Source organism: Dermochelys coriacea, chromosome 2 (assembly GCF_009764565.3).
Source record: "Dermochelys coriacea isolate rDerCor1 chromosome 2, rDerCor1.pri.v4, whole genome shotgun sequence".
Classification (NCBI taxonomy): domain Eukaryota; kingdom Metazoa; phylum Chordata; order Testudines; family Dermochelyidae; genus Dermochelys; species Dermochelys coriacea.
The window spans coordinates 1,674,374-1,743,457 of record NC_050069.1 but is presented as its reverse complement, the minus strand read 5'-3'; the positions used below and the strand labels follow the sequence as shown (position 1 = coordinate 1,743,457).

Genomic DNA, 69,084 nt, shown 5'->3' with positions numbered 1-69,084 from the left:
TTGTGTATACTACCCATTTCTTCACAGAGTATGTGAAATATTCTGGAATTTGTTGGCCGTGATTTTATGAAATTCACCATTTTCAGTGCATTGTCTAGCACTTCTTTGAGTCGTGTGTTTTTGCTGCGTGGGCTTGTCTATGAATACTGTAATGAGTCCAAGAGACTTTTGATATAACTATCATTAATGTGGCCCCATCAGTGCAAATGCCTAGGCAATGAGCCCAACCTATTTTCTTCTCTTGAAAATATGCATTAGTCAGATTGAAGATATCTTCTCCAGTTGTACATTCTTCCATTGGTCGGCAAAACAACACGTCTTCTTCAACCATACCTTCATTCACATAACGTACAAACAGGAGCAAAATAGCTAGATTAGCTACATCAGTTGATTCATCCAACTGTATAGCATAATATGGACGGTTTTTCACTCTGTGTACAACTGTAGTCTCTACATTATTTGTCATCATTAATTCTTCATGACAACATTATTGGACGAAGGTACCATGTCAATCCTTTTTGAAGCCTTTTCTCCGAGCATGCAATGAACTACATCTTTTATACATGGACCAATCAAGCTCTCTGCTATGGTAGGGGCTTCTGAAGCTTTTGCTACTCGGTAGCTCACGTGTTATGACGCATTTTCATTACCAGTACTTGCTTTGGATATAAAACTGGTCATTTCACTTTTCCTCTGAGCTAATTTTCACTTGAAAAAATCAACAGGCTTGTCGAGTTGTGCAGGATGCCTAGTTTCTATATGGCACCGAAGTAGAGAAGGTTTGAGGCTGTTGTTTGCTAGAACATCACCACAAATCACACAGTGGTTTTGGATGTTCTTGATCACCAATGCATGTTCACCCATATTTTATATAATATATTTACTTTTCTTTGTAAGTGACTTTCCGGGACCATCATGATCATTAGACTCGGATTTTCCACCGTGTGGACTTGAGGAAACACGAGCTGATTCTTGCGTCTTTCCCCTTTCAGCCACTTATTAATTGAACTTGTGTACAAAAGTTCTAATAAAAATAACACAGAGAGAATGCTAACAACCAACAGTCTAGAAAATGAGAAGATTCACTCACGTCTCACTGAAGCAAAACGGCACTCCAGAGAGAATGACTTAGTATCTAATTACTGAGGCACCTTAACACTGCTACACTGGCTGCAATGTGGTTCCAGCTGGTCTGGCGCACAAACACCTTTTCTTCCACCACCAGGGCCATCCCTAGGGGGGTGCCCTCCAAGCCAGGCCATGCCTAGCTATTTTGGTGCCCTACGCAGCCCCACCCCAGGCCTCTGCAAGGGTTGGGGGGGGCTGCCCACTTCCTGCGGGAAGTGGAGTGACCCGGCCCCAGCCTGCTCTGCTCTGCTTCCCTGGCTCCCAGGCTTGGGGGGAGGGGAGAACCACCCCCAGCATTCACTAGTGGTGCGGCTGGGAGCCCAGGGAGTAGAGCAGACTGGGGCTGGGTCACTCTACTTACTGGTGAGTGCAGGCCCAACCACTTCTGGAGTCCTCAGGGGAAGGGGTGGAGTGCGGTCAGAGCAGAGGTGGGAAGAGGTGGGGCAGGGGCGGGGGCCATGGGGAAGAGGCGGAGCAAGGGCTGGAGCAGCACGCAGCTGCGTAGGGCACCAGAAAATTTGGTGCCCCAACTTTCCTGGTGCCCTACGCAGCTGCGTACTTTGCATATAGGTAAGGAAGGCCCTGCCTGCGAGGGACAAATTAGCCTGAACCACCCCCCACGTGCAGCATTGCCCTTGCTCACTCTGCCCTTCATGCCACCCAACTTCCCCTATCTGCCAAGGATCGGGTCTGAGCTGCCAACTGTGCACCTGGGGTCCCGGCTGCTGCCCTGCCCACCACGGGGCTCAGACTGCTGGCCCCGCACCAGGGTCTGGGCTGCTGGCTGTGCACTTTGTGGGGCTCGGGCTGCTGGACCCCGTTGACAGGGCTCGGGCTGCCCGCTGAATGCTCTACTGAGCTCGAGCTAGCGGTCCCTGCTGACTGCTGGGGCTTTGACTTCTGGACCCAACTGCCCAGCCCCACGCTCCATGGGGCTTGAGCTGCCAACCCCATGCTGACCACTAGGGCTCGAGCTGCTATTCCCCTCCTCTGATGGGGGCAGGGCTCGGGCTACTAGCCCCAACTGCCCGGCCCCACTCTCCATGGGGCTCAAGCTGCCAGCCCCGCGCTGACCACTGGGACTCGGGATCCCACCAACCGGGGCTCAGCTGCGCTCTCTGCAGAGCTTGGGCTGCTGGCCCCAACTGCCCCGGGCTTGAGCTGCCAGCCCTCCCACTGACGGGAACTCAGGTGTGTGCTCCTCAGGGCTCATGCTGCTAGCCTCAACTGCCCGGCCCCACTCTCCATGGGGCTCAAGCTGCCAGCCCCGCGCTGACCACTGGGACTCGGGATCCCACCAACCGGGGCTCAGCTGCGCTCTCTGCAGAGCTTGGGCTGCTGGCCCCAACTGCCCCGGGCTTGAGCTGCCAGCCCTCCCACTGACGGGAACTCAGGTGTGTGCTCCTCAGGGCTCATGCTACTAGCCTCAACTGCCCGGCCCCACTCTCCATGGGGCTCCAGGCTGCCAGCCCTGCACTGACTGCTGGGGTTCGGGCTACCGGCTCCCCCACTGACCGGGGCTTGGCTGCTGGCTCAGCACTCCATGCGGCTCGGGCTGTCTGCCTGCAGCTGGGTCCCACTTGTTGCCTCCCGTGCCCGGGGTCTTCTGGCTGTCATTAAGGAAATTTTTCTGGCAAACTCCAGGGGTTCGTGAACCCCAATTTGGGAACCACTACCCGATGTGTTACTCAAGTATCTAGGTGATGGGATAAAGGTGTGTGATCGCTGCAGAGACCCCTAGAGGGCAGGTGTGACTGCTGGCTGGCAGCCTCAGCACAGAATGGTTGATACTCTGTATCCTGGCAACTGATGGCCAGAGCCTGTCCTCTGCAAGAAGCCAGCCGGAGGTGTTGGAGAACAAAGAGACCAAGTGACCTGTTTGCCCCGGAAGGAGACAAAGCACAGAGGAGGGTCTGCTGAGCTTAACTGGGCTAATGGAAGGGGTCAGTTTCCTGGTTTGGCTCTGGATTCCGCCAAGATGGACTTTGCTGTAACTTCCTAATTTCTGTGCTCTGTCCTATGCTGTGTTCCCGATGGCTAATAAATCTTTTGTTTTACACTCTGGCTGAAAGTCATGGCTGATTGTGGAGTTGGAGGGCATGTAAGGCTTCCCCAGGGGTCCCACCAGGGGGACTCACTGCAGGGAGCTCATGGGGTTAACAGGGGGCTGAACGCTCTGAGGTCAGACCCAGGAAGCTCTGAAGCCGAGGAGACTTCTTGCCCTGGTGAGTGTGCCCTGAGGGGAGATGCTGCCCCAGAGTCCTGCCTGCCTTCATTCAGAGCAGCTCCAGAGCACCCAGCCTGCGACTCCGTGACAATGGGGTGCAAAACTCTCTGGCAGAACCCCGCCATCCCAATAAAGGCCTGGGCCTGTGTCTTGGTTAGGGACATGGTCCAGTTGTTACCAGTTTTGCCTGTTTCTTGGGGTATGCTCATTTATCAGGGTTACATTTTGGGGTGGGGGTGTCTGTAATTCTGTCAATATAATCAATGAACCACTTGTGCCTGTTCTGTTCTCACACGGCGCTCTGCTTCTCCCTGCTGCAAGTCCCCTCCCAATGGAGCTGCCCTGCCGGATCTAGGGTCCCCAGGGCTGGGTTCTTCCAGCCCCAGAATCAGATGCGCATGCGCACACATTAACAGAGCGCGTCTGAGAGGACAGGGTTAATCAGCACTCCCAAGCTGACCCCTTATATGTCCCTGCACTCAGTAGGCTGGGTCGAGCAGCATTTCCAAGCTGTCACCCTCATAGGCCCTTGGACTCAGCAGACCGGGTCATATAGCACCTCCAAGGTGTCCTCCTCATATGCCTTGGGCACCGCACTGGAATAGAGCATGGCTGAGCAGGCTGGGTCGAGCACCACTTTCAATCCGCCACCCTCATATGTCCCTGTACTCAGCAGATTGGGTTGAGCAGCACTTCCAAGCTGCCACCCTCATATGTCCCAGGTTCAGCACGTCCCTATCCCCACTTTCACATTACTGTTGTTCTGGTCGTAACCCTCTTGATGAGCAAACCCCACAGGATTTTTGGGTGGGGCAGGGATCTTTAGCTTAGGCACGAGGAGCGTGCAGAGCAAATGAGGAAACCAAAAAAACACCCATGAGGGGGAGAGAGAGAGAGAGAGAAAGAGAAGCAACCAGCTTAATCACGAAAGTTGTTTATTGCCAGGTAATAACCATAGGGCAGTCAAACAAACAAAACAGTGATCATTTTAAATCTAGCTTAAATTTGATTATAAAAGTCAGGTTTAGAAAACTGATCACACAAATCAGGGTCATGAGGCTACACCTAGAGAGAGAGAGAGCTGGGTTCTCACCACTCCATGAAGATGGACTCGATCAGGGGTCTCAAGTGGTGGTGTTCGTTGAGGGTCCAGAGTGCTGAAGACAGGCAGAGCCCTCAGCATGATCAGTCAGGAGAAGATGAAGTCCCAATGGAACTGATGCAAACTTTGGATTCAGGCATCAGAGCACTTACTCGAGCATGGGTAGGGGTTTTTGGAGGGAAACAATAATGGTTCAAAGGAGAACACTAGATTTGTTTATTATCAGAGGGGTAGCCTTGTTAGTCTGTATCCACAAAAACAACGAGGAGTCCGGTCGCACCTTAAAGACAGATTTATTTGGGCATAAACTTTTATGGGTAAAACACCCACTTCCTCAGATGCATGGAGTGAAAATTACAGATGCAGGCATAAATTTACTGACACATGAAGAGAAGGGGAGTTACCTTACAAGTCGATAACCAGTGTTGACGGGACCAATTCAATCAGCACGGACATGGTCCACTCCCAATAACTGATGAGGAAGTGTCAATACCAAGAGAGGGAAAATTGCTTTTGTAGTGAACCAGCCACTCCCGGTCTCTATTCAAGCCCAAATTAATGGTGTTAAGTTTGCAAATGAATTGTAGCTCTGCAGTTTCTCTTTGAAGTCTGGTTTTTTTTTGACATTTTTTTGTTGAAGTATGGCTACTTTTCAATCTGTTATAGAATGTCCAGGGAGATTGAAGTGTTCTCTTACTGGCTTTTGTATGTTACCATTCCTGATGTCTGATTTGTGTCCATTTATTCTTTTGCGTAGAGACTATCTGGTTTGGCCAATGTACATGGCAGAGGGGCATTGCTGGCACATGATGGCATATACACATTGGTAGATGTGCAGGTGAATGAGCCCCTGATGGTTTGGCTCATGTGGTTGGGTCCTCTGATGGTGTCGCTAGTGTAAACTAGTGGTGTGGCTCAAGGGAGTTGTGACTGGTTCGGTCACAGAGAACCCCTTGGGGCTGTTACCTGACATGCTGAAACTACCTCTGAGCCTTTTTTCCTGTCTGCTTGGGACTCCAGAGCCCTGCCTTGTTGAGCCAGACACGCCAACCTGCTGCAAGGTCTGGTCCACGCCCCCAAAGCTGCAGACTTTAACCAAAAACTGCTCAGCAAGTCATCTGTCTCCAGTACCCAGTTCCAAATGGGACCCAAACCCCAAATAAATCCAGTTTACTCTGTATAAAGCTTATACAGGGTAAACTCATAAATACAGAGTAAACCCGTATACCAGTATCCTGTATAACACTGATAGAGAGAGATGCACAGCTGTTTGCTCCCCCGGGTATTAATCACTTACTCTGGGTTTACTAATAAACAAAAGTGACTTTATTAAGTATAAAAAGTAGGATTTAAGTGGTTTTAAGTAATAACAGACAGAACAAAGTAAGTTACCAAGCAACATAAAACAAAACACGCAAGTCTAAGCCTAATACATTTAAGAAACTGAATACAGGTAAATCTTACCCTCAGAGATGTTTTAATAAGCTTCTTTCACAGACTAGACTCCTTCTTAGTCCAGGCCCAATCCTTTCCCCTGGTACAGCCCTTGTTAGTTCCAGCTTAGGTGGTAACTAGGAGATTTATCATGACTGGCAGCCCCCTTTGTTCTGTTCCATCCCCTTTTATAGCTTTGGCACAAGGCATGAATCTTTTGTCTCTCTGGGTCCAAACCCCTCCTTCTAAATGGAAAAGCACCAGATTTAAGATGGATTCCAGTACCAGGTGACATGGTCACATGTCCTGTGAGACCCCAAGCCTCCATTCTTTCCAGCTTGACTCACAGGGAACACAAAAAAGAAAAGGAGTACCTGTGGCACCTTAGAGACTAACAAATTTATTTGAGCATAAGCTTTCGTGAGCTACAGCTCACTTCATCGGATGCATTTGGTAGAAAATACAGTGGGGAGATTTATATACACACACAGAGAACATGAAACAGTGGGTTTTATCATACACACTGTAAGGAGAGTGATCACTTAAGATGAGCTATTACCAGCAGGAAGGAGGGGGGGAAAGGAGGAAAACCTTTTGTGGTGATAATCAAGGTGGGCCATTTCCAACAGTTAACAAGAACGTCTGAGAAACAGTGGGGGGGTGGGGTGGGGGGAGAAATAACATGGGGAAATAGTTCTACTTTATGTAATGACCCATCCACTCCCAGTCTCTATTCCAGCCTAAGTTAATTGTATCCAGTTTGCAAATTAATTCCAATTCAGCAGTCTCTCGTTGGAGTCTGTTTTTGAAGTTTTTTTGTTGAAGTATAGCCACTCTTAGGTCTGTGATCGAGTGACCAGAGAGATTGAAGTGTTCTCCAACTGGTTTTTGAATGTTATAATTCTTGACGTCTGATTTGTGTCCATTCATTCTTTTACGTAGAGACTGTCCAGTTTGGCCAATGTACATGGCAAAGGGGCATTGCTGGCACATGATGGCATATATCACATTGGTAGATGCGCAGGTGAACGAGCCTCTGATAGTGTGGCTGATGTGATTAGGCCCTATGATGGTATCCCCTGAATAGATATGTGGACAGAGTTGGCAACGGGCTTTGTTGCAAGGATAGGTTCCTGGGTTAGTGATTCTGTTGTGTGGTTGCTGGTGAGTATTTGCTTCAGGTTGGGGGGCTGTCTGTAAGCAAGGACTGGCCTGTCTCCCAAGATCTGTGAGAGTGATGGGTCGTCCTTCAGGATAGGTTGTAGATCCTTGATGATGCGTTGGAGAGGTTTTAGTTGGGGGCTGAAGGTGATGGCTAGTGGCATTCTCTTATTTTCTTTGTTGGGCCTGTCTTGTAGTAGGTGACTTCTGGGTACTCTTCTGGCTCTGTCAATCTGTTTCTTCACTTCAGCAGGTGGGTATTGTAGTTGTAAGAATGCTTGATAGAGATCTTGTAGGTGTTTGTCTCTGTCTGAGGGGTTGGAGCAAATGCGGTTATATCGTAGAGCTTGGCTGTAGACAATGGATCGTGTGGTGTGATCTGGATGAAAGCTGGAGGCATGTAGGTAGGAATAGCGGTCAGTAGGTTTCCGATATAGGGTGGTGTTTATGTGACCATCGCTTATTAGCACCGTAGTGTCCAGGAGTTGGATCTCTTGTGTGGACTGGTCCAGGCAGAGGTTGATGGTGGGATGGAACACAGGAAGTCTTACAAGTAAACAGAGCCATTCACAACCAATTGTTCTAGTTAATTGGAGCCATCAAGATCCTAAGCCACCATTAATGGTCCACACTTTGCATAATTACAATAGGACCTCAGATTAATACTTCATATTTCTAGTTTCAGATAGAAGAATGATGCATTCATACAAATAGGATGACCACACGCAGTAGATTATAAGATTTGTAATACACCTTACAAGAGACCTTTTGCATGAAGCATATTCCAGTTGCATCATATTCACACTTATATCTCTATAAAACATATTGAGTGCAATGTCACAACCAGAAGCATCTACATCGAACACATCACTGGCCACCGACAATACCAGGAGGTGTGAGATGGTACGACATCATGCATTAACTATGGGAAAGGGACTGAGAGACTTTTTCCATTGGACTGTATAAACTGGAACCATAAACTCACTGAACATTAAATCCCACCAAATGAGGGTAGATCCATCCTCATCATCGTATCCGCTCATTATACTCCACACCTGAACATAGCCATTATATGGACAACATACTCCCATATCTCAATGTCTGTACTTTGACCCGTTAAACTTTTACCCCCAATCGGGGAGATTGCAGATTATGTATTCCTTACGCCACCCACTCCTAAACCGAATTTCGCACCCCTTGATAATCTGTACTATATTCCCTGATAACCAGAAACTTCTATGCCTAAACTCTGTACCGTTTTCTTTTTACTTCAACATTATCTTAATAAAATTATTAAATCTGTTCTTATCAAAGTTGTTTTGTTCAGGCTAGACAATAGGAACAGATCATTCCTGGCTGTGGGGGGTGTTCCTTCAAGGGAGCTCACAGTGCAATGAGAGAGGTTGACTATTTTGGATATCAGTCAAGGATTTATTACTAGAATTGGTCTGATAACTACTGAGCTGGGTGTGTGCAGGCGTGGAGCAGAGATCCCCCATCATGCAGTGCTTCCTTGCTTTTCTGGTTCCGGAGTTTCATGCGGTTCTTGCCTTGGTATCTCTGTTCTCCATTCTGTATGCTAATGGAGATGCCTCCCTGTCCCATCTTTGATGCAAATGAGCCTAGGGGAGTTTCCTTAATCCTGTCACCCTTGTCCCAGGGGTTGAGCTGTGTCTCCCATGGCCTTTTCATTGCCTTTTGTAAGTCTTTCTTCTGATCGGCTTTGGTTGAGGCAGAGACATGTGGGGGGGAGATGGTCTTTCATGTGTCAGACAGGCTGGGTGCTGTGCCCAGGTTCCCCAAGAACACAGAGCAGATAGGTAACATGGGCTCTGATCGCCTCCACCTTGGCAGGCTCTGGCCATATATGGCCGCTTCCCACCTTGTGGCCCGGGTACGACACCTCTGCCATCCCCACCTTACACTTCCCAGCTTTTACCATCAGTCCTGCCTCCTCGAGGCAGTCCAGCACCCTCTTCCCCTGGGCCACATGGTCCTCCCAGGCCTGGCTAAAGACACAGATATCATAAATGTACACCAAGGCAAAGTCCTCCCTCCCCCTCAGTAACTGACCCACAAGGTGCTGGAGGGTGGCACGTACCCCCTTGAGGCCAAAAGGCAGGACCAGGAACTCAAAGAGCCCTATGTGGTGATGAGAGCAGATTTCACCCTGGCCTCTGGGTCTAAAGGCACCTGCCAGTTGCCTTTGGTGAGATCCATGGTAGTGAGGTAACAGGCTCACGCAACTTGTCTGGAATCCTTTCAGGCCTAGGCATGGGGCAGGCATCAGACACGGTGATGGCATTAAGTTTCCAATCGTCCACACAGACTCTGATCACCCCATCCTTCCAGGGGCTGGAGGAAGCTGGATCACCCCTAAAGTCAGCATGTCCCTTACCTCTCTCTCCTGGGTTACAGCAGTTACAGCTTTGAGCAGGGGGTTGGACTAGATGACCTTCTGGGGTCCCTTCCAACCCTGATATTCTATGATTCTATGATTCTAACGTTCAGCTGGGTCAGTCCAGAGCCCAGAGCTCTCTGACCCCTCTCTAGTCCCAGTCCAGAAACCCAGCACTTAACAACCTCACCTGGCCCCTGCTCTGTCCTTTGTCCTTGTTCCCCAGGAAACCTGGTCACCTGGCCTCCCCCTCAGGCCTTTGTTCTCCAGCTTATCACACCTGGCCTCTCAGGCCTTTGTTCTCCAGCTTATCACACCTGGCTGGCATCCTGCTGAGAGTTGGTCATCTAGGGTCGTCAGTTGCTAGGTACCAAATGTCCGGGCAATTGGAGTGGCCATTGTCTTTTCCTGTCAGCCTGGCCTCAGTCACACCTGGATCTCTGCAAAGAGTAAACAACCTTTTCCCCCCACCCAGTTAATCATGCAGCACATAGGGGAAACTGAGGCACACACAACACTCATCCAAAATATTATGAAAAATTCCCACTCTGTCACAAGAGGATTGAAGGTTAGAACATAGTCCATCCTGCTTGGCCCAGAGCCCAGCCAAGCTGCAGTGAACCCTTGGTTCAAGTTCTGTCTGCCCCCCATCTGACCTCCGCTGCCAGACTCCTGATGTGAGCCCAGATTGCTTCTTGCAGGCGGCACTTGCCCTCCACCTCCCCAGACCTTAAATCTTGAGCTGGAGATTATTGTTCAGCTTCCCAAAGGAGAGGCTGGGAAGTCCATGTTGCTCTGGGGCAGTGGTGGCTGGTATCAATGTCCTGGCAGTTGGATTTGCCATTGGCTTTTCAAAGGGTCCAGTGATATGGGGAGCAAGACCCAGACAGCTGGGTGCCACCCACATCTATGTCTCTTTGCCTGCCTGGAGAGCAAACAGCCCTTTCCCGCCCCCAGGTAACAATACAGCATGCAGGGGAAACTGAGGCACACACAAGCCTCAAAATGATCACCAAAAAAATCCCACTTCATCGCACATCCCCAGCCATCCCTCCCTCTCCAATACACCCCCACCCCAATCACCAGTGCTCCATTTCCACCCACTGCCTCAACGTCCCTCCAAACCCCTCCGCTCCCGCCCCATTCCCCCTCCCAAACACGGGATCACCGCCGGCCCCATTGGCACACGGGCTGCACGGGCTCAGACAGACTCCTGCAGCGCAGTGCACCCACCGGGCCGCTCCCGCAGCCGCCCTGGCTCCGGGTAACCTGCTCCGGGCGCCGGCTGGCCGCAGGCAGGGGCCCCGGGCTGGGGCCAGGCGAGTCCCCTGCGCTCGGCGCTGTACTCGCGAATCGGTCGCGCAGCGGAGCGGAGCCCAGCCCGTGCGGGCAGCGCCGGGCGAGGGGCGGATTCTGGCCGGGACGCAGCGCCCCCTCGCGGCGTGGGGCGTCTCTCCAGGCCGGGCGGAGAAGCTCGCGTGGGCTGGAGCCTGCAGCGGGGCTCGGCAGCCGCAGCGGTTGAAGCGCAGACAAGCCCCAGGGAGAGCCCCGCGAGCTCCCGGGTCCGCCGTTGGGCGCAGCGCAGCCGCCCCCGCCCCCGCCCCGCCCCCGCCGGTTCCCCCCTTCCAGCCCCGCCCCCTGGGCTCCCCGGCCAGCCCCACAGGAGCCCAGCCCTCGGCCCAGCGCCGCGGCTCTCCGGTGCCAGGCGGCGCAGGGGGCGGAGCAGGGGGCGGGGAGCGGCGCGGGGCCGGGCTAAACTGGGGACCGGGAGCCGGACCGGACAGCTCACCCCAGGGCTCGTGCAGTGCCCCGCGGCTCCCCGGAGCTCCCTGACCCCTGCCCGGCCCCCTGGCTCCGGGGCTCCCCAGGGACCCAGCCATGGCCGTGCCAAGCCCCAGCAAGTTCCAGTTCGCCATCGACCGCGGTGGCACCTTCACCGACATCTTTGCCCGCTGCCCTGGGGGGCGCGTCCGCGTGATGAAGCTGCTGTCCGAGGACCCGGCCAACTACCGCGATGCGCCCACGGAAGGCATCCGCCGCATCCTGCAGGAGGTGAGGGGCCGGGCACGGGGCGGCTGGCAGTGCCGGGGGGAGCCGTTCACAGCCCTGGGATGGTCTTGGCTAGGAGCGGGCACTGACCCCAGGGGCTCCGGAGATAGTGCTGCCAGCCTCTGGCTGGAGCCGAGGTGCCCAGCTCCCTGGCCGGCAGCTGCATGCGCTGGCCCAGGTGCCGGGGGCCATGGTGGGGCGCAGACGCTGCGCTGGAGCACCCCAGTGGGCCTGTTCACGCCCCGCGTCCCTTTGGCTCCTTCTCCCCCCCGTCCCCCCCCCCCAGGCCCCGGTCAGCCCAGCGCACCGCCCAGGCTGGGAAAGCACCTCAGCGGATCGGAGCGGGCGCCGTCTGACCAGCATCCTGCCCCCGGCTGCAGCCAAATTGGCCCCAATAGCCCGAAGCAGCCTCTCGCCCTGTCTGTCTCTTGCACGTCCCGCTGCCAGGATCGCAGCAGCAGCCAGGTAGCCCGCATCCTGCCTGTGGCTCTGGCCCCGCAGTGGGACGGGGTGGCCCTTTCTCCCTGGCCCAGCTAGGTTTGGCGCAGGAATGGGGCGCGCTGTGTGATATCCTGACGGGGGTGCTCTCCTGACAGATCTGTCATGGTGGGGGCCCAGCACCCCCTGTTCTCCCTAAGGGAGTGCTGCCAGGCCTGGGTTTGCCTGAGGGAAGGGAGACCTTGGTCGTGTTGGTTCATGGCTCATGAAGGGCCGCCAAGGTTAGAGCCCTGGGCTGGGAAGCCAGGCTCCTGGGGTGTTTCCAGCTCTTCCACTGGCTCACTGGATCACCTTGAACCAGTTCCTGCCCTCTGAGCCTCAGTTTCCCCATCAACACTCTGGGGGCAGTGACTCCCCTCTCCTGGTCTCATGGGCATGAGATGATCTGAGCTCCATGGAGGGGTGTTGCAGGCTGTGGGAGGAGACTGCCCCATAGTGACAGGAGCTTCCCCCAGGAATGCGGCACTACCTTTCCCTGCAACCACCCCCTGGACACATCGCAGATAGAGTGGATCCGCATGGGGACCACGGTGGCCACCAATGCCCTGCTGGAGCGCAAGGGGGAGCGGATCGCCCTGCTGATCACCAAGGGCTTCCGGGATCTCCTGCACATTGGCAACCAGGCTCGGCCCAGAATCTTTGACCTGGTGAGTCCCCAGCCCTGCCTCCTGTCTGTGTGCCTCTTCCAGGCCAGGCTACTACTGCTGCCATGGCTTCGTATGGCCTTGGGTGCCAAGTGTGGCCAGGGCAAGGAGCTCCTGGGTCCAGGAGCATCTGGAATCTGGGCAGGATTCTCCTGCATGCTCCGTCTCTGAGTAAACCAGCCCCCCACTGCCCTCAGGGCCCCTTTCCCACATGCCAGGGGCAGCCGGGCAGGGCGGGGTGTGTGCTGCACCTGGCGATTGGCTGGCACAGTTTGAGCGCACTCTGAGTTGTTCCAGCCGGTGGCGGGGCACTCTCGTGAATCCAGCACGTGAGGCCCTGGGGGAGTCGCCCTTCGGGAGGGCCCTGTCCACTGACCCAGACGATGTCCTTGGGAACCCAGCGCAAAGGGCCCATTGTTTGGAAGGAGCCTGGTCTGGATTCCTCAGCTAATCTCTGGCTGCAGTACCCACCTCCCTTTCTCTGCACTTGGCTGGCTGTGGGGCCACGTGGCAGCTGCGGCTGCTCCATCCCTCCCCACAGACCCTCCCAACTCTTGCAGTCAGTGGCTCTCCCCTGAGGCTCCCCCTGCTCTTTGTACATGGCCTGGGTTGAGCCTTTAATCCCTGGGTTTCTCCTGCAGAGCCCCCCCCGCCCACGGCCCCAGGGACAGGAGCTGCCTCTCCACAAAACCCTTTGATCTCTGAGCTCCACAGATCGCGCCTGGAGAGCCCTCCAAGTGTCTCTGGCTGGGTGCTGACTGGCGGCTGCCTGGAGGCATCTGGCTGGCCACGCACCACAGGGGTGACCCCAGAGAGCCCCAGTCCAGGCGCCTCGGTCACTGAGCACGCAGGGGTGGGGGGGGCAGGGCGGCTGTGTGCTGGCTGTCGGCTCTGGTGTCTGTTCTAGACGGGAGGGTCTAGTGGGACTTGGAATAAGCCACTGACTTCCTCCTGATGTGGCTCCCTTTGGGTGCGTCCACACAGCAAACACACCCAGGGCAGCAAGTCTTGGTGCTGGTCAGCTGACTCTGGCCCCTGGGCTCCCCACACAGGGTAGACGTTTGGCCTTGGGCTGAAGGCTAGGAATCGAGACGCCCGCCCCCCTCTTCTGGGTCTCAGGGCCTGGCTCCAGCCCAAGCGGGAACGTCGGCTCCGTAGTGCGGGCCGGAGGCAGCTGCCCCAGATCCTGAGACGGTGCCAAGGGTGTTTTGCTGTGTAGATGAACCTTTAGCCTCTCTGGGGCCAGAGGGGTTAAACCAGGGGTGGGCAAACTTTTTGGCCTGAGGGCCACATCGGGTTCCTGAACTTGTATGGAGGGCCGGTTAGGGGAGGCTCCTGCCCCCTATCCAACCCCCCCCCGCTTTTCACCCCCTGATGGCTCCCCTGGGACTCTTGCCCCATACAACCCCCGCATTCCCTGTCCCCTGATGCCCAACCCCCCGGGACCCCTGCCCCATCCACCCCTCCCTGTCCCCTGACTGCCCCCGGACCCCCTGCCCCTTACTGCCCCTGCAGCCCCATTCAACCCCCCATCTCCTTCCTCACTGCCTCCCCCTGGGACCCCTGCCCCCATTCAACCCCCCTGTTCCCCGCCCTCTGACCGCCCCGGCCCCTATCCACACCCCTGCCCCCTGCCCACCACTCCGAACTCCCCTGCTCTCTATCCAATCCCCCGCTCTCTGCCCCCTTACCGCACTGCACAGAGCACCATGACAGGCAGCCGCGCCACCCGTCTGGAGCTAGCCACGCACCGGGCAGCACAGAGACCAGCTCAGGCAGCCAGGCCACGCAGCACAATGTTCTGGGTCAGGCTGGGCTCTGCAGCTGCGCTGCCCCAGGAGCTCGCTCCCCCCCGCCCAGAGCATTGCGCCGGCGGCCCAGTGAGCTGAGGCTGCGGGGAGGGGGAACAACGGGGGAGGGGCGGGGGTAGCTTCCCAGAACAGGAGCTCAGAGGCCGGGCAGGAGGGTGTCACAGAGTCCCCGGGCGATGCTCTGGAGCTGCTCCCTGCGAAGCCAGGCAGGGCTCTGGGGAGTCTCCTCTCTGGGAGCAGCCTGTCTGCAGGACACACAGCTCCCCCGGCTCCCCCCTTCCTGGGGCTGACCTCGGAGCATCCAGCATCCTCTGCCCCTCCGTGCGCTTCCCACAGCGAGTCCACCCAGGCGGGGTCCTGGGGGGGGGCCAGAGGGTCCTGCCCCCCAACTCCACAGTCAGACGTGACTCTCAGCCAGCCAGGAAAACAGAGCTTTATTAGACGACAGGAACATGGTCTAACACAGAGCTTGGAGGTGCAGAGACCAGGACCCCTCAGCTGGGTCCATTTTAGGGGGCAGTGAGCCAGACAACCAACGTCTGCACTTCACTCCTCGTCCCCAGCCAGCCCCAAACTGAAACTCTCCCCAGCCCCCTCCCCCCCTCCTCTGGGCTTTGTCCCTTTCCCGGGCCAGGAGGTCACCGGATTCCTTTGTTCTCCAACCCTTTAGCTCTCACCTTGCAGGGGGGAAGGACCCAGGCCACCAGTTGCCAGAAAACGGGGTGTCGGCCATTCTCTGTGTCCAGACCCCTGCACACACCTGCCCTCTAGGGCTCTGCAACGACCATACACCCTTATCCCACCCCCTAGACACTTAAGAACTGCATAGGGGAAACTGAGGCATCCCCACACTATTCAGAGGAAACATTAAGAACAGTCCCACTTCCTCACAGAGGGTCCCGTGGGCTGGGCTGTAGTTTGCCCACCCATGTGTGACAGTGCCCCAGGACGCTGTGTTGGGAGAGCGATCAGAGCCCCGGAGCCCTGCGCAGCCGTTCCTGTGGGGCCCTGACTGACTGCAGCAAGGAACCGGAGCTGGGGCGGGGGGGCAGGAGTCGCCTCCAGGACCACCTGGAAGAGGGGAGGAAATGAGGCTACTGAGGCTGAAGCGGGGGCCTCACACACCAGGGGCTGGGCTGAGTCAGAGGGTCCTGGCAGGAGCAGGGCCTGGGGCGGGCGGGTGGTGGGCAGGGAACCCACTCCAGTGGGCAGGAGTTGTGGGGAGCTGGGGCAGTGCAGAGACCTGGGCCAGTGGGGTGCGGCAGGACGTGGCAGGCGGGTCTGTAGAGGCAGCAGCCTCACACCGGGAGCGGGGACCCCAATTCACCCCCCCCAACCCCCCAGGGAAGCGCTTGGAGGGTGCGGGGTGGCAGCAGGGGACCAGCACGATGGGGTGAACTGCCGCAAGACGGGGGAGGATGAGCCCCCAGCCCCCCAGCCACTTCGCCCTGTTGGTCACCTGGGAGTGGGCGGGACGAGAGCCAATCCCTGGGTCTGCCCCAGACCATGCAGGGGGCGCGTGTGACTGGCCCTGCCCTAGGGCTGGTCTCCACACTCCAGCCCCCCAGGCTGGCAGTGACCAGACCCCTCTGTCGGGTCCCCAGGCGGTGGCAGTGCCTGAGGTGCTGTATGAGGAGGTGGTCGAGGTGGACGAGCGGCTGATCCTGCACCACGCCAGCTGCCAGCTCCCCGGGGCCGACCCCGGCCAGGTGCTCCCAGGTTGGTGTTTGGAGCTGGGCGGAGGGGGGAAGTCAGGGCCGGCTGGACCCGCCTCGGTGCATACCCAGGGCAGCGCCATGGAGGGGGTTCAGCCTTGTCCCTTTGGTTTCTCCCCAATTTCCCCTCCCCTCCTCCCCGCTCCCTGTCCTCAGCCAGTCCCCTCCCCACATTGCCCTGCTCTCTGTCCCTCTGCCCCATAGCCTCTGCGGGGGAGGGTGGGCGTGGGGGGGAAGCAGGATTGGGGATGCGGTTTGCAGGCGTGGGCCCCTCTACCGTGGCTCCATCCCCTCCCCAGGCGTGACGGGGGATTCGCTGGTGGTGCAGCGCCCCGTGGACCTGGCTGCGCTGCGGAGAGACCTGCAGCGGCTGCTGGCGCAGGGGATCCGGAGTCTGGCCGTGGTGCTCCTGCACTCCTATGCGTGAGTTCCTCTGGGTGGGTGCTGGGCCCCACCCCACTCGCAGTGCTCGGAGCCAGTTGGGGCTGGAGCCTGCACCTCCAAAACCAAGGCTGGGCTAGGCGTGTGCCTGGGGAACAGGTCAGCCTTGTGCCACCCCCACGCTATGCACTGCACCTGGCTTGGTGCCCCACCAGCGCCCCTGCTCAGCTGCTAGCATGGCCCTGCCCCAGGGGGCTGGGGAGCTCTCCCATCTGGCTTTGGGTGGGGGTGCCTTGCTCTGGGGAAACTGGTGCCCTGCTGATTGCTATATGGCTGGGGCAGCCCCGGCCCCACGGCTCTCCCCAGGCCCCTGACTCTACTCTTTCTCCCTGGCAGCTGGCCAGCCCATGAGCAGCAAGTGGGGGCACTGGCCCAGGAGCTGGGCTTTCAGCACGTGTCTCTGTCATCCTCGGTGATGCCCATGGTGCGGGTGGTGCCACGAGGGTATACCACCTGTGCCGATGCCTACCTGACCCCCTGCATTCGCCGCTACCTCGATGGCTTTTGCGCCAGCTTCACCCAGCAACTCCAGGTGAGCGTGGCGGCACATCGCCTCCAGGGGCCTGCCATGCCCTGATTGCCCCAGCAGCTGGGCGGGCGTTGCCCTGAACAGCCCCCTGGCACTGCCCTACCGACCCAGGCAGACATGGCTCTTCTCGCCTCCCCACACAGCCACCACCACTCCTCCACATGGACTCATCTGCTCCCCTCTTCTGCGCCTGGTCCATGTCCCCGTGCCAGGGCCCTCTCCCTGCCTGGGGCACATCCCAGAGCCCCTCACCTGGCTCCAGCCTCTGTCCCAGGGCCCGTCCCGGTTCTGCTGGCCTTGTGAACCCACCCTGGTCCTCAGAGTAGCAGCCGTGTTAGTCTGTATTCGCAAAAAGAAAAGGAGTACCGGTGGCACCTTAGAGGCTAACAAATTTATTAGAGCATAAACTTTCGTGAGCTACAGCTCACTTCATCGGATGCATTTGGTGGAAAAAACAGAGGAGAGATTTATATACACACACCCTGGTCCTGTCTGTCACCTGGCTGGGGACCCCGGTTCCTGATCTGCCTCCTGCCCTGGTCCGTGCAGGGCCTCTCATCCCACCTGGCTCCAGGCTCACCTGTTCTCTCTGGCTCCCTCGGCAGGACACTCGGGTGCTCTTCATGCGCTCCGACGGGGGCCTGACCCCCATGGGGCAGTTCAGTGGCTCCCGGGCCATCCTGTCTGGCCCCGCTGGCGGCGTTGTGGGCTACGCGATCACCACCTACAGCCAGGAGGACGGGCAGCCTGTGATCGGCTTCGACATGGGAGGTGGGTGCTGCCTACCGGGGGGCCTCTCCCTGTGACTGGGGGGGTCTGAGTTCCTTTGCACATGGCAGGGGGACCCTGGCTCCCCCAGACGGACTCTCCCAGGGCAGGAGAGGCCCGGTGCTGGGAGGGCGGGCGGGGAAGCTGGGATGTTGCCCTGCCCCGGGCAGGCTGCAGGCCCTGGGGATGGAGCCGGCTGCATGGAGCCAGCTCCGAGCCAGGCCCTGGCTGGGGCCTGGGGCAAGTGGCTGAGCTGTGACTCCCGCAGGCACCTCGACGGATGTCAGCCGCTACGCCGGCGAGTACGAGCACGTCTTCGAGGCGACCACGGCTGGGATCAGCATCCAGGCCCCCCAGCTGGACATCAACACCGTGGCGGCCGGTGGCGGCTCCATGCTCTTCTTCCGGTGGGTGCCTGCCTGCGGCCCTGCCTCGCTCAGCCCCTTCCCTGGCCTGCCGCTCCTGGGGAGCCTTCCCCCAGCGGCGGGGTTCAGGGACCCCGGCTGGCTCAGGGGGGGCTCGAACAGCCCGTCCTGCTGCTGTAGCGCCCTGAGTCATCTTACAAAGGGGGTGAGCCTCCCACATCCCTCAGTGACACCCACTCCAGGCCTAGCAACCCCAGACCTGCTTGTGGGCCAGGAGAGGGCCCCCGAGTGCGGGGTTGGGGCTGGGACCCGAAAGGCGAGGGCACTGTGGGGCTGGCTCTGGGGGTGCTTCGCCGGCTGCTCAAGGGACTGGATGGGCCGTTCTTGTTCCAAGCGCTCTGACGTTCCTGGCCCGAGGGGCAGTGCTTTGTCTGAGCTTCAGCATCCGGCCCCTGGACCTTGGCCATTCCTGGCTCGCAGCAGAGCCGGCCTGGTTCCAGCCCTATCCCGGCTCTTTCTCCCCTCCCCACACTGGGGTGTAACGTTGCACCCCACCAGCTAAGCAGTGTCAGGGCAGCTCTGAGACCTACACACGCTCGGCTACTGCTGGGAGCAGTGCTGCACCCCATTGCCCCTCAACAGGGGGCACTCTCCCCTGTGTCAACGCTTACCCCAATGCCCCACTAGGGGCGTGTGCTGCCGGGTGGGGGCTCAGTGGGGGGTGCTCCCCCCCGGTCAGTCCCCGATGCCCCAGCCTGGCGCTAGGGGCATGTGCTGCCGGGTGGGGGCTCAGTGGGGGGTGCTCCCCCCTGGTCAGTTTCCAATGCCCCAGCCAGGCACTAGGGGCGTGTGCTGCTGGGTGGGGGCTCAGTGGGGGGCGCTCTCCCCCGGGGTCTGTCCCCGATGCCCCAGCCTGGCGCTAGAGGCGTATGCTGCTGGGTGGGGGCTCAGTGGGGGGCGCTCCCCCCCGGGTCTGTCCCCAATGCCCCAGCCTGGCGCTAGAGGCGTGTGCTGCTGGGTGGGGGCTCAGTGTGGGGCGCTCTCCCCCGGGTCTGTCCCCGATGCCCCAGCCTGGCGCTAGAGGCGTGTGCTGCTGGGTGGGGGCTCAGTGGGGGGCGCTCTTCCCCGGGTCTGTCCCCGATGCCCCAGCCTGGTGCTAGGGGCGTATGCTGCTGGGTGGGGGCTCAGTGGGGGGCGCTCCCCCCCCGGGGTCTGTCCCTGATGCCCCAGCCTGGCGCTAGGGGCACGTAACGGGGCTCCTGACCCTTTGTGTTCATTGGAGATCTCCTGGTACTTCCTGGGGCTGGCGCGTGACCCGCACTGTCCCTGCCTGGGTCCGATCTAGGTCACTCTTTTCCTACCTGCCTCTTGCCCATGTGCCCTCAGCTGGGCACTTCCTGCCCCGAACTGCAGGGCGATGCCGCTGCATGGGGCTCCCTTGCCTGCCCCGGGGCCCTGCTGAAGTAACGCCTCCCCCTTCTCTCCCCACTAGGTCCGGGCTGTTTGTGGTTGGTCCCGAGTCCGCGGGGGCCCATCCTGGCCCCGCCTGCTACAGGAAGGGTGAGGCCAGGGTTCCGCTGTGCCGGGGCGTGTCTGGGTGGGCTGGCGAACGGCAGCGACTGACCCCCTTGTCCTTGCAGGGGGGCCCCTGACAGTGACTGATGCCAACCTTTGCCTGGGCCATCTGCTGCCCCATTACTTCCCCCACATCTTTGGGCCGGGTGAGGACCAGCCGCTCTCGCGGGATGCTGCCCTGCAGGGCTTCCAGGAGCTCGCTGCCCGCGTGAACGCCTTCCTGGCCCGCCAGACGCCGAGCCCCCACCCCTCTCTCACTGTGGAGGAGGTGGCCATGGGCTTCATCCAGGTGGCCAACGAGGCCATGTGCCGGTCCATCCGCTCCCTGACCCAGGTAGGGGCAGGGCAGTGCTGCAGCCCATCAGCCCCACGACGGTGACATCTGCCCCCTCGTCTCCCCAGAGCCGGCAGGGCATCTCCCCCCACCCTGGGAAAATGCCCAGGAGTCCCCCACCCCTGCTCCCCTGCCTGCACTGGGAGCAGAGCCAGGGGCTTGCATGGACAGCTCCCAGCTCCTGGCTCTGCCGGGGCCCGCAGCGCTCCCCGGTGTTACGGCACTGCTGAGCCTAGGGGCCAGGCTGGTGATCTGGCCAAGTGCAGCCCCATCCTGCCTGCGGGAGAGAGAAGGGTTCCCCAGGACTTGTTCCTGGGGGTGGGGAAGGTTCCTGGGGCTCACTGTCAGTTCCCTAGCGGGGGGTGGGGGTGGTTCCTGGCTCTTGCCGGGAAGTGGGGGGCTCAGTTCCTGGCGGTGGAGGGGGGGTTGGTTCCCTGGGTCTCGTCGGGGGTGGGGAGCTCTGTTCCCGGGGGGGTTGGTTCCTGGGGTCTCGCCTGGGCAGGGGGGCTCTGTTTCCCGGGGGAGGGGTTGGATCCCTGAGTTGGGGCTCGGTTTCCTGTCCCTGTGGGTGACGCTTTCTCTGATTCTGGCAGGCGAGGGGCCACGATACGTCGCGCCACGTGCTGGCCTGCTTTGGGGGCGCAGGGGGGCAGCACGCCTGCGCCATTGCCCGTGCGCTGGGCATGAAGAGGGTGTTCATTCACAAGTACGTACCGCGGCATGGGGGAGGGAGTGGTTCCTGCCAGGGCCCAGAGCGGGCGGGGGAGCCTGACCCTTCCCAGGCCTGTGCCCCCCGGCTCCAGGGGTCTGCATGGGGAGGGAAGGTAGAGAGAGCCCCACAGGGCTCGGCGGGGGTGGGGATGCTAGCCCGGTGGCTCGCTGGGGTGCCCTGTGGATGAGTTGGGGGCTCTGCTCTATGCTATAGAGTGGGCTGCCTTGTTTTGGTAGGGTCGAAGTTTGTTGATTTTGGTGTCTCTGCAGCTGCATGTGTGTCAGAGGCTGGGGGAGCAGGCCCAGCCAGTGGGATGGGGGGCCCAGAAGGGGGCTGGAGGGAGCTGGGCCAGGCGCTGGGAGTGGGGGGATGGGGGGAGCTGGGCTGGGCTCTGGGAGTGGGGGGATGGTGGGAGCTGGGCTGGGCTCTGGGAGTGGGGGGACGGGGGAGCTGGGCTGGGCTCTGGGAGTGGGGGGCCGGGGGGAACGGGGCCAGGCACTGAGTAGGGGAACCTGGGGGGAATGGGGCCGGGCTCTGGGAGTGGGGGGACGGGGGGAACTGGGCCGGGCACTGAGCGGGGGAACCTGGGGGGAACGGGGCCGGGTGCTGGGAGTGGGGGGACGGGGGAAGCATGGCTGGGCTCTGGGAGTGGGGGAACCTGGGGGGAGCTGGGCCGGCGCTGGGAGTGGGGGGACGGGGGAAGCAGGGCTGGGCTCTGGGAGTGGGGGAACCTGGGGGGAGCTGGGCTGGCGCTGGGGGTGGGGGGACGGGGGAAGCAGGGCTGGGCTCTGGGAGTGGGGGGATGGGAGGAGCTGGGCTGGGCTCTGGGAGTCGGGGGACGGGGGGAACTGGGCTGGGCACTGAGCGGGGGAACCTGGGGGAACGGGGCCGGGCGCTGGGAGTGGGGGGACGGGGGGAGCCTGTGGTTCCTGCGTAGTTGGACCCGCGCCCTGGGACCGGCCAGGGGCCGCTCTGCCCGGCTCAGGGTGCCCCCGCTGCGTTGCCCTGAGGACCGAGCTGGTGCCCATAGGCTGGGTGGTGCCGCCCTGACGCTGGGTCTCCTTGCAGGCACAGCGGGATCCTGTCGGCCTACGGCCTGGCCCTGGCGGATGTGGTGCATGAGGCCCAGGAGCCCTGCTCCCTACGCTACGGGCCCCAGGCCTATGCTCGGCTGGACGAGCGCCTGGCGGCGCTGGAGACAGAGTGTGTGCAGGCTCTGCAGGCCCAGGGCTTCCCCAGGTACCTGCCCCACTGGCCCAGGCTGCCCGCTGGAGCTGGGGCTGGGGGTGCTGCAGGCCGGACTCCCCGAGGAGGCAGCACTGGGTAGTGCGGGGATCAGGAGAGGCTCCTCACCCTCAGCCCAGGGATTTGCATCAGCACCTCCCACTGCTTTCTCTGGGCGGGCAGGTGCGGGTTCCTGGGGGGGGGGGGGATGGGCTCTCGATTGGGGGGCAGGCTCTTGGGGGGTAGGCAGAAGGGCTCTCTAGCACTCAGCAGGTAGGCGGGCTTTCAGGGGGGCGGACGGGCTCTCTGGCAGGGGGTCGGTCTCTCAGGGGGGTGGGGGAGCTTTTGGGGGGGCAGATGGGCTCTTGCAGGTGTAGGGCGGGTGGGCTCTCTAACACGCAGCAGGTGGGTGGGCTCTCTGTCTAGAAACCGCTTCCCCCTCCACCGCAGCTAACCCCCCCTCCCCACCCAGGTCTCAGATCTGCACAGAGCCCTTCCTGCACCTGCGCTATGAGCGCACAGACTGTGCCCTCATGTGCTCGGCCAAGGGGCACCCGGCCACGTCCGATTCCTGCCGGGCTGGGGACTTCCGCGCCGCCTTCTCCAGCAGGTGGGTGTCCCTTGCCCCACGCAGGGGCCTGGGCCCTTCCTTACCCCTGGCAGCACTGGGGCTGGGGCTGCCATCCCTTCGGGCAGGGGCATGCCTAGGCACTGCGGGGAGGAGTTGCTTGTGCTTCTCCCAGAACGACGGACATGCACCATGGCACGACCCTGAGGGCCCAGGGGTTAATCATAGAATCATAGAATATCAGGGTTGGAAGGGACCTCAGGAGGTTCTAGTCCAACCCCCTGCTCAAAGCAGGACCAACCCCCAACTACATCATCCCAGCCAGGGCTTTGTCAAGCCTGACCTTAAAAACTTCTAAGGAAGGAGATTCCACCACCTCCCTAGGTAACGCATTCCAATGTGTCACCACCCTCCTAGTGAAATAGTGTTTCCTAATATCCAACCTAGACCTCCCCCACTGCAACTTGAGACCATTACTCCTTGTTCTGTCGTCTGCCACCACTGAGAACAGTCTAGATCCATCCTCTTTGGAACCCCCTTTCAGGTAGTTGAAAGCAACTATCAAATCCCCCCTCATTCTTCTCTTCCGCAGACTAAACAATCCCAGTTCCCTCAGCCTCTCCTCATAAGTCATGTGTTCCAGCCCCCTAATTATTTTTGTTGCCCTCCGCTGGACTCTTTCCAATTTTTTCACATCCTTCTTGTAGTGTGGGGCCCAAAACTGGACACAGTACTCCAGATGAGGCCTCACCAATGTCGAATAGAGGGGAATGATCACATCCCTCGATCTGCTGGCAATGCCCCATTAATGCAGCCCAAAAAGCCGTTAGCCTTCTTGGCAACAAGGACACACTGTTGTCTCATATCCAGCTTCTCGTCCACTGTAACCCCTCGGTCCTTTTCTGCAGAACTGCTGCCGAGCCATTCGGTCCCTAGTCTGTAGCGGTGCATGGGATTCTTCCGTCCTAAGTGCAGGACTCTGCACTTGTCCTTGTTGAACTTCATCAGATTTCTTTTGGCCCAATCCTCTAATTTGTCTAGGGCCCTCTATATCCTATCCCTACCCTCCAGTGTATCTACCTCTCCTCCCAGTTTAGTGTCATCTGCAAACTTGCTGAGGGTGCAATCCACACCATCCTCCAGATCATTAATGAAGATATTGAACAAAACCGGCCCCAGGACCGACCCTGGGGCACTCTGCTTGATATCGGCTGCCAACTAGACCTGGAGCCATTGATCACTACCCGTTGAGCCTGATGATCTAGCCAGCTTTCTATCCACCTTATAGACCATTCTTCCAGCCCATACTACTCTAACTTGCTGGCAAGAATATTGTGGGAGACCGTGTCAAAAGCTTTGCTAAAGTCAAGGGTGATGACGTCCACTGCATTCCCCCTCATCCACAGAGCCAGTTATCTCATCATAGAAGGCAATTAGATTAGTCAGGCATGACTTGCCCTTGGTGAATCCATGCTGACTGTTCCTGATCACCTTCCTCTCCTCTAAGTGCTTCAGAATTGATTCCTTGAGGACCTGCTCCATGATTTTTCCGGGGACTGAGGTGAGGCTGACTGGCCTGTAGTTTCCCCGGATCCTCCTTCCTCCCTTTTTTAAAGATGGGCACTACATTAGCCTTTTTCCAGTCATCTGGGACCTCCCCTGATCTCCATGAGTTTTCAAAGATAATGGCCAATGGATCTGCAATCACATAGAATCATAGAATCATAGAATATCAGGGTTGGAAGGGACCCCAGAAGGTCATCTAGTCCAACCCCCTGCTCAAAGCAGGACCAAGTCCCAGTTAAATCATCCTAGCCAGGGCTTTGTCAAGCCTGACCTTAAAAACCTCTAAGGAAGGAGATTCTACCACCTCCCTAGGTAACGCATTCCAGTGTTTCACCACCCTCTTAGTGAAAAAGTTTTTCCTAATATCCAATCTAAACCTCCCCCATTGCAACTTGAGACCATTACTCCTCGTTCTGTCATCTGCTACCATTGAGAACAGTCTAGAGCCATCCTCTTTGAAACCCCCTTTCAGGTAGTTGAAAGCAGCTATCAAATCCCCCCTCATTCTTCTCTTCTGCAGACTAAACAATCCCAGCTCCCTCAGCCTCTCCTCATAAGTCATGTGCTCTAGACCCCTAATCATTTTTGTTGCCCTTCGCTGTACTCTTTCCAATTTATCCACATCCTTCCTGTAGTGTGGGGCCCAAAACTGGACACAGTACTCCAGATGAGGCCTCACCAGTGTCGAATAGAGGGGAACGATCACGTCCCTCGATCTGCTCGCTATGCCCCTACTTATACAACCCAAAATGCCATTGGCCTTCTTGGCAACAAGGGCACACTGCTGACTCATATCCAGCTTCTCGTCCACTGTCACCCCTAGGTCCTTTTCCGCAGAACTGCTGCCGAGCCATTCGGTCCCTAGTCTGTAGCGGTGCATTGGATTCTTCCATCCTAAGTGCAGGACCCTGCTCTTATCCTTATTGAACCTCATTAGATTTCTTTTGGCCCAATCTTCCAATTTGTCTAGGTCCTTCTGTATCCTATCCCTCCCCTCCAGCGTATCTACCACTCCTCCCAGTTTAGTATCATCCGCAAATTTGCTGAGAGTGCAATCCACACCATCCTCCAGATCATTTATGAAGATATTGAACAAAACGGGTCCCAGGACCGACCCCTGGGGCACTCCACTTGACACCGGCTGCCAACTAGACATGGAGCCATTGATCACTACCCGTTGAGCCCGACAATCTAGCCAGCTTTCTACCCACCTTATAGTGCATTCATCCAGCCCATACTTCCTTAACTTGCTGACAAGAATGCTGTGGGAGACCGTGTCAAAAGCTTTGCTAAAGTCAAGAAACAATACATCCACTGCTTTCCCTTCATCCACAGAACCAGTAATCTCATCATAAAAGGCGATTAGATTAGTCAGGCATGACCTTCCCTTGGTGAATCCATGCTGACTGTTCCTGATCACTTTCCTCTCCTCTAAGTGCTTCAGGATTGATTCTTTGAGGACCTGCTCCATGATTTTTCCAGGGACTGAGGTGAGGCTGACCGGCCTGTAGTTCCCAGGATCCTCCTTCTTCCCTTTTTTAAAGATGGGCACTACATTAGCCTTTTTCCAGTCATCCGGGACTTCCCCCGTTCGCCACGAGTTTTCAAAGATAATGGCCAAGGGCTCTGCAATCACAGCCGCCAATTCCCTCAGCACTCTCGGATGCAATTCGTCCGGCCCCATGGACTTGTGCACGTCCAGCTTTTCTAAATAGTCCCTAACCACCTCTATCTCTACAGAGGGCTGGCCATCTCTTCCCCATTTTGTGATGCCCAGCACAGCAGTCTGGGAGCTGACCTTGTTAGTGAAAACAGAGGCAAAAAAAGCATTGAGTACATTAGCTTTTTCCACATCCTCTGTCACTAGCTTGCCTCCCTCATTCAGTAAGGGGCCCACACTTTCCTTGGCTTTCTTCTTGTTGCCAACATACCTGAAGAAACCCTTCTTGTTACTCTTGACAACATCCGCCAACTCCTTTAGCACTCTCGGATGCAGCGCATCCAGTCCCATGGCCTTGTGCTCGTCCAGCTTTTCTAAATAGTCCCAAACCACTTCTTTCTCCACAGAGGGCTGGTCACCTCCTCCCCAGGGTGCGCTGTCCAGTGCAGTCGTCTGGGAGCTGACCTTGTTCGTGAAAACAGAGGCAAAAAAAGCATTGAGTACATTAGCTTTTTCCACATCCTCTGTCACTAGGTTGCCTCCCTCATTCACTAAGGGGCCCACACTTTCCTTGACTTTCTTCTTGTTGCTAACATACCTGAAGAAACCCTTCCTGTTACTCTTATCATCTCTTGCTAGCTGCAACTCCAGGTGTGATTTGGCCTTCCTGATTTCACTCCTGCATGCCCGAGCAATATTTTTATACTCCTCCCTGGTCATTTGTCCAATCTTCCACTTCTTGTAAGATGCTTTTTTGTGTTTAAGATCAGCAAGGATTTCACTGTTAAGCCAAGCTGGTCGCCTGCCATATTTACTATTCTTTCTACACATCGGGATGGTTTGTTCCTGCAACCTCAATAAGGATTCTTTAAAATACAACCAGCTCTCCTGGGATGATTTAGTTGGGGATTGGTCTTGCTTTGAGCAGGGGGTTGGACTAGAACCTCCTGAGGTCCCTTCCAACCCTGATATTCTATGACTCCTTTCCCACTCATGTTATTCTCCCAGGGGATCCTGCCCATCAGTTCCCTGAGGGAGTCAAAGTCTGCTTTTCTGAAGTCCAGGGTCCATATTCTGCTGCTCTCCTTTCTTCCCTGTGTCAGGATCCTGAACTTGACCATCTCATGGTCACTGGGCAGTGGGTTAGTGGGCAGCAACTGCCCAGGGCTCGCTGGAGACTTGCCTTGTGTCTGCCAGGCCACTGCCCCTGCCCCACCTGTGGCCCAGAGGAGCCCTGCCTTGCCCCCAGAGCCCTCAGCTGCCCTGCAAGGGGTGCAGCGGGGTTTGTTCTCATCCCCATGCCAGGCTGGTGGGTGACTCTGCAGCCCCGGTGCAGCATGTGTCTGGGGTAACGTCTGCCTGGCCCTGCAGGTACCTGAAAGAGTTTGGCTTCACCATCCCTGGGCGCCCTGTGGTGGTGGATGATGTGCGGGTGCGAGGCACTGGCAGCACCGGGATTGGTCAGGACGAGCCAGTCGCGGCCAGCGGCAGACCCGCCCGTGTGGAGACGGTGAGACCCAGGGAGCAGCGCTCTCCCGCCCCGCCTTGAGCGCCCCTCACCCCTGGCACAGTGGAGAGGGGGTCGCTCCCTCCCTGCCTAGGGGCAGGTGGGCTCTGGGACGGGGCAGCACCTCTCCCAGGGCAATCCCACAATGCCCCTGCCAGTCAGTGATCTGCTGGTCCTTCCGCATGCCCTGCCTCGGAGCAGATCTCGGGGGCTCAGCTCTTCCCAGATAGGGTGTGGCACAATGGGCACCTCTCCTGCGCACCATAGGCCCGTGGGGCGCTGAGTGCAGGGAGGGCAGGCTGGCTGGGGCCCAGGCGTGGTCTGAGTGCGCTGAGCCGTGGTCTTTGGGTCCAGATGGCTCCTCTGGGGCAGGGCAGGATCAGTGCCTGGCCCATGGCCCCACAATCTGAACTGCTGAGACACTGGCTCTGGCTACGCCGGGGTGCAGGGGAGGGGATTCCCTGTTAAGTGATGCACAACAGGGCGGGGTTGGGGGAACCTGGGCCCTGGCACTCTCAGGGCATCCCATTTTCTCCCCGGCCAGGTGACCCGCAGCTATTTCACAGACGGTTACCTGGACACCTGCGTGTACCTGCTGGAGGATCTGTCCTGGGAGCACTCCATCCCCGGCCCCAGCATCATCATTGATAAGAACAGGTAGCAGGAGGGGTAGATGGAACCCGGGCACTTGAGTTCTATTCCCATCGCTGTGGGGGAGCCTGGGCCAATGGTGAAAGCAGGACGCTTGGCATCAGGGCACCTGGGTGCTGTGCCCGGTGTTGAGAGGGGAGAGCCAGGCTGGGCTGAGATGGGTGGTCAATGCTCCTGGGTGCTGTGCCCGGCCCAGCCTCTGACTTGCTCTGTGGCTGGGGAAGTCTCTGTCCCTCCTGCATGAGAGGCTCTGTAGGGCACTTCAGGGAGTTCTGGACGGTGGGTGATGATGGGAAATGCTGCCCTGGGGGACCCTCTCCAGGGCATGTGCAGTAACACAGCCTCATCCCTCAGCACCATCCTCATTGAGCCGGGCTGCATGGCCTCCATCACCCGCCGCGGGGACATCAGCATTGCCGTGGGCTCCGAGAAGCAGGTCCCCATCAGCACCCAGCTTGACACCATCCAGCTCTCCATCTTCTCCCACCGCTTCCTGGGCATTGCAGGTGAGGCTGCGGCACCAGGCCAGCACCCAGGCCTGTCTCTACGTGTGTCGTCCAGGTTCTTCTCTCATTCTTTTCTGAACCCTGTTATAATCTTGGCCTTCACAACATCCTCTGGCAAGGAGTTCCATAGGTTGACTGTGTGTTGTGTGAAGAAATACTTTCTTTGGTTTGTGTTAAACCTGCTGCCTGTTAATGGTTGGTTTAGAAACAAAAAATCCTGCATCTCGGCAGAGGGTTAGACTAGGTGGCCCTTGCAGTCCCTTCCAACCCTGTGGGTCTATGATTCTAGTTTCGTTGCGTGACCCCTGGTTCTTGCGTTATGTGAAGGGGTAAATGACACTTCCCTCTTCACATTTTCCACATCAGTCACGATTTTTAGACCTCTCTTATATCTTCCCTTAGTGGTCTCTTTTCTAAGATGAAAAGTCCCCGTCGTATTAATCTCTCCTCCTATGTACGTTTTCCAATTCTAATGTATCTTTTTTGAGATGGGGCGACCAGATCTGCAAACGGTATTCAAAGTGTGGGAGTACCATGGATTTATAGAGAGGCATTATGATATTTTCTGTCTTCGTATTTATCCCTTTCCCAATGATTCCCAACATGGTTCGCTTTTCTGACGGCTGCTGCACATTGAGTGAATCTTTTCAGAGAACTATCCACAGTGACTCCAAGATCTCTTTCCTGAAAGGTAACAGCTAATTTAGACCCCATCAATTTGTATGTAGAGTTGGGATGATGTTTTCCAATGTGCATTCGTTTGCATTTATCACCACTGAATTTCACCTGCCATTCTGTTACCCATGTTAGGGCTTCCCCTTGTCCTCCTCCCTTGGTTCTTGTCACCCAGACAGAAAGCAGAAGGCTAGAGTCCCACGTGCAGGCACTGTGATGGTTATTGGGGTTATCAAGCAAGCATAATCCACAGCTCTGTACACCAGCAGAGCTGTTCCCTGTCCCCCTCCTCTTTATTAACAGGGCAGTTATACCTGGCACCACCCTTTACAGTTTGTGGTCCTGTTCCATTTTGGAGGGTTGTGAGTCTGAGGGCTTCGGTACCACCTCTTTTATACCCGAGGGAAGGGTAGGGAGTGAGGCAAGGCTTTTCTTTGGCTTTTAGTGTTTCTTATGCCTCCCCCCCATCTCCCTTTGCCCCTCCTCACTGGTTCCTTGACCTTGGCTTGGGAGAGGAGTTGTACACCATACCCAGCCACAGTTTAAAAAACCCGGAATTCTATCTCAGCCTAAATACTGCATTACCATCACTAAGAGCCCACTCACCCACGTTTGTGAGATCCCTTTGTAACTGTAACGAGGCTGATCCTGGTGGGGCCCACCTAAGAGTGTCAGTTCAGGACAAATAGCTTCAAGCAGGGCAGTTACCGCCCCAGGCTGGGGTTTCTGTGCACACCAAGGCAAACCAAACCAAACCAAACCAGCCAGACAGAGAGGACTTTGGTTCTACCCCACTGGCTAACCACAAGTCACACAAGCAATTCCCTTGGAGCAGGGGACGGCAACCTGTAAGAAGTGGGGTGCCGAGTCTTCATTTATTCACTTTAATTGAAGGTTTCGCCTGCCAGGAATACATTTTAACGTTTTTTAGAAGGTGTCTCTCTATAGGTTTATATATTATATAACTAAACTATTGTCGTATGTAACATAAACAAGGTTTTCAAAATGTTTATGAAGCTTCATTTAAAATTAAATTAAAATGCTGATCTTACGCCACCGGCCCTCTCAGCCCGCTGCCAGCCTGGGGTTCTGTTCACCTAGGCTGGCAGCGGGCTGAGTGGGGCCTGGGCTGGGACCCCGGCTGGCAAGGGGCTGGCAGCCAGAACCCCAGACCGGCAGCGGGCTGAGCGGGGCCAGCGGCCAGGACCCCAGACTGGCAGTGCGCTGAGCGGCTCAGCCCGCTGCCGATCTGGGGTTCTGTCCGCCGGCTCCTGCCAGCCAGGGTCCCAGCTGCCGGCCCTGCTTAGCCCACAGCCGGTCTGGGATCCCGGCCCTGCCCACATAGAGTGGGTACCTCCCTTCTCCCTGGTTCTAGCCCATTGTCTTCCTCTCTCTCTGCACTGAGCTGAGGGTGGGAGTGCACTGAGCTCAGGGCTGGGGGGTGAAGGAGCAGGCTGGGGGTTGGAGTGTAGGGTCTGGCCAGGAGCTAGAATGATGGAGGGGGCTCAGGGTTGGGGCAGGAGGTTTGGGTGTGGAGCGCTTACCTGGGCAGCTCCCATTTGGTGCGAGGGATGAGGGTGGGAATGTGGGGAGGTGGGGTGGTGGTGCAGGTGTGAGGGGTGGGGGTGGGATGTGGGGGGTGGAAGAGCCAGGACATGGGGTGTTGGAGTCAGGGCTGGGTATGTGTGGGGGGTGCAGGAGTCAGGGCAGGGGGCTGGGGGTGTGTGCGGAGGGTGCAGGGGTCAGGGCAGAGGGCTGGGTGTGTGTGAGGGGGGTGCAGGGGTCAGGGCAGAGGGCTTGGGGTGTGGGCCGGGGTCATGGGGGTGCACCCAGCCCCTTGCCCTGAACGGCTCATGGCACGGGGCTGGAGGGGATATGCCGATTCCACCCCCTTCCCCAAGGCCCAGTCCCCACCTCTTCTCTGCCTCCTCCCCAGAGAAGTGAGCGCAGCTGCAGCTAGGCTTCCTGATCTGCGGCAGGGAGGGAGCAGAGGAGGGGCAGGATCCAGCAGGCTGGGGGAAAGGCGGAGGAGGGGAGAGCTCGCCTGCCCTGCAGCAGCAGCCCACAGGACCAAGCATCTTCACCCTGCGGGGGGGCGGAGAAGAGCGGGCCGGGGCGGGCAGGATTTTTAATGGCTCGCTGCTGCCTACCGGGATCCCGGCCTGGGTTTGGCAGCGAGCTGAGCAGGGCCGGCGGCTGGGACCCGGCAGGCAGCAGCGTGCCATTAAAAATCGGCTTGCATGCCGTCTTTGGCACACGTGCCATAGGTTGCCGACCCCTGCCTTAGACGCTCCAGTTTCCCAGTATCATCACCAGCGCCATTTGTTATGGGGACAAATGGTTATGAAAACTAATACCCCAGTAAAAGAAAAAAGGTTCTCTTGATCCCAAAGGACCAAGCCCCAGACCCAGGTCAATATACAAATCAGATCTTACCCACAAATCACGCTGTTGCCAATCCTTTAGAATCTAAAATGTAAAGGTTTATTCATAGAAGGAAAAAGATACAGATGAGAGCCATTGCCCACATGACAGGTTTCAGAGTAGCAGCCGTGTTAGTCTGTATTCACAAAAAGAAAAGGAGGACTTCTGGCACCTTAGAGACTAACACATTTATTAGAGCATAAGTTTTCGTGAGCTACAGCTCACTTCATTGGATGCATTTGGTGGAAAAAACAGAGGGGAGATTGATATACACACACAGAGAACATGAAACAATGGGCTTATCATACACACTGTAAGGAGAAAAAAGAAAAGGAGTACTTGTGGCACCTTAGAGACTAACAAATTTATTAGAGCATAAGCTTTCGTGAGCTACAGCTCAAAAGCTTATGCTCTAATAAATTTGTTAGTCTCTAAGGTGCCACAAGTCCTCCTTTTCTTTTTGTGAATACAGACTAACACGGCTGCTACTCTGAAAACTGTAAGGAGAGTGATCACTTAAGATAAGCCATCACCAGCAGCGGGGGGGGGGGGGGGGGAGGAAAACCTTTCATGGTGACAAGCAAGGTAGGCTATTTCCAGCAGTTAACAAGAATATCTGAGGCCAGTCCTTGCTTACAGACAGCCCCCCAGTCTGAAGCAAATACTCACCAGCAACCACACACCACACAACAGAACCACTAACCCAGGAACCTATCCTTGCAACAAAGCCCGTTGCCAACTCTGTCCACATATCTATTCAGGGGACACCATCATAGGGCCTAATCACATCAGCCACACTATCAGAGGCTCGTTCATCTGCGCATCTACCAATGTGATATATGCCATCATGTGCCAGCAATGCCCCTCTGCCATGTACATTGGCCAAACTGGACAGTCTCTACGCAAAAGAATAAATGGACACAAATCAGACGTCAAGAATTATAACATTCAAAAACCAGTCAGAGAACACTTCAATCTCTTTGGTCACTCAATTACAGATCTAAAAGTGGCAATTCTTCAACAAAAAAAACTTAAAAAACAGACTTCAACAAGAGACTGCTGAATTGGAATTAATTTGCAAACTGTATACAATTAACTTAGGCTTGAATAGAAACTGGGAATGGATGAGTCATTACACAAAGTGAAAAGGAGTACTTGTGGCACCTTAGAGACTAACAAATTTATTACAGCATAAGCTTTCGTGAGCTACAGCTCACTTCATCGGATGCATTTGGTGGAAAAAACAGAGGAGAGATTTATATACACACACAGAGAACATGAAACAATGGGCTTATCATACACACTGTAAGGAGAGTGATCACTTAAGATAAGCCATCACCAGCAGCAGGGGGGGGAAGGAGGAAAACCTTTCATGGTGACAAGCAAGGTAGGCTAATTCCAGCAGTTAACAAGAATAGATATTCTATAGCTCACGAAAGCTTATGCTCTAATAAATTTGTTAGTCTCTAAGGTGCCACAAGTACTCCTTTTCTTTTTGCGAATACAGACTAACACGGCTGCTGCTCTGAAACCTGTCATTACATAAAGTAAAACTATTTCCCCATGTTATTTCTCCCCCCCCACCCCACCTCCCACTGTTCCTCAGATATTCTTGTTAACTGCTGGAAATAGCCTACCTTGCTTGTCACCATGAAAGGTTTTCCTCCTTTCCCCCCCCTGCTGCTGGTGATGGCTTATCTTAAGTGATCACTCTCCTTACAGTGTGTATGATAAACCCATTGTTTCATGTTCTCTGTGTGTGTGTGTATATAAATCTCTCCTCTGTTTTTTCCACCAAATGCTCCGATGAAGTGAGCTGTAGCTCACGAAAGCTTATGCTCTAATAAATTGGTTAGTCTCTAAGGTGCCACAAGTACTCCTTTTCTTATTGCCCACATACTATCTTGAACGTCTCCGGGAAGATTTCTTGTGTGGATTGGAGTCTCCCAAGGTCTCTTGTCAGTTAAGTGTTTCTTGATTGGGCTCTTAACTTGCAAATTCCTTTCAAGAAGCTGACCAAATGCTTTAGGAAGGCTTCTTGGAAACAAAACACATTGAGATACCAGTACAGAGCTAATATTCATAACTTTAACTACAGAAATGATGCCTGCATACAGACACCATAATCATGATCAGCAAACCATAACCTTTCCATAGACACCATATACGACAATCTTTGTACAATATTGCTGCAAATATATAACGGTGGTTGCAAAAATGATTTATATGGTCTCAGGTTATATCAATAACGTCGCAGTAACTCTTCGCAGTCTGCCTGGGACTTAACTATCTTGATTAATTTAATGTTATCTGCAAACTTTGCCACCTCACTGTTTACCCTTTTTCCGGACCAGTTATGAATATGTTGAACAGCACAGGTCCCAGTATAGATCCTTGGGGGACCCTGATATTTACCTCTCTCCTCTATGAAAACTGACCGTTTATTTCTACCCTTTGTTTCTTATCTTTTAATAGTTACTGATCGATGAGAGGACCTTTCCTCTTATCCCATGACAGCTTACTTTGCTTAAGAGCCTTTGGTGAGGGACCTTGTCAAAGGCTTTCTCAAAGTCCAAGTACGCTATGTCCACTGGATCCCCCTTATCCACATATTTGTTGACACCTCAAAGAATTCTAGTAGATTGGGGAGGCAGGATTTCCCTTTAAAAATGCCAGGTTGACGCTTCCCCAACAAATCGTGTTCATGTGTGTGTCTGATAATTCTGTTCTTTACCATAGTTTCAATCAATTTACCTGGTACTGAAGTCAGGCTTACTGGCCTGTAATTGCTGGAATCACCTCTGGAGCCTTTTTTAAAAAATGGGTGTCATATTAGCTACCCTCCAGTCATCTGGAACAGAAGCTGATTGAAATGATAGGTTACAGACCACAGTTAGTAGTTCTGCAATTTCACATTTAAGTTCCTTCAGAACTCTTGGGTGAATCCCATCTGGTCCTGGTGATTTATTACTGTTTAGTTTATCAGTTTGTTCCAAAACCTCCTCTTATGACACCTCAATCTGGGACAGTTCCTCAGATTTGTCACCTAAAAAGACTGACTCAGGTTTGGGAATCTCCCTCACATCCTCAGCCATGAAGACCGATGCAAAGAATTCATGTAGCTTCTCTGCAATGGCCTTATCATCCTTGGGTGCTCCTTTAGCATCTCGATCATCCAGTGGCCCCACTGGTTGTTTGGCAGGCTTCCTGCCTCTTGATGTACTTAGAGAAATGTTGCTGTTAGTTTTTGTGTCTTCAAATTCTTTTTTGGCCTGCCTAATCATACTTCTGCACACAACTTACCACAATTTATGCTCCTCTCTGTTTTCCTCAGCAGGAAATTTTAAAAGCTGTCATTTTGTCTCTACCCACCTCTTTTACTCTCTGGTTTAGCCATGGTGGCATTTCTTTGGTCCCCTTACTTCTTTTTGTTTTCTCCTGTGGGGTATACATGTAGTTTGAGCCTCTATTATGGTGTTTGTAAAAAATATCCATGATGCTTGCAGGCATTTCACTTGTGTGACTGGTTAAAGCACACTCCAAGTCCCTGCTGGTTAGCCCAGAGCCAGGCTGAGCTGCCGTGAGTTCCATGTTCAGGCTGTCTCTCGCTCAGGCCTGGTCGACACCAGAAAATTAGGTCGGTTTAAAAACGTTAGTCAGGTGTGTGAAAAATCCCTCCCCCTGCATGGCGTAATTAAGACAGCCCGTGTAGACAGCGCTAGATCGATGGAAGAATTCTTCTGTCGACCCAGCTGCCGTCTCTCAGGGAGGTGGATTAGCTACGCCAAGCGAAGAACCCCTCCCGGGGGTAGGTGGTGTCTACACTGACATGCTAGAGCAGCACGGCTCATGCTTTAAGTGTAGACAAGCTCTCAGTCTGATCTCCTTGGGCAGTTCCCAGGTGAGAGCCCCGACTCCCTCCAGCAGCCTACTCCCCCCCCTTCTCCCCTGACCTGTGTCCTCCAGCTGGGGGGTCTTTGCTCAGCCTCCCTGCAGAGTGGTGGGGAAACCCCTCTCCCCCTAGGCCTTGAGTGCCAGGTGTCAATGTCCTGTTGCAGGCTTTGCCATTGTTCACTGCTTTGGGGTCGGCTGGACCAGTCCTTTCCAGTGACCCCTCCCGGCTCAGACAGCTGGGCACCATTCCTACCCCGGCCTCAGCACGCCCTGAGAGCACATGGGAGGTGAGGAGTCACTCCCGGTCCCGGTCCAGGTGCCAGCCAGCCCACAAGTCAGGAGCTGGGCTGTGACTCCCAGGGCTGGAATATAAGCCCCACGGGAGGAGCAGCAGCTCAATCTGCTCAGCATGACTCCAGGGCTTGGAACTCTCTCCTGCCCGACAGTGACAACAGAGCCCCCCAGCCTTAGCCTGCTCCAGCCCTGCCCTTGGGCCCAGGCCCACCCTGTTCCCAGCCCTGCTCCAGCCCTGCTCTCACACCCAGCCCAGTCCGATGCCTGAGTCTGGCTCCGGCCACTAGGCCTCCCCAGCCCAATCACCATTTCAGACAAAACAGCCCTTTTCTCCCCTCCCCCATGACGGTTGCCATATAGAGGAAACTGAGCCACATTTAGGCTTCATAAAAATACTACAGAAAATCCCCACGTTCAGTGCTCTCAGCTGGGCCCATCCCACAAGCCAGGGGGACTGGGCAGGGCAGGGCAGGGCAGTGCTTGGATGGGAGACTTCCCAGGATGCCAGAAGCTGCCGGGACCAGCATGTGGGCCCAGTAGGGGACACGGTCCCCTTGCAGTTGGGGCTGACCCCAGTGCAGCGCTAGGGGGCGCTACGCGGCTGGAAGTGTTGCTAGGGTCTCTGGCACACGTACCCCAGAGTTGGGGTGTTAACCCCACTGACCTGGCCCCATTCTAATCAGGTGGAGCTCCTTCTGCCTCTCCAAATTCCCCCTGGCACTTCAGCTGGAGCACAGACTCTCCTTCACAACCTGTCCCAAGCTGCTGAAGAGCCCTGCTGTCTGGCTGTTACCCAGCCCTTCTGTGCCCCACCCCAGAGGCAGCAGCCTTTCACACAGCATCTTTTAAACAAACTGTCACCCAAGGGCCGCCCCAGTTCAGTCAGGGGGCGTGGGGCTCCAAGAGGCATGTAGGACAGGGAGGAGAAGCGTTTGTGGCTGAGGTTTGGGAGGAGCTGCCGGGTCCATGATACAGAGGCCTAGAGGCAATGTAGCTGCGGTGAAGAAGGCTCTTGCACAGAGAGTGTGTGGCACTGAGGCAAAGTGCAGACAGGTTGGTGCTGGGGAAGTGGGGGAGAGACGGACCCGTGACGCCAGCTGGAGCCAAGGATGGAGGGGGACTCTGCCCGGTCTGCTGAGCTGCCTAGGTTCTGGGAAGGGGAGTTGCATGGCTGGGGGGGAGGGTGCCCTTGGGGCTGGGGGTTCCTATGGAACGGCTCCCTCCTCGGGGTTGGTAGCATTCGCTTCATCTCGCCCTGCAGAGCAGATGGGCCGGATCCTGCAGAGAACGGCCATTTCCACCAATATCAAAGAGCGGCTTGACTTCTCGTGCGCCCTCTTTGGGCCGGACGGGGGGCTGGTGTCCAATGCTCCCCACATCCCGGTGCACCTGGGGGCCATGCAGGAGACCGTCCAGTTCCAGGTAAGTGCAACCCCGGCACACCTCTTTGGCATTCCCCTGCGCCCTTGCTCTGTGCTTTGTGGGCAGGGCCTGCGGCTCCCCCGGGGCTAGCCAGCCCCCTGGGCCGCCCCTGAGCACCGCTCTTGGTGCCGTTTCAGATCCGGAACCTCGGGGCTGACCTGAACGAGGGTGACGTGATCCTCAGCAACCACCCATGTGCAGGGGGCAGCCACCTCCCAGACCTGACTGTCATCACACCCGTGAGTACCACCAGCAGGGCGCAGGCAAGGGGCAGCTGGTGCCTCTGGGCTGCAGCTCCCCATGTCAGATCCAGCCAGAAGCCATTCTTTGGGGGGCAGCCCTGGGGCCCATGTGTGACATGAGTTTATGGGTCTCAGCCCATTCCTGAGCAGGCAATTGTCCCCACCCCAGAGATGCCAAGCACCCAGGGCACTGTGGCCTCAGCGGAGAGGGCAGAGGCCAAGCAGGGCTGTCAGGCTGGTGACTCAGGGCAGCGGGTAGGCCAAAGGCAGGGGCAGCGGGTCGAGGTTGCCCCACACCGTGCAGTGCCCTGCCCTGAGCCCCTGCAGGGCACGTGGGTCCCTGGCCCCGATTCCAGCTGCTCTCCCCTCCCAGGTGTTCTGGCCAGGGGTGCCAAGGCCCGTGTTCTTCGTAGCCAGCCGCGGGCATCATGCGGACATTGGGGGCATCACGCCCGGCTCCATGCCCCCGCACTCCAAGGCGCTGCAGGAGGAAGGAGCCGTCTTCGTCTCCTTTAAGCTGGTGAAGGATGGAGTCTTCCAGGAGGAGGGTGAGTCTGCTGGGGCCAGGATGGGGGCTCCATGAATGAGCTAGGGGGAGCAGCTAAGCAGTCTTGGGCTAGATCCGCATGTGGATGGGAGACCCCCGAAGAGATCCCTACGCTCTGGCCCCAGGGGAGCCATCCTCCTGACTCTGGCATGAGCTCCCCTGCTGCGCCAGCCGGGTGAGTGGGCTCGGTCTCTGAGCCCTGCGGGGGGCGCAGGATTTGTTCATTGGGTGTTTGCCTCCCCCAGTGCCCCAGGCTGGGGATTGGGGAGATCTTGCCCCCCCCCGATCGCACTGTCCTGCCCCGTCAGGACCCTGGGAGCCCGTGTGCCCCGGGGTCATGAATATCCCAGCATGCAGTGCAGCCCGTGGTGCATGCTGGCCCCATCTCCACGGACCCGCTCACACCTGCCCTTCTTCTCAGCAGCTGTGAGCGAGGCCCTGATGGCTCCCGGACACATCCCAGGCTGCAGTGGCACCCGCAAGCTCCAGGACAACCTGTCGGACCTGCGGGCGCAGGTGGCGGCCAATCAGAAGGGGATCCAGCTGGTGAGCGAGCTGATTGGCCTGTACGGGCTGGAGGTGGTGCAGGCCTACATGGCCCACATCCAGGTAAGCGGGGAGGGGCAGGGCCGCCGGAGAGGGGCCTGGCCTGGCCTGGCCTGGGGTCCTGGGGCTGGTGTGCCCGATCTCTGTGCAAAGCAGCAGGACCCCGGGCTCCCCTGCCCTCCACATCCTGTTCCCAGCTGTGCCCGGCCCTAGGGCAGCCCACCCCCCCGCCTCACTGCCCTGCTCTGCCCCGCCCCACAGGCTAATGCAGAGGTGGCGGTGCGGGACATGCTGAAGGACTTCGCTGCTCGCTGTGGGGGGGCAACACACCCCATAGTGGTGCAGGCGCAGGATCACATGGACGACGGCTCCCCCATCCGGTTGAAGGTGGAGGTGGACCCACAGGAGGTGAGCCAGGCCCCTCTGCTGCGGGCCAGGGCTGATGTCGGGGGATCTGCATGGGAGGAACTTGGGGTGGGGTAGCAGGAGGATGAGAGGGTTGGGGGGATCCAGCTGGCGGGAGGAGAATTAACCCAAAGGTGGGGGACCCAGTGGCAGAGGTAAACTCCCATCTGATGGGTGAGCAGGAATGGGGCTGGAGGTGACTCCAGGGGGGGTGAATCTGTGGGGGAGGAGCTATGATGTTGGGGCAACTCTGATGGGGGAGGTGGGTGCTGGGGTGACCCAGAATGGGGGTAGAGGGGCTGGAATGAAGGGGGGCCAGGCTTCTGGGCTGACCCCAGAGTGGGGGGAGTGGGTGCTGGGCTGACCCAGGTTGGAGTGCCGGGGGGCCAGACTGCTGGGCTGACCCCTATCTGGGGGGCGGGGTGCCTGGAGCCCCGTTCTGAGCCTGGCTCTCCACAGGGCAGTGCTGTGTTTGATTTCTCCGGCTCTGGCCCCGAGGTGCATGGGAACTGCAACGCGCCCCGCGCCATCACCCTCTCGGCACTGATCTACTGCCTGCGCTGTATGGTGGCCCAGGACATCCCGCTCAACCAGGTGGGACCCCAGGAGGGGTCTGCAGGGCAGAACGGAGAGTGTTGGGGGGCATGTGCAGGAGCAGGGGGGAGCCAGGGCATCTGCTTGTTCCACCCGCTGGGGCCCTCCCCCCAGTCTGTGCCTCCATGCCAGGGATCCCAAGGACCTGACACACAGAAGAGTGCAGCGGTCCCTAGCCTGAGTGCAAAGCGGATACCCATGGCGGCCTCAGGCCCCCGCATGCACTGCTCCTCCTTGAATGAGATGGGGTGCCGCAGGATAGGGTACAGCAGGGCTGGGAGCTGTGGTCTCTGGGTGGCACCAGGCCTGGGGCTGGCACATGGTGCGCTGCGAGCTGCGGTGTCTGGGTGTTGCCAGGGCTGGGGCTGGCACAGGGCGTGCTGCGAGCTGCGGTGTCTGGGTGGTGCCGGGGCTGGGGCTGGCGCACGGTGCGCTGGGAGCTGCAGTGTCTGGGTGGGGTCAGGGCTGGGGCTGGCACACAGCACTCTGGGAGCTGCGTTCTCTGGGTGTTGCCTGTGCCGGGGCTGGGGCTGGCACAGGGTGCGCTGGGAGCTGCGGTCTCTGGGTATTGCCGGGGCTGGGGCTGGCACACGGTGCGCTGGGAGCTGCGGTGTCTCGGTGGTGCCGGGGCTGGGGCTGGCACAGGGCGTGCTGGGAGCTGCGGTGTCTGGGTGGTGCCGGGGCTGGGGCTGGCACAGGGCGTGCTGGGAGCTGCGGTGTCTCGGTGGTGCCGGGGCTGGGGCTGGCACAGGGCGTGCTGGGAGCTGCGGTGTCTGGGTGGTGCCGGGGCTGGGGCTGGCACAGGGCGCGCTGGGAGTTGTAGGCCCTCTCTGTGCCCCCTGCAGCTGTGCACTTGCCTGGAGCGGTGGGTTCAGCCCCAGCTCGGCGGAGGGCAGAGGGGTGGGGGTGCTCAGGGCAGCCTGACGCCCTCTCTCCCATGGCAGGGCTGTCTGGCCCCGGTGCAGGTTCTCATTCCCAAGGGCTCCATCCTGGACCCGTCCCCGGAGGCTGCCGTGGTGGGGGGCAACGTGCTGACCTCACAGAGGTTGGTGGACGTGATCTTCAGGGCCTTTGGGGTCTGCGCCGCCTCCCAGGTGAGAGCTTGGGGGGGCAGCACGCCCTGTGTGGGGCTTGAGAGGGGCGGCTGTGGAGCTGGGCCCTGCGGCTCTCCCTGGCTGGGGCTAGGACAGGGGCACGGAAGCAGTGGGGTATGGCGATTCCTCCAGCCTGTGGGCGTCGGGCACGGGCAGTTTGGCAGCTGTGCCCAGCCGAGGGGAGTTCCTTGTTGAACAGCCCAGGCAGCTGGAGGCATCCTGCAGGATGGGGCTGGGTATCCCTTGGGCTGGGCTCGCCCTCCTCCAACTGACCTGGCTGGGGCTGGGCCAGGGCCTAGTACGTGGCTGGGACTGCCTCTCCTCTGGACCGGGACCCCAAGGCAGGGGGCTGGCTGGCACAAGATGTGACGGAGCAGGGAGTGGGGAGGATTGACCTGGGGATGTCGCAGGGGAGTTTTACTGAGACAGTCTTGTCACGGAGTCCCCAGGCGATACTCTGGAGCTGCTCCCTACAAAGCTAGGCAGGACTCTGGGGGAGTCTCCTGTCTGGGAGCAGCCTGTCTGCAGGACACACAGCTCCCCCGGCTCCCCCTTCCTGGGTCTGACCTCGGAGCATCCAGCATCCTCTGCCCCACCGTTTGCTTCCCACAGCCAGTCCGCCCAGCTGGGGTCCTGGGGCAGCCAGAGGGTCCCGCACCCCAACTCCGCAGTCAGACGTGACTCTCAGCCAACCAGTAAAAGAGAAGGTTTATTAGACGACTGGAACACAGTCTAACACAGAGCTTGTAGGTACAGAGAACAGGACCCCTCAGTCAGGTCCATCTTGGGGGGCAGGGAGGACAGAGCCCCATCTGGGCCTCTCTCCATTTCCCCAGCCAGCTCCAAACTGAAACTCTCCAGCCCCTCCTCTGGCCTTTCTCCCTTTCCCAGGCCAGGAGGCCACCTGATCTCTCTGTTCTCCAACACCTTTAGTTGGCACCTTTGCAGGGAAGGGGCCCAGACCATCAGTTGCCAGGAGACAGGGTGTCGACCATTCTCTGTGCAGACACCATCCCACTGGCCCTCTCGGGCTCTGCAACAATCACACCCCCTTATCCCCCCACCTAGATACTTAAGAACTGCATAGGGGAAACTGAGGCACCCACAAAGTATTCAGAGAAAACATTAAGAATATTCCCACTTCGTCACATCTCTCCCCCCTTCGAGACCGAACTGAGTCAGCTCACTTTAGCCAGTAACCCATGGATGCCCCAGCATCTCTCCCATTCCTTGGTGGGAGTTGCACCAGGCCCTTCCAATTTCACGCCCTCCCTTAGGTCGGGTGTGCTTGATGGCACTCGCATGCCGCATGTGGGAAGGTTTATGCGGCCCGTGCCCTTTTGCCACCCCAATACCCCTGGGGTTCAAACTGGGATCGGGTCTTCTCCCAACGCTTCAGTTTGGAGGGCTGCAATTCAGGCTCTTTTGCTTAAGAGCCCCCATCTTGACTGTGGCCAGCTCTGGGCTAGGGCAGCCGCTCCCCACCTTGTGGCCCGGGTATGACACCTCTGCCATCCCCACCTTGCACTTTCCAGCTTTTAACATCAGTCCTGCCTCCTTGGGGTGACCCAGCCCCCTCTTCACCTGGGACACGTGTTCCTCCCAGGTCTGGCTAGAGACACAGATATCATCAATGGACACCAGGGCCAAGTTCTCCATCCTGCTCAGTAGCTGATCCACCCGGTGCTGGGGGCTGGCCAACACCCCACCCCCCCCCCGAGGTTGAAAGGCAGGACCAGGAACTCAGAGAGCCCCAAAGGGCTGGTGAAGGCAGATTTCAACCTGGCATCTGGGTCCAAAGGCACCTGCCAGTCGCCCTTGGTGAGATCCATAGTAGAGAGGTAACGAGCCCTCCCAGCTTGTCTAGTATTTTACCGGCCTAGGCTTGGGGTAGGCATCGGGCATGGTGATGGCATTAAGCTTCCGATAGTCCCCACAAAACCTGATCGACCCGTCTTCCTTGGGGACCCACCCCACGGGTGAGGCCCATGGGCTGTTGCTCAAATAAATTTGTTAGTCTCTAAGGTGCCACAAGTACTCCTTTTCTTTTTTCCCCCAGACCAAGAAACAGGTCCAGGCCTTTATCGGGATGGCGGGGTACTACCGGGGTTTGTACCCCACTTTAGCTCCTCAGCTGCCCCCATCACTGAGCTGTGTAAGAAGGGGAAGCCAGACTAGGTGGTCAGGACCGAGCAGTGCCAGAGGCTCTAATCCAGGGCCCGGTAAATCTGGTAAACCCGGAGTTTGCCAAGGCCTTTTCAGTGTCACCGACACCTCAGACACAGGGCTGGGCACGGTGGTGATGCAAGCCGATGCTACAGGGGAGAGACACCCCATCGGGTACCGGAGCAAGCTGCTGCCCCGGGAGCAGAATTATGCGGCCATCGAGAAGAAATGCCTGGCGGTGGGGCAGGCCCTTGGAAAGCTGCAGCCGTATCTATTGGGTGGTGCTTTGCTCTGTACACTGACCCCTCTGCCCCAACGCGGCTGCATCCAATGAAAGGGCTGATGCCGAGTGGCTGGGAGAAGACCCAATCCCAGTTTGACCCTCGGGGGTTTTGGGGTGGCAAAAGGGCACGGGCTGCATAAACCTGCCCACATGCGGCATGCGAGAGCTATTGACGACCCCCAACCTAAGGGAGGGCGTGAAACTGGAAGGACCTGGTGCAACTCCCACTAAGGAATGGGAGAGATGCTGGGGCATCCATGGGAATGTTGGTGGCTTCGAACTTCCCCAGGTCACTGGCTAAAGTGACCCTGCTCAGTTCGGTCTCAAAGGGGGGAGAGATGTGACGAAGTGGGAATGTTCTTAATGTTTTCTCTGAATACTGTGTGGGTGCCTCAGTTTCCCCTATGCATTTCTTAAGTATCTAGGTGGTGGGATAAGGGTGTGTGAGTGTTGCAGAGCCCGAGAGGGCAGGTGTGATGGTGTCTGCACAGAGAATGGTCGACACCCTGTCTCCAGCGACTGGTGGCCTGGGCCCCTCCCCTGCAAAGGTGGCAACTAAAGGTGTTGGAGAACAGAGAGATCAGGTGGCCTCCTGGCCTGGGAAAGAGACAAAGGCCAGAGGAGGGGCTGGAGAGTTTCAGTTTGGAGCTGGCTGGAGAAATGGAGGGAAGGCCAGATGGGGCTCTGGCCTCCCTGCCCCCCAAGGAGGACCTGACTGAGGGGTCCTTTTGTCTGTACCTACAAGCTCTATGTTAGACTGTGTTCCTGTCGTCTAATAAACCTTCTGTTTTACTGGCTGGCTGAGAGTCACGTCTGACTGCGGAGTTGGGGGGCAGGACCCTCTGGCTTCCCCAGGACCCCACCTGGGCGGACTCGCTGTGGGAAGCGCACGGAGGGGCAGAGGATGGTGAATGCTCCAGGGTCAGACCCAGGAAGGGGGGAGCCGGGTGAGCTGTGTGTCCTACAGACAGGCTGCTCCCAGAGAGGAGACTCCCCAGAGTCCTGCCTGGCTTTATAGGGAGCAGCTCCAGAGCGTCGCCTGGGGATGCCGTGACAACGTGGACTGGGGAAACGGAGGGAACCCCAGGGCTGGGGTCTAAGCTCCCTGCTCCCCCAGATGGACCTGCCTGAGGGGGTCCTGTTCTCCGCACCTACAAGCTCTGTGTTAGACCATGTTCCTGTCGTCTAATAAACCTTCTGTGTTACTGGCTGGCTGAGAGCCACAGTGAACCGCAAGAAGTGGGGGGTGCTGGGCTCTGACTCCCTCAAACTCCATGACACAAGGCTGGTCATGCTGTCCCGTCTGGGTCCCTGGGGCCGGCTCTCCTGTCGGGATCCCCGGGGCTGGATCTCCCTCCATCTCTCATCCCCTCACTCCAGGGCTGCATGAACAACGTGACATTTGGGAACGAGCATGTGGGGTACTATGAGACAGTGGCGGGCGGCGTGGGGGCCGGGCCCCACTGGCATGGGCGCAGCGGGGTGCACACCCACATGACCAACACCCGCATCACTGACCCCGAGATCCTGGAGAAACGGTGGGTCTGGGACCCCATGGGGAGCACCCTGTCTTTGCAGGGCTCTTAGCTAGGGCCCTCCTTGAGGGACACGGGCAGGGAATCTGGGAGAAGGGCCTTGTGGGGGGGGAACTGGATGGAGTGGGGGGTCCCTTGGTGTGGGAGTGGCAGCAGCCAGGACACCCAAGACCTGTGGGGTAACCCCAGCTTTTTACGGGCCTCCACCGAGCTGATGGGCTCTCAGGGTTTAGTGTCCTCAGTCCCTGTAACCTCTGCTGGGGGGGCTGAGCCGGCTGTGGGTCCCAGGGTCTCCCTGCTCTCTGCTCGGGCAGTGGCAGTGTGCAGCAGGACGGGGTGGAGGGTGCCCTGCTGGGGGGGGGGTCGCTCATTTCCCCAGTGACGCTGCCTTTCTCCCCAGGTACCCAGTGATCCTGCGCTGCTTTGAGGTGTGCCAGGGCAGCGGGGGCAGCGGGCGGTTCCGGGGCGGGGACGGGGTGATCCGCGAGCTGCTCTTCCGCGAGGAGATGGTGCTGTCGGTGCTGAGCGAGCGCCGGGCCTTCCGCCCCTACGGCCTGCAAGGTGAGCACCCGCCGTGGTCCGGCCCCCCACCTGGCACCCCCTCCCTTCCTCTCCCCTCCCCTCCCCTTCACTGCCTGTCCCCACTGAACGGCCCAGATCCTCGTGCTATCCCCATTTGATCCTCCCTCTGACCCCCCAGTCAAACCCCCACACCCTCTTGTGGTGTCCCCCATCTGTCACCCCGAATTTGACCCTCCCTCTGACTCCCCTTTCTCTTCTGGGAAGGGGGGGACTCTGGCTCCCCCGGGCTGAACTTGCTGATCCGCAGAGATGGACGAACCATCAACCTGGGGGGGAAGACATCAGTGCGAGTGCTCCCCGGGGTAAGAGTCCAGCGCCCCGCTTGGCTGGGGGTGGGAGTGGGAGCTGGTTGGCATGGCTGTCCTGGGATGGGGTGGGGCCGGCTGGCACAGCTCTCCCAGTGTGGTGGGGGGGCGGGTTGGCTGGTTGGCATGGCTCTCCTGGTGGGGGGCAGGGCTGGCATGGCTGTCCTAGGGGTGGGGGGCGGCTGGTTGACCCGACTCTCCCGGTGCGGGGTGGGGTTGGCATGGCTGTCCCGGTGGGGGGTGGGTAGGAGGGGCTGGTTTACCCAGCTCTCCTGGTGCGGGGTGGGGTTGGCACAGCTGTGCTGTGGTGTGGCTGGTACTTTCCTTGGGTTGTCCTGGTCTGATTCCCCTCTCTGGGGCTCCTGTCTGGGCAGGGTCTGGGGACAGCCCCTTTCTCCTCTCACCGTCTCCCTCCCCTTCTCTCCCCGCAGGACGTCTTCCGCTTGCAGACCCCTGGCGGGGGTGGCTTTGGACTGGCTGCTGACACTGGGGACTCCCTGGAGCGGCGCCAGCCGCCTGACGCCAGGAGCTTCCTGGAACGTGGCAGCCTGTACGACTATCGCCTGGCACAGGAGACGGCGTGAGAGCCGGGGCTGGGGCGTGGGATGAGCCACCCCAGGGCTCTGGCCCCACGCCATGCGGGCTCCGAACAAGCAGCCGTGGCATGGCCCCCTCCCCCCTCCTGGCCTCCTTATGTGGGGAGCATCCTCTGTTGGGCCAGGATTCCTAGGTCCCAGTCAGCTGTGTCCTGCCTCGTTGTGTGACATTGCCTGAGTCCCTGCCCCTCTCTGCCCACTATGGGGCGAGCACTTGCAGGGATCATTCCTGGCCTTTGCAGACGGTTTGGGACTCGTGGGGCTGGAGGTGCAGTAGGGGGCCCGAGCCAGGGCCTGCGCTGGCTGGGGGCCATGGGAACTCCCCTCCACTTGTACTGGAGCTGAATCTCCCTGCTCTGTCAGCCCCACGGGGCCCCTGCTGCTCTTGGGGCACATCCCTGCCCCCTATGGAGGAGGGGGGTTAAGGGAGCTGCATGGGGAGAGCGAGAGCAGCATTTGCCCTCATGCAGCAGTTCGGGTTCTCTCCAGGAGAGGGCGGCATTTGCCCCATCACAGGGGTTGCTGGAGTCTGCTGCCCGCATGATGGAGCGAGAGGCACTGGCACTGGGCTCCTGCTTAACCCATCTCTGCTTTGCTCGGGAGCGATAGGCCTGGTGGGGGGCAGTTCCACCCGCCCACGCGCATGACCCCATCCAGGGCTCTGGCTCTTTCCGGCGCGGATGGAACCACAGCCAGTGGTCTCACTGATTTGGGTCCGGCCTGACCCTCAGGCAGGCACGTTCCCAGCTGGGCTGGGCTTCAGTAAGTCCAGCACTGAGGCTTTGGTGGGATCGGCCTCACTTGTGGGTGCTGGCTGAGCCCAGGCTGGACCCCTGCCAGGTCAAGCGGGTCTCCCTCAGCTGGCATGAGGGCGGCACAGAGCAGGCACGGCCTTGACCTCTGGCTGCAGCCTAAACCCTGGAGTCTTTGCTGCCTGCCCCAGCAGGTTCCCAGGCCTGGCACCATGTCTGGGCTCTCTTCTCTCCCTCTCTGCAGCAGCACCTCCCGTTGCACCCGCTGGACTCAGCATTGCAAAGGTTAACCATGGGCAGGGCAGAGCAGAGGGCGTGATGGTTTCCAGTGAGGCTATTACAGCTGAACTGGCAGGGGTGTGATCCCCATCCAGCGTGGGTGTGTCAGGCCACCTGTGCATCTAGATGGATGAGTGCCGGATGGAACGTTGCCAAGAAAAAGGACGGTTCTCCCGCTCTGCCCCCATGACCAGTCCCTTCTCCACCGCTGAACCCAGGCAAGGGGAGCAGCTCCGGCCCGGCCTTTCGGATGTGGAGAAGAATTGACACTGGGCATCGGACCTATGTCCATACCGTGGGGAACCAGGACACTGCGTCAAGCTGCCCCGCCAAGGTCTGATCTGCACCTGGCTCAGAGAAAGTAAAGCCCTAGACCTGATACGGGGGTGCGGGCTGGGCTGGTGCCCTTCCCTTTTCTCCAGCAGCCCGCACCAGTACTTGTCAACTTGGTGGTGCCCGACACCAGCCTAGAGGTGCTGGTGGACTTGGATGCCTCAGGCAGTTTCATGGATCCAGAGTCTGCCCAGGGACAATATCCCCCCGCAGCGCAGTCAGTGGAGTCCATAGAGGGGTCACTCCTTTCGTCGGGAGCAGTCACCTACCAGATGGCTCCCTTCAAGGCAACTGCCCTTTGAGGCCACCGAGAAGTTCTGTTTGGGCTCATTCATGAACTGCATTCACCAGTTGTCCTTGGCATCCCCTGGCTCATCACCTACGACCTGCACATCTGCTGATGGTCAGGCACAATATGCTCTCGTTCCCTGTCTTGCCAGCAGTGCTGTTACCTGAGAGCCAAACCAGACCCAGCAACCCACTGCAGCTTACTCAGTCCTCCAAAGAATTCAGAGTTGCTAAGAGAGGATCCAAAGGTGACCCTGGCAACCCCCACGACCTCCTCCACAACTCCAGGGATTCCTGTTAAATATCAGCACTATCCCGACATGGTCAGTGAAAAGAAAGCCAACACCTTACTGCCTCATTGCAGCTATGAGGACCCCATTGACCTCCCGCCAGGAGCCGAGGCTCCTTTTGGGCACATTTACTCCCTCTCACAATCTAAACTACAGGCATTTCTGGAACTGTCCCAAGGAAAACCTTCAGAAGGGGTTAATTTGCCCCTCTATATCCCCAGCAGGGCCCCAGTCTTCTTTGCTGCAAAGAATGGTGGTTCCTCTCGCCTTGTATGGACTTCCAAGTGTTGAACAAGATTACAATCTGAAACCAGTACCACGTACTGCTTATTAATGAGCTGTTTGAAAGACTCTGCCCTGCCAAGATCTTCACAAAGTTGGGTCACCGTGGAACTTCTACCCTGGTGAGGATCCAGGAAGGAGACGAATGGAAGACCATCTTCCATACCAGGCATGGCCATGGTCATGCCATTTGGATTGTGCAATGCCCTGGCAACATCTTTAGGGACATACTGGACCAATTTGTTGTCCTTTACCTGGATGAGATCCTCATTTTCTCTGAAAGTCAGGACCTCCACAGTCATCATGTCTGCACTGTCTTAGAGTGATGACGCCAAAACCACCTCTGCTCAAAACTTGAGAAATGCGAGTTCAATAAGGACACGGTGGAATTCTTGGGATCCTCCCCTGGCCTGAGGAACTCACATGGACCTTTGTAAGGCAGGGGCAATATTTGACTAGGCCACGCCCAAGGATGTAGGTGGAGGGCAGTGATTTCTCGGATTTGCCAAGTTTTACAGGTGATTTATTAAAGGATTCTCTAGCCTGATTCCACCCATAACAGTGCTCCTGCGAAAGGGGGCCAGTTTGCCTGACCCATGGGGGTTCAGTTAGCCTTTGATCAACTGAAGAGGGCATTCACCTTGGGACCTATCCAAATTCACCCAGATTTAACCGAACCATTTATGATCAAGGCCAATGACTCAAACTTTGCCATAGGTGCAGAATTATTTCTACATATGAGTCCCTGCAACCAATTCTACCCCTGTGGTTTTTATTCTTGGAAGCAGTCCTCAGTGGAGAAAAATTACAATATTTGGGACAAGGAACTACTGGATACCAAGGTGGCTCTGAGAAGTGGTGCCACCTCCTAGAAGGAGCCCTATTCCAGTTCAAGTCCTGATGGACCATAAGAACTTGGAATACCTATAGACTGCCAGACTCCTTAACCAACCCCAGATCTGCTGGTCCCTCTTCTTTGCTCACATCAGGTTTGTTGCAACCTATCATCCCAGGGCAGATGCCCGGTCCCGCAAAGGCTAACATCTCAGACCTGGTGAAGAGCCCTCTGCCACCATGGTCAAGGGGCCCAACTTTGTCAACAGGACAATCGACAGCAGTCTGATGTCCTCCATCTGCTCCCCAACAACGCATTTGTGACCTAGATCTTCCAGACCCTGAATGATGCGGTTACCCAATCACCCCAGATCCGACTACAGAATGGCCTCTTCTATTGCAAGGCTTTTGTGTATGTTCCAGAGGAACAACCTAGGTTTCACGTGTTGAAACTATGCCACAATTCGCCAGCAGCGGCCGTTTTGGCCAATTCAAGCCAGTCTGGTCTCGAGGAACCTCTGGTGGCCAGGCCTATGAGATTACATCCAAGATTATATAAGGTCCTTCAACCTCTGTGCCTGTATCAAGAACCTACAATCAAAACTCCTAGATCTCCTCCAGCTGCTGCCCACACTGCCAGTCTTGGTCTACTGTGCCAATGGACTTCATTGTAGAACTCCCACGCTCCCAGGGACACTTGGCAATCCTGCTTGCCCTTGAGCTCCTAACAAAGATGGTGCACTTCAGCCCATGCCGTACAGTTCCCACACATGGGAGGTGGCTTGGCTTTCTCCCCTTGCTTATTTGGCCATTTGTATGTGAAATTACCCTGTGTGCGCCCGCTCTGTGGGGCAGGAAGCGACCTGCCAGCCAGGCCCGCGGTGAGCCAGCAGAGCTGTGGGTTGTATGTCAGGGCAGGTGTGGCTCTGCCCTGTGCCAGGCTGCACCTCGGGAGCTAATTTTGGCAATTGAAGTGAGCTTCCTGGTTTGTGGTTTGCCTGGGGAAGCCGCACGGCCCTGTACAAACTTGGGCGCATCCTCGGGCTAATTAATGCTATCGTCAGCGAGGGCTGGAGGAGCTGGGCAGGGCTGACTGGGCTGGGCAGGGGGCCAGCAGCACATTCAGCGGATGACTCTCCTTCAGTTAGCAGCTGCTGTGATCATGGGGCCCTGCTGACCAGCTCGCAGTGTCAACCGAACAGTGAGACGGCAGAGAAAGGGTTATAAAATATTCCAGGGGTGGGAAAAGGTGCCTAAGGGAGACAAACAGAGAGTCTAGGCTAGTCCGGACAACCCCCCGTCCCCCAGGAGAGCCCCAGCACGGTGCTAACCCCACGTCTGCTAACCGAGAGAAGTGGGGCCAGAAATCAATGGGCCAAAATGAGGCCTAATTGGTGAGCAAACTAATTGGTGAGGGGGGTGGGCTGTTCTGCCCGCTGCTACCTTTGGGGGCCTGACAAAAAGCCTTCGGGGAGCTTGTGGGGAGGCAGGAGGGACGGAAGAAACAGGCTTTCCCATCATGGTTACACTGCCGCCTTCTCCAGGGATCTGCCCTTGAGCCGCTGCCCTGACGAGGGCAGAGAGAGGGACCCAAATGACATCGCCAGCTGGCCTGGCTCCCACTAACTCCCAGCCCTGCTGCCCCCCACCCTTGGTGTTTTCTTTTTCTCCCCTTAGCTCTGCTCTGTCCTCTGCCTCTCCTCTGCCTTCTGTCTAATAAGACCCGGGCTGAGCTGGCCAAGACTGCACCTTAGCAGCCCCACTGCGAGCCGGTGGCCATGGAGGCGGCTAACGGTCATGCCCAAACAGCCCCGAGCTGGTATACGTTTGCTGGGTCCTGGCGTGGCCGATCAGCCCCTGTGATGAGCCTGTTCTCTTCTGCCCAGGGTGTTACCGGCCAGGGGGAGGCTGTGTGAGCACCTGGGTGTCACCAGTGGAGCCGGTTTGCTAGAACCGGTTGTTAAGCCCTGGAGCACCCAAGGGGAAAATTTGGTGGGTGCAGAGCCTCCACTGGCAGCTCCCCGCCCCGCCCCCGGTCCCAGGGCAGCGCGTTCAGGGGCAGAGGCGAAGCGGAGGTGAGCTGGGGCCGGGCACGGGGCAGGGAGCTGCTGGTGGGGGCACTGCACCCACCAAATTTTCCCCATGGGGGCTCCAGCCCCGGAGCACCCCCAGAGTCCGCGCTTAAGGCGCCACTTTTGATGTGATCAGTGGGGGGAGTGGCCGCTCCCTCTGCTCCCCCCAGCTACGCTCCCCCGCCCCAGGAGCCAGAGGGACTTGCCGGATGCTTCCTGGGAGCTGCCCCAGGTAAGCACCGCCAGGACTCCCCACCTTGCCCCCCGGCAGGTCGCCATGGCTCTTAGGGGCAGGGCGGGCACCACTATGGTGGCCCACTAGACCCTCCTGCCCGGTTCTGGGGGCAGTCAGGGGACAGGGGAGGGGGTGGATGGGGAGGGGGGCATCAAGGAATATGGGGGGTTGGATGGGGCAGGAGTCCCGGGGGGGGGTGGGCAACAACCCCCTCGTGGGGTGAGGAGGGAACCGGTTGTTAAGATTTTGGCAGCTCATCGCTGGGTGTCACCCAGGGTTCGTTCCCTGAGCCTGTCCCTAGAGGGCACGGCGGGTGCAGCGGGGAGTCTTGTTTTGGGAAGGGGAGAGGTCGGGGGGTTAATATCGATACCCCAGCGGCTCTGTTTCTTAGACCCGCGCCTGGCCCTTGGAGTGGAAGATCGGGCGGTTGGGATGGTCCTTCGCTCCGTGTGTGTTTGTGATTCCAGTCTCCTTCTGGCCCCTGCGACCGTTGCCTGATCTCCATCAAGGAGCCTAGGCTCTGCTTGGGTGTCCTGGGTCCCGGCCATGGAGCACTTGGAAGGGAAGGCCCAGCCCTTGAACGTGCTGTGGGAATCCGGGGTAGAGAGCAGAGGACAGGGTGAGGGGCTCGCCGGAGTCTATGTTGCTTAGGAAATGCTGCATTTTTCGGAACGAGCTGGAGCTTCCTTTGTGCTGAAGGTTTCTTCCCCGGTACATGGCCAGGAGGTGACGAGGGCGCGACGAATGGAGGCCAGGCCTCTCTCTGTCCCCCAGGAGGGGATGGAGACGGCAGAGAGCGTTAGGCCAGCTGCTGCTGTGAGAGCGCTCGGAGACAGGAGTCTGGCTGGCCTGCGAGTGAGCTGAGCCCGCGGGGAGTGTGATTCTCCAGCAGGCAGCACCAGAGACGGAAGCTGCGTGGTCTCTGCTGTTCGGTTCTCTCCCCCTCGTCTTTGTCTTGTTCTGTCCTCTCGGAAGCAGGATGGGACTTTAACAACAACAGGGACAGCTCCAGCCCAGCTCACCTGACTTACGCTCTTTCCCCCTAAATGGATGGTTATTACCAGGACCCCAGTTTTCTGTGATAAAACCCCAACATTCACCAATAAGAAATGTAAAAATCCGTGTTTTTCCATGGCAAAGGGATTTCTAGAATTCCGGGTTATACCATCATTAACGCCAGCTGAAAGGCTGTCAAATGGGGGTCAGGTTCCTGGTAAAACGTCTCTCCCATGAAAGGGAACAAGCGTCACTGTGACAATGACAGCCTTGCCGGGGACCTGACAGGTCCAACGCTTTCACTGTTTTTCTTCCTCTTGCTGTATCTTTAATAAAATGCTAAAGGACAGTTTGTGGTGTGTTTGCCAGGGGCCTCACCCAAACGTCATTTAACACTGTTCAGGGCCAGGGTCACATTAACACCTTTGATGCCCTAGCGGGGTGGCTTTAGCCAGTGCCCTGGGTGCAATTGCACCCACAGAAATCAGTCGCAGTTTAGCCAGTGTGCACAGGATGCACTTGCACAGGGCTCCCAGCTGAGGTTTGACCCAGCTGGCCTCCATTGGGATGGGGGCGGGGAGGTGCGGAGCCAAGTCTGAGTGAGTGGCACTGTGACCTGGGGTAGGCTGAGGCTGGGTCAGACCTGAGCAGAAGTGAAAGTAAGCCGGTACACCCCGGTATGGCATACCGGCAAGAGCCCAGCAGCGGCTGGAGCCCTGGGCCCTTTAAATTGCCACCAGAGCTCTGCTGCCAGAGCCCTGGGGAAGTGGTGGTGGGGCTTGGGCCGCGATTTAAAGGGCCTGGGGCTCCTGCCGCAGCAACCAATCCAGGCCCTTTAAATCGCAACCGGAGGCCCACCTCTGCCTCCCCAGGGCTCTGGCAGCAGGGCTCTGGGGATGATTTAAAGGACCCAGGGCGGTAGCGGCAACCGGAGCCCTAGACCCTTTAAATTGCCGCTCAAGCCCTGCTGCTGGAGCCCCGGGGCTCGTGGCAGCAATTTAAAGGGCTCGGGGCTCCACTGCGGCAGCTGGGAGTCCCTGGTCCTTTAAATCGCTGCCGGAGACCCCGGCTGCCACTGCTACCCTGGGGTTCCGGCGGCCAGGCTCGGGTGGTGATTTAAAGGGACCGGGGCTCCCACTGCCGCTACCCTCCAGAGCCCTTTAAATCGCCACCTGAACCCTGCTGCTGGAGCCCTGGGGTAGCAGTGGCAGCTGGGAGCCCCCAGGGCTCCGATGGTTATTTAAAGAGCCTGGCTGTGGCTCTGCTGTGGTAGTGGCAGCTGGAGCACCGGGCCCTTTAAATCACCCCCGAGCACCGGTGCTCCCAGCCACCTCTGCAGCTGGTAGCTCCTGGGTGATTTAAAGGGCCCGGGGCTCCCAGCTGCTGCCAGTCCCAGCCCCAGGGTCTTTATATCTTGATTTAAAGGGCCTGGGATGTAAAGGCCCGGCCTCTTCCAATTGAGGCCCCTCTCCTCCTAAGCACCAGAAAGTCCTTTAAGTTACTTTCACCCCTGGACCTGAGTAACACTGTGACCACATGCACCAGGTTGCAATGCTGAGAGTGGGGAGCCAGACGCAGCCCCCTGGGACAGGAGCCACCTCTGCAGGGTGAATGTAAGAACGGCCAGACTGGGTCAGACCAAAGGTTCATCTAGCCCAGTGTCCTGTCCTCTGACAGTGGCCAATGCCAGGTGCCCCAGAGGGAATGAACAGAACAGGGAATCATCAAGTGATCCATCCCCTGTCACCCATTCCCAGCTTCTGGCAAACAGAGGCCAGGGACACCATCCCTGCCCATCCTGGCTAATAGCCTCTGATGGACCTATCCCCCGTGAACTTACCTAGTTCTTTTTGAACCCTGCTATAGTCTTGGCCTCCTCTGGCAAGGAGTTCCACAGGTTTACTGTGTGTTGTGTGAAGAAATGCTTCCTTTTGTTTGTTTTAAACCTGCTGCTTATTAATTTCATTGGGTGACCCCTGGTTTTTGTGTTATGAGAAGGAGTAAATAACACTTCCTTATTTACTTTCTCCACACCCGTCATGCTTTTATAGACCTCTATTATATCCCCCCTTGGTCGTCTCTTTTTCTAATATATCTTTTTTTGAGATGGGGCGACCACATCTGCACGCAGTATTCAAGGTGTGGGCATACCAGGGATTTATATAGAGGCAATAGGATATTTTCTGTCTTATTATCTATTCCTTTCTTAATGATTCCCAACTTTCTGTTCGTTTTTTGGCTGCTGCTGCACAGTGAGTGGATCTTTTCAGGGAACTCTCCACAATGACTCCAAGATCTTTCTTGAGTGGTAACAGCTAATTTAGACCCATCATTGTATATATGTAGTTGGGATGATGTTTTCCAATGTGCATTACTTTGCATTTATCAACATTGAATTTCATCTGCCATTTTGTTGCCCAGTCACCCAGTTTTGTGGGATCTTTTTGTAGCTCTTCACAGTCTGCCTGGGACTTAACTATCTTGAGTAGTTTTGTATCATCTGCAAATTTTGCCACCTCCCTGTTTACCCCTTTTCCCAGATCATTTATGACTATGTTGAACAGCACTGACCCCACTACAGCCCCCCGGGGGACACCACTATTTACCTCTTTCCTTTCTGAAAACTGACCATTTATTCCTACCCTTTGTTTCCTGTCTTTTAACCAGGGTGCGTGAAGGGTGGGCTCATTCTCCAGTCCCCCCTCTTGGGGCTTCCCCTCCTCCCCAGCCACGAGTAGGGTTGTGGTGCCAGGGTGGAGGGTGGTGCTGCGGGTGGTCAGTGCCCCCTCAGCAACTTAGTGTAGTGCACCCGTTGAACCGGGGTCTCCATTGCTCCTGCTGTCTGGGCTCGTGAACACACAACACCCCGCTGAGATCAGAGGCACTGGGGAATAGGGGCTCTTGGTGCTCTCAACCTCTGCTCCTTGTGCTGATCAGCGTTCACTGTTACTGGTGGGAGCATGTGGGGGGAGGGGGTCTTTCACCTCTACTCCATCCCCGGCTTGGTTGCTGTGTATGTCTGCTAATGTTCTTCCCTCCCCCCCCGCAGAACCCCCTCCAGCCAGGTGCCCAAATCAGATGATTGGCTTAAAACTGTTGAGTTAGCAAATGAGTAAGTCTTGATTCATCGCTTCCAAGGCCAGAAGGGACCATTGTGCCCGTCTTGTCTGACCCCCTGTACAGCACAGACCAGACACCAGCCCCTAGGGCAGAGCGTTTCGACAAATGGCTAGCTCACCTTGACTGAAAAATTGCCAGTGCTGGAGAATCCACCACAACCCTGAATACGTTGTTCCAAGGGATAGTTGCAAACCTAGGCCTTATTTCTAGTCTGAATGTGTCGACCTTCAACTTCCAGCCACTGGATCCTGTCAGACCTTCCTCTGCTAGAGTGAACAGCCCATTAAATCTCTGTTCCCCAGGTAGGTACTTACAGACTGGGATCAACTCACCCCTTAACCCTTTCTTTGTTCAGCTAAATAGATTGCACTCCTCTGTATGGCAGGTTTCTAACACTTTAATTCTGACCACTCCCAATTTATCAACGTCCTTCTTGAATTGTTGGCACCAGAACTGAACTCAGGATCCCAGCAGCCCTCGCACCAGGGCAACATACAGAGGGAAAATAAACTCTTTGCTCCTACTCAAGATTCCCTTCTTTATATATCCCAGGATCGCATTAGCCCCCTTGGCCACAGCCTCCCACTGGGAGCTCATGTTCGCCTGATTATCCACCGTGACTCCCAAATCTTGTTCAGAGTCCCCATCCTCTCTGTATACGTTTACATTTACCTGTATTAAAACGTAGTTTGCTTGTGCCCAGGTTACCAAGTGATCCAGATTGCTCTGAATTGGTGACCTGGCCTCTTTGTTATTTATCACTGCCCCAGTTTTTCTATCATCTGCATAATTTATCAGTGATGATTTTATGTTTTCTTCCAGGTCATTGATAAAAATGTTAAGTAGGGTCAAGAACCAACCCTTGTGGGGGCTCACTGGAAACACACCCACTCAGTGGTGATTCCCCAGTTACAATTACATTTTGAGACCTATCAGTTAGCCAGGTTTTAATCCACTGACTGTGTGCCATGGTCATTTTATATCATTCTGGTTTCTGAATCAAAATGTTGTGCAGTACCAACTCAAATGCTTTACATCAACCCCGTTACCTTTATCAACCAAACTTGTAATCTCATCAAAAAGAGATTTCACATTAATTTGATGGGATCTATTTTCCATAAACCTTGGTTGATTGGCATTAATTGAGTCCTGTATTCAGCTGCTTCATTCTCTTGCCTATAATTACCAGCTCATCCTGTTTACCCTTTCTAAAAATTGGCACAACATTATCTTTCTTCTAGAAGTGCTCCAAGATTTATTGAAAAATCAACCTTAATGGTCCAGTGAGCTCCTCGGCCAGCACGTTTAAAACTCTTGAATGCAAGTTATTGCGATCTGCTGTTTGAAAAATGTCTAATTTTAGTTGCTTCTGCTTAACATCCTCCTGAGATCCTAGTGGAATGGAAAGAGTGTTATGATCACCAAATGATGACACTCTATAATCTGTAGTTTCCCCAATACAGAACAGAAATATTTATTGAACTCTTTTGCCTTTTCATTGATATTTCTACCATTTCCATCTAGTAATGGTACAATACCATTGTCCAGATTCTTTTTGTTCTTAATATATTTTAAATTTTATTGTACTTAATGTTGCTGGCCATAGCCTTTTCCTTGTGTCCCTTGGCTTCCCTTATCAATGTTCTACAATTCCTAACTTCTTTTTTATATTAATTACTATCAACTTTCCCTTTATTCCCTGGGTTGTGGCTCACACTGCTCTTTCCTGGGTTGTGGCTCATGCTAGTACTTGGGTGAGTAGGTGTCCGAGTGCCAAAAAAAGGGCGGGGTTACGGTGCAAGTATGGGGGGGGGGGGACTGGACACTTGGCAGTTCTGACCCCGCCTCCGGCCTGACCCCATACCCTGTCTGTCCCACTCTCAGTCCCCTGCCTGCCCCCTCACCTTCTCACTGCAGCACCCCGATATGCCCTGTACCCATGACCCCCTGCATGCTCCCGTATTTCCTACCCTGACATCCCCTGCTCCCACAACCCCCTGCCTGCTGCTCCATCCCCTGCCCTCCACATTCCTCCTCCCCAGGTTCCCTCCAGTGTCGGGGGGGGCAAGGTCAGGGGACTTGGTACTCCCCCTTGGGCCACCCCCGCAGGGGCTGAGTCTGGAGACATGCATGACCCCATCCAGGCCAGTGCACCAGGGCCTGGGGAGTGGGTGGCTTTGGGTGCACAGAGTGAGGTGGGGGTGTGACGTTCTGAGTGTAATATAAAGTCTCATGGAAAGGTGACAGGGCCAGAAAGAGTTAATTCACTCACAGACTGACCTGACCCAGGGCTGGACTGTAGAGACTGGTTATGAACAGAGCCGTGAAATGCAGCCGGCTTGTTAGAGACAGAAGGGGAGATGTTTGCTCAGGTCTTGTGATGTCAGCAAACCAGTCTTGTCTATGGCTATGGCTTTGATTCAAAGATTAAAAAGGGAATATTAACATTTAGGAAGACGCTTGAGTGACATAGTATTATTGTCTATGTCTCTTTGAAGGTTGTAATAACCTGTGTCTGAACTGTTCAATGGATAAATGACCCTGTGCTAATTGCCAGGATGTTTGGAAGAAGGAAAGTTAAGCCGATTGTTTTCTCAGGCCAAAAGGCTGCAGAAAATGTATAAATGTATGGGACACGATCTTTCTTCATCTCAGATCTGCTTTGGGTTTCAAGAGGGGGAAACCTTAAGCCGTAAGGATTGAGATCCCCAGTCACTGACTGGAGTCACCCTGAATATGGCCATTGGACTATAGCCTATGGACTATTCCTAAAAGGACTTTTGGCAACTACAAGCTCATCTCTGCCGTGTATCTGGTCCTCAAGATTTGAACTCAAGGCTGTCTGTATATTGATCCTTTAACCAACACACTCTCTTTTCTTTTTTAATAAATTTTAGTTTAGTTAATAAGAGTTGGCGAGAAGCGTGTATTTGGCTAAGATCCAAGGTATAATTGGACCTGGGTCTGGGGCTTGGTCCTTTGGGGTCAGGAGAACCTTTTCTTTTAGATGATGAACTAAGATTTTCAGAATGTATCATCCTATGGTTGACAGGTGTGTCTGGATGGAGACCTGAGGCTGGTACTTTAAGGGAACTGCATTATTTGGACGTCTGAGTACCCAGGGAGGTGCTATAGAAGCTGCTTTGGGCTGGCTGGGTAAATCTAACTATTGCAATATCCACCAGTGTTTGGGGTTTTGCCCTGGTCTGTTTGTGGTTCACCCTGATTGAGTGACCTCGGCTGGCTCCCACAGGCAGCATCGTTACAGGGGTGTTCCAGGTGGGGGCATCGTTACAGGGGTGTTCCAGATGAGGGCGTTTCGGGGCAGAGGCAGCAGCAGCTGAGTCCTTGGGGCAGGGGGCCCAGTGGGGCACCAGATGCCTGGGGGCCCCTGGGAGGGGCTGGGGATTCCTGTGCTCAAGCGGCACGTTACTGGTCGGGTCTTTAGATTGGGGGAGGGACATAGGAACTGGGGCTGTGGGTCCCCCCATGGCTTCCGGGACTGCCCCTGCAGCATGTACAACCACCCAGATCCCTCTCTGCCCAGCTGGGTGCCCCCCCAGCCCTGGTAGTTGGTGCCAGGTGCAGGTGCCCTGCACGTGACCTGGTCTCTCCGGTTGTTCCCCCACAGCTGCAGCTGGCAGCAGTGCCCCTGGCGCAGGGCAGGGCCAGCCTCTTGGGGGCCCCAAGCAGGAATACTCCCAGCCCCACATACTAATACTTAATGGGGGCCCCCTAAGCTGCTCGGGGTCCTAAGCAATTTCCCAGTCTGCGTCTGCCTGCCACCAGTTCTGCCTCCGGCCACAGGCACGGTCCGGCTGGTGGGCATGAGCCTGCTGCAGCCGGGGGAGCCGGAGCTGCAGGACACGGTGGGTCGGCTTCGTCCCCCACACAACCTCACCCCTGATGTGCAGCTACTGACCTAAGGGGGGGGCAGGGGCCACCCCAGGAGCCTGGCCAGCCCCTGCCATCTCAGCACCCCATGCCCCCAGTAGTGACTCTGTGCAGTGAGGTGCCTGGCAGGGGGAGGGCAGTGGGGTGCAGAGCCTCCCCATGGTGCTGGCTCTAAAAGGTGCCCCCCTACGAGGGTCACTGCCATCCCTCCCTGCAGGTCTCCCCGGCACCCTGGAGCGTTCAGAGACCAGCTCCAACCGGCCACAACCCCCTTCTGCCCCCCACAGTTCTTCCTTCCCATCAAATCATGGCCTCTGACTGGAGCAGCTCCTCTAGCACCAGCCTCCCCCTCCAGCCTGCCCACCACACCAGGCACATCAGCCCTGTCCCCCAGGGGCACCCCACGGCCTGTCCAGCCTGATTACAGTGTCCTCCCCACTGCTCCATCAGCCCCATGGCCTGCCTCCCCAACCCCCACCCTGGGGCCTGGCCAGCAGGGTAGTGTCAGGCACCAGCCCCACTTTTCCAGTCACAAAGTCCAAGAGCAGCAGGGCCCCAAAGCCCATCCGGAGAGCCTGCAGGGCCTGGGGGCTCTGACCCAGGCCTGGGGTTACATCTCCTTGGCCAGAGACGAGAACAGCGACTCCTTTGCCAGTGACTCCTGTCTAGTGGCCACACGTGGCATCACCCCTCTGGGTACAACAGCCGTGAGAGGCCTGGGCAGGCTGTGGGGGGTGATGGCCACTAGTCCTAGGGACCCCCTCATACCCAAGAGGGGGTTTGCAATGGGGTATGGCTGAGAGGCCTGGCGTGACCGACCAGGGATTTCCCCAGTGGTGCCGAAGGGTGACAACGCCCGGGGCAGAACAGGAGCTGGGAGCTGCTGGGTCACAGCCTGGCCGGGGTAACGCGAAGGGGGTGTTGAAGGGAGCTGAACCGACCCAGCCCCATGGAGGATCCAGGAGGGCGACCGGAGCTCTGAGGGCTGAACCCTGACACCTCCCAAGGCAGGTGGGAACTGTGACCTCAGCTGGCCGCTGCAGGCTGAGACAAGGGGCCGAGGGGGGGTTGGATAAGACCCGGCTTCGGAGAGACTGCGCAGATCTCACCCGGGACTGACGGAGCCAGGTCCTGGATTGTGCGGCCGCTTGGCCACGTGCTTGGATCAGGTCCACATGGGAACATTGGCTGCCCCGTGCCAACACGTTACAGCGACTGACAAACCCTGCCGCCCGGAGACGCTGCCAATGGTGGAGGGGGCAGGTCTGTATTGGAGTCTGTCCTGGGCAGAGCTCACAGCCTGGGGCAGGAGAGGTGGAGCCCGGAGGCTCAGTCCCGGGAGCTGCGTGGCCCCCATGAAGGGAGAGTGAGACCCTGGGGGCCCGGCCTGCCGAGGGTTCCTACCAGGGACTGTTCAAAGTTGGGGTGTAGCTGTGCCAGTGGCCAGCCTGCAGCTCCCAGGGGAGAATCAGCCCCAGCCGCCCCCCACTCCCTTTCCCCAGTGCACAGACGTGGACAGTTGCTTTGAAAACTTTATTGATTCCCCACGGGGGCCAGGTGACTGCAGGGGAGAGGGGAGCCCCTCCTGGCAGCCACAGCTCAGCAGAAGGGCACTCTGCCCTGCCGAGGGACAGACAGGCCTTGCCTGAAGCTGAGGGCTCGCGGCGCCGCACAGAGGCAGACGCGGCCCTGTTGGCCCCACGCCAGCTCCGGGGAGCCCCGGCCCAGCTAACCCCCAGCTCACGGGCTGGGGAGGGGGCCCAAGGGCCGGCTGGACCCATGGAGCACGTGGCACTGAGGCGGGAGGGGTGCTGCGCCGTGAGGTGGGGAAACCGGCTGGCAGCCTGGGAACTAGCCAGCCCCTGGTCCTGCTGCAGTGGGTGAGGGCTGCAGAGGCAGCTCAACACCCCAGCGATCCCCTGCAGACCCCAAGCCAAGACCCATGGGTGCTGGGCCTCACTGGCCAGAGGGGGCACAGCAGAGCAGCCTCCTCCTTGGGCCCCCGCCAGCCCAGAAGCCAGGTGCCAGGGCTGTCCCCCTCTTGGGGCACTGACCAGGGGCTCTGGCCAGCACAGACCCACCTTCCATGGGACCAGCAGAGCCCCTGGAGGTGACTCTGGCCCCACACAGCCCTGCACAGCCCCACCAGGTCCCAGGCCTTGCAGCCCATCCGAGTCCGGATGGAGGGGGGCACGGGGAGGGGGAGGGGGAGGGCCCTGGCCAGCTCCACCATAACGAGGATTCTCCATCGACCTTCCACCCTGGACACCGGGGTTCACACTCGCTGCTGTCACTGCGGCGCAGGGCTCAGGAGCAGCCGCAACCCTACAGCCACGTGGTCCGAGCAGCCGGCCAGCTGGGTGATGAAGGAAAACTTCTCCACCTCCTGGGGAAAGCAAGGGGACAGCGGTGTCAGGAACACAGCTGGCTCCCTGCTCCCCCCACCCGAGAATGCAGGGGGGTCCCCTGAGACTTTAGATACAACATGCAATGAGTCCAGGTCTGGCTAAGCCAGAGCAGTGTAGGCTGGGACTTGTAGTCTCCATGAGCTGCAGCCTGCCCACCGATCAATGCTGAGCACTGACACAGCTCACTACCCCTTCCCAGCCATGGCCAGGCCAGGCTCCTTCCCCTGCTGGAGGGCAGGAAACAGCCCAGAGTGGAGGTCCCACGCAGCGACATGCAGCACATCAGGGTCAGAGCCAGCAGAGAACCCAGGCGTCCTGGCCCCCAGGCTCGGACCTTCCAGGGAGCCCCGAACCATGCTGAGTAGCTCTTTGAATCCCCCGCACCCTGAGCAGCCATTCGGCAAGGCCAGCCCCCTGCAGCCTGGCCCCACGGCACCATACCACAAAGCCCCCGGGACGTGGGAGCTGCTGAGAGCCCCTGAAGGAGCTGACCTAGTGAGTGCAGCTACCAGCCCCAGCCACCTCCCCAGCATGGGCCCCTGCAGCCCTACCAGCCCTCAGCATCTGGCCCCTGAGCCAGGCAGGCCCCAGGCAGAACCCCCTGCCCTGGGCCCAGAGTCCCTGGCTGGGAGCTCGCCTGCACCCTTGGGCTTGGGGCCTGCCCTTCGCTCCGTGGGGTCCAGGCCGGGCTGGGGGCTAGGGGCTCCCATGGGGGTACTCCAGGCTGGTGGGAGCCGGGGCCCCTCTGGGCACTCACCGTTGTCAGGCTGATGGGGGCGGGGTGCTCGCGGTACAGGATGTAGTCGATGCGACGCCCTTCCCAGGGGCTCCCTGCTGCCGAGGGGTCAGGGTGGCCGTCCTGCAGGATGGGACATGCCAGGTACTTCCGCCTGCCCTCCTCTTGCTCCAGGGTCCTGTGGGGTCCAGGGGGGAGCCATCAGTGGGGTGCCGAGGGGCGTGGGAGGAGGAGCGGGGCTCTGTGTGAGGAGCTTAGGTAGGGGGGCTGCACAAGGGAGGGCCATGCGCAGGATACCCCCAGTGTCCCATTACCCTCTGCAGGGGCTGGGGCAGAGCCAGCCTTGGACCAGGGCTGTAAGCCCCTCTACCCCCCAGAACTACCGGATCCTCCCTCCTGAACTCCAGAACCCACGGAGCCCCTGGACTCCTCCCCCCCGCCCAGCGCTCCAGAACCCGCAGGGCCCCGGACTCCTCCCCCCCGCCCAGCGCTCCGGAATCCGCAGGGCCCCGGACTCCTCCCCCCCGCCCAGCGCTCCGGAACCCGCAGGGCTCCGGACTCCTTCCCCTGCCCAGCGCTCTGGAACCCGCAGGGCTCCGGACTCCTTCCCCCGCCCAGCGCTCTGGAACCCGCAGGGCCCCGGACTCCTCCCCCCCGCCCAGCGCTCCGGAACCCGCAGGGCTCCGGACTCCTTCCCCCGCCCAGCGCTCTGGAACCCGCAGGGCCCCGGACTCCTCCCCCCCCGCCCAGCGCTCTGGAACCTGCAGGGCCCCGGACTCCTCCCCCCCTGCCCAGCACTCCGGAACCCGCAGGGCTCCGGACTCCTCCCCCCCGCCCAGCGCTCTGGAACCCGCAGGGCTCCGGACTCCTCCCCCCCGCCCAGCGCTCCGGAACCTGCAGGGCCCCGGACTCCTCCCCCCGCCCAGCGCTCTGGAACCCGCAGGGCCCCGGACTCCTCCCCCCCCGCCCAGCGCTCCGGAACCTGCAGGGCCCCGGACTCCTTCCCCGCCCAGCGCTCTGGAACCCGCAGGGCTCCGGACTCCTCCCCCCCCGCCCAGCGCTCCGGAACCTGCAGGGCCCCGGACTCCTCCCCCCGCCCAGCGCTCTGGAACCTGGAACCTTTTCATGTTCGCTGGGGTCGACACGGCCTCCTTGTGGATCTCCAGGTAGTTCAGCAGGGTGCCTGCAGGGACGTGAGCAGCAGTTAGAGCCTCCCCTGCTCTGCCCTTCCCCCCACCCCACCTTCACCCACAGGTACCTCAGCAGAGATCTGGGTGGGGGGAGGGAGCAGGGCTGGGGCAGGAGGGGGCTCCGGGTCTGGAGGGGCACGGGCAGAGCTGGGGGGGCAGGCCTAGGCTAGCAGGGCCTCTGAACCCGACCCCCCACGTCTCACCCGGGGGTTCCAAAGGCTGGGTCCCCCGGTGGGGATCTGGATCTAGATGTTTATCTGCAGCCCCAGATGGGGTCCCGGCTCCGCGGAACTGAGACAGAGAGGGCAGCAAGCTGCACTGGGCCAGCCAGACACGTACCTATAGCCCAGGGCTTGTCCTGCCTGGGCCCCACTCGGCATGGGTCTTGGTACTTATGGAAGATGTTGTGGGTCTGCTCCAACTTATCTCCTAGAAAGATCCGGCAGAGTGAATGGGCCCATTTGCACTCCCCCTCCCCTCCCCCTCCTCCAGACCAGTCTTCCCCACCCCTTCTACTGACCCCCCCAACTCCTTGTATGATGCTGATGTGTGCCTCAGTTTCCCTCTTCATTTGGATGCTCCTGGAAGAGTGCAGAAGACACAGGTGTGTGTGTGTGTCACTTGCTGTTGAGGTCAGTAATTAACTGCTTGGAGCAAACCTAGATCAACAGAAGGTCCAGGGAGACAACTGAAGACCCCAGGACTGAACAGCCCAGATCTCCGAGCAGGAAGCCTGCATGTGGGACTTGGGACCTATGCTGCGGTAGAGTGGGGTCAGGTGGCTGGGCTATGAGCTCCTTTGGAGGGACCGAGGCAGAGAGACTGGGAGCCCCCGGGAACAGAGTCCATCACGCTGGGCTGGCTCCGGGCTCTGGCTGGGCAGGAAGGGCCTTTGCCTCTCTGGGCTAGCCCGCAGCCACTCGTTCCTGTGGCCAAGGGCTAGTCAAAGGCTGCCAATGTGGCTGCAAATACCCCAGAGCCTCGCGCCCTGCAGGGCCCAGCCCCTGCGCCCCCCAAGGGGCTGGCGTGGCTGGATTCACTGCAGGGAGCCCCGGAGCAAGCCAGGGTCGCTGGGGCCCGACGAGCCAGCCCCTCGGGGTGCGGCACTCCCCAGGGACGGGTTAGAGGCTGGGCACGCCACGACACCCCCGCCAGGCTGCTGCCCTCCCCTGCCCCCACCCGGGCCAGGCCCCACCTGAGGAGCAATTGTCGAAGTTGAAGTCCCCGCAGAAGACGTCGAAGGCGACGATGTCCCCTCGCTGCGCGTGGGCGTCCTGGAACAGCTGCACCCAGGAGAGCCCCATGGTGAGCTGGTCCCAGCGGATCTGTGCATCGGCTGGGGTGGACAGAGCTCGATTACAGGGGGGCCAACTTCCTCATGTGTGACACCCGGACACTGCCCCTGCTCCACCACTTTCCCTCTAAGCCCTCCCGCATCACTTGCTGCTCTCTCCACCACCCTCCCGCTGCCAGCTGAACAGGGCTCCGGGGGTGGGGCCGGGAGAGCTGTGCTCTGGGGGTGGGGGCTGAGTGGGGCAGGGCGTGGGAGGAAGAGCCACACTCCAGGGGTGGGGGCTGAGTGGGGCAGGGCGGGGAAGGGAAGGGAGAGCCGCGTTCCGGGGGTGTGGGCTGAGTGGGGCAGGGTGGGGGAGGAGAGGGAGAGCCGTGCTCCAGGGGTGGGGGCTGATTGGGGCAGGGCAGGGGAGGGGAGCACAGCGGAGGGAGAGCCGCGCTCCGGGGGTGGGGGAGAGCCGCGCTCCGGGGGTGGGGGCTGTGTGGGGCAGGGCGTGGGAGGAAGAGCCACACTCCAGGGGTGGGGGCTGAGTGGGGCAGGGCAGGGGAGGAGAGGGAGAGCTGTGTTCTGGGGGTGTGGGCTGAGTGGGGATCTACTGCACCCCATGGACAGCGCTTCCTGCAGTAAGTTACGGGGGAACAGGCGGATTGACAAGGACCAGGTGTGATGAAGATTCAGAGAGGAGCAGTTTCGGGGGGGGGAGCTATGCTTAACCCTTGGGAGTGTGTGACCAGCAAGAAGGACTGTTGCAATAATGGGGTCCCATTGAGCACTACGGCGAGCAGGCTCAGGGCTGGAGGAGTCTGCAGCTTGACCCTCGGAGAGAGCTGGTGACCTGGAGAAGGGCTGGCACACTAGGGGGTCCTCCTGGAAACCGTGGGGAGCTGAGAGCACCCCGGCCTGCGAGTGGCCAGCAGGAAGATGTATGCGAAGCGCCTTAAGAGCGACCTGATGGAGCTGTGCAGGCCGAGGGGACTGCGCATTGGGAGGCTCACCAAGGAACAGCTGATTGCCCAGCTGGAGGAGGGAGATCGCTCAGAGGAGCTGATCCCTGTCTCTGAGGGGAGCAGCCCGGCAGACACAAGGCAGGCCCAGGTGCCTGTGCCGGCTGGGAGGGGTCAGACAGCTACCGAGGGCATCCTGAGACCGCTCCTTCCTATGCCTAGGGGAGGGGTTAGGGGAAGCCCAGCGAATACGGAGGGCACCCTAACCCCAGCAGCCAGCAGGGGATCCTCCCGGCGGAGCTCCCCATCCTTGGAGCTGAGGCGGCTGGAATGGGAGAGGGAGATAAAACAGAGAGCTGGAAGATCGAGAGAAGGAGCGAGAGGATTGCGAAAATCAGCGTTAGCGTGAGCTGGAGTTGGCCTGGCTGAGGAGCAGCGAGGCCCCGGCTGCGATGGGTGGTGCGGGACCCAGGAGTGCACGGAGCTTTGACAAGCGCATCCTGGCCCAGCCTAAGGAAGAGAAGGACATCGATGAATTCCTGAATGCCTTGAGACAGCCTGCGAGCTGCCCAGGGTTGACCTGGCAGACAGGCTCCGCTTTCTCACCCCCTCACTAGACCCCAAAGCCGTGGCGAAGTACAGCCGAATGAAAGGGGTGGAGGCAGGGGACTATGAACTGTTCAAAAAGGCCCTGCTACACGAGTTCGGGCTGATCCCCGAGATGTACCGGGAAAGGTTCCAGAGTCAGTATAAAACCCCTGCGGTCACATATCTACAACTGGCCCTCCGGATGCAGGGATATACCCACAAGTGGGCAGATGGGGCCCGGACTAAGGATTTAACCTGATTGCACTGGAGCAACTGTATGAACATTGCCCATCCGAACTGGGGCTATGGTTGGTGGACAAAAAGCCAGAGAACCTGCAATGGGCAGGGCAGCTGGCCAACGAGTTTGTGAAGAGCTGGTCAAGGGGTGACAGGGAGGAGTCCCAAAGGAACAGGCCCGCCATGATGTAGAGAGTCACCATGGATCTCCCAAAGGAGGAATATGGAGAACCCCCTCCCAAGGGGAGCATCCGGATCAACCTACTTGATCCAGGGGACCAACGGGACATGAGCTCTGGGAGGAGTGTCCCAGACCAGCTCCTCTGAAGGGCTGGATGCTCCTGACTCAAGGTTCTTGGTTTACAGGATGGGCACGGGGCTGTCGCTGTGGAGCGAGTGCCTCATTTTCCTGGAGGTGGATGGGAGGAAGATCAATGGATACTGGGATACGGGTGCAGAGATGACGCTGGCCCGGCCTGAGGTGGTGGCTCCGGATTGGGTGATGCCCAACACCTACCTGACCCTGACCGGGGTGGGCAGGACCCCATTCAAGGTGCCTGTGGCGAGGGTACATCTGAAATAGGGAACCAAGGAGGGCCCCAAGGATGTGGGGGTGCACCACCATTTGCCCACTGAGGTGTTGATGGGGGGGGGACTAGAGGACTGGGCAAGCAACCCCCAGAACACTCTGGTCGTGACCCATAGCCAGAGCTGGCAAGGGGCACTATGCCCTAACCTCGGGAAGGGTACCCTACCAGAGGAGCAGGACCCTACCCCGGTGGGGTGGGAGTGCCCAGGGACAAGGCTCAGGGAGGCTGCAGCTTCCGACTCAGCCGGCAAGAGAGAGCAGGTCCCCATCCCTTCCCCGACTGCTGAGTTCCAGGCCGAGTTCCAGAAAGACCCCTCCTTGGGGAAGCTCAGGGACCTGGCCGACCTCAGTGCAGTATAGACCATGAGGAGAGGTTCCTGTGGGAGAAGGGGTTCCTGTACCGAGAATGGGCTCCCCCAAGGGAAATGGAGCCCTAGGGGATCAGGAGGCAGCTGGTGGTCCCCAAGAAGTATTGCTGCAAGCTATTGTACCTGGCCCATGACATCCCCCTCGCAGGATACCTGGGAATCCGGGGCACCCGGCAGAGGTTGCTACAGAACTTTTACTGGCCTGGGGTCTTTACCACCGTCCGGCAGTATTGCCGATCCTGCGACCCCTGTCAGAGGGTGGGGAAGGCCCATCATAGAGGAACCTTTCCAGAAGGTGGCCATGGACATAATGGGGCCTCTCAGCAAGACGACCCGGTCGGGGAAGAAATACATTCTGGTGATAGTAGATTTTGCCACCTGCTACCCCGAGGCAGAGCCCTGAGCTTCCATTGAAGCAGACACCGTGGCAGATGCGCTGCTGACCATTTTCAGCCGAGTGGGGTTCCCCAAGGAAGTCTTGACAGACCAAGGATTCAACTTCATGTCGGCCCTGCTCCGGTGCTTGCGGGAGAAATGTGGCGTCCGGCACAACTGGGCCTCAGCATATCACCCCCAGTCCAATGGGACACTAAAGATGATGCTGAAAACCTTTATGAACTAGCACCCACAGGACTGGGACAAGTACTCACCTCACCTGCTGTTCGTGTACAGGGAGGTATCCCAGGAGTTTACCGGGTTTCGCCTTCCAAACTGTTATATGGAAGGAGGGTGAGGGGCCCCCTGGACCTGATGAGAGACGAATGGGAGGGGAAGGCCACTCCCGATGGAGAGTCAGTGGTGGAGTATGTCCTGATCTTGCGAGAGAGACTTGCTGAGCTCATGGGCCTGGCCAGGGAGAGTCTGGCCAGAGCCCAGAAGAAGCAGAAGGTCTGGTATGACTGCACAGTGCGGGCCCGCCCCTACGCCACCGGGGATCCGGTGATAGTTCTCATCCCTGTGAGAAAAAACAAACTACAGGCCACCTGGGAAGGCCCTTTCAAGGTTGTCAAGCAACTAAATGAGGGGGGAGGGAAAGCTAGTGGTTTGAGCATTGGCCTGCTAACCCAGGATTGTGAGCTCAATCCTTGAAGGGGCCATTTAGGGATCTGGGGCAAAAAAAAATTGGAGATTGTCCCTGCTTTGAACAGGGGGTTGGACTAGATGATCTTCTGAGGTCC

General features: G+C 58.0%; 2 protein-coding genes across 2 annotated transcripts in view; one reads left to right on the top strand and one right to left on the bottom strand.

Annotated features, from left to right (window-relative positions):
- Window positions 1–11,173: 11,173 nt before the first annotated feature.
- OPLAH (5-oxoprolinase, ATP-hydrolysing) lies at window positions 11,174–46,457 on the top strand. The gene is made up of 26 exons (XM_038393430.2): window positions 11,174–11,502; window positions 12,453–12,644; window positions 16,057–16,171; window positions 16,467–16,590; window positions 16,945–17,140; window positions 17,743–17,908; window positions 18,174–18,312; window positions 19,763–19,830; window positions 19,911–20,179; window positions 20,773–20,885; window positions 21,960–22,130; window positions 22,588–22,725; window positions 27,281–27,419; window positions 27,961–28,073; window positions 28,422–28,573; window positions 37,122–37,282; window positions 37,420–37,521; window positions 37,898–38,072; window positions 38,496–38,680; window positions 38,879–39,025; window positions 39,482–39,616; window positions 40,561–40,710; window positions 44,540–44,697; window positions 45,095–45,255; window positions 45,481–45,578; window positions 46,013–46,457. Exons 1-26 carry the CDS (start codon window positions 11,329–11,331, stop codon window positions 46,163–46,165), a joined length of 3,894 nt encoding a protein of 1,297 aa, XP_038249358.1. The 5' UTR covers window positions 11,174–11,328; the 3' UTR covers window positions 46,166–46,457.
- A 14,599-nt stretch (window positions 46,458–61,056) lies between these two features.
- LOC119851232 (sphingomyelin phosphodiesterase 5-like) overlaps window positions 61,057–69,084 on the bottom strand; it is a 21,460-nt gene continuing 13,432 nt past the window's right edge. The window contains 5 exon segments of the mRNA XM_043507217.1: window positions 61,057–61,938; window positions 62,718–62,874; window positions 63,816–63,879; window positions 64,226–64,315; window positions 65,082–65,222. Coding sequence (XP_043363152.1) covers window positions 61,843–61,938; window positions 62,718–62,874; window positions 63,816–63,879; window positions 64,226–64,315; window positions 65,082–65,222 — 548 coding nt within the window. The 3' untranslated portion in view covers window positions 61,057–61,842.

Excerpts from the sequence above, each read along its gene's own strand:
- OPLAH (XM_038393430.2), top strand. The coding sequence starts at position 11,329 with ATGGCCGTGCCAAGCCCCAGCAAGTTCCAGTTCGCCATCGACCGCGGT. Across the intron at positions 16,591-16,944 it reads GTGCTCCTGCACTCCTATGC|CTGGCCAGCCCATGAGCAGC; the intron begins GTGAGTTCCTCT and ends TCTCCCTGGCAG. Across the intron at positions 39,617-40,560 it reads AGGACATCCCGCTCAACCAG|GGCTGTCTGGCCCCGGTGCA; the intron begins GTGGGACCCCAG and ends CTCCCATGGCAG.